The sequence below is a fragment of the Ixodes scapularis genome, unplaced genomic scaffold, assembly GCF_016920785.2.
Source record: "Ixodes scapularis isolate PalLabHiFi unplaced genomic scaffold, ASM1692078v2 PGA_scaffold6__148_contigs__length_123643588, whole genome shotgun sequence".
Taxonomy (NCBI): Eukaryota; Metazoa; Arthropoda; class Arachnida; order Ixodida; family Ixodidae; genus Ixodes; species Ixodes scapularis.
Genome location: NW_024609881.1, coordinates 13,114,729 through 13,186,817, shown reverse-complemented (window position 1 = coordinate 13,186,817; position 72,089 = coordinate 13,114,729).

Below are 72,089 nucleotides of genomic sequence, written 5' to 3'. Positions count from 1 at the left end.
AGGCATGAAGGATTTGGCACGAGAAATATGCCAATGTCATTATTCATTTTTGCAACATTAAAATTACTCTGAAAGTGCGACCAGCTGCAGGGTGTATTCACGCAAATCTTGCGAGTGCTGAATTGTAGGCACAGTGCCCTGGTTGTGTTCATGTGCGATATATGACCAAATACCATAGAGACCAATACTGCAAACCTCTCCGAAAACCAATGGGTGCGGTGGCGAACGGCGTGAGTGGCGCTGTTCACCTCTCTTGCTGTCCATTTGTGTTTGCGTGTTGCCACTTCCAATGGGAAGGCTGCAGCCATTATTGGGAATATTAAACAAACAAATAAAAATACAAACACAACACACACAGCAATACTGGCAGCAAGTTGAGACGCACTTCTGTTGTAAACTCAGCATTCCGCTTACGAATGGGATGCGCAATTCCCCTAGAGTGTTTCATTCCACGTGAGTGGCATCGGAATTGCTAAAGGCCAGTCCATAAACACAGTCTGCGTTAAAAACAATCCTATCAGCAATAAGTTGCTATTATATTGCTCAATATATAGAGCACCTTACCATGAACAGCCTTGGCAGTCTTCCATCAAGCCTGGCCTTCAGCAGAGGATGCTGTCATTCTGTGTCGCCTCAGGAGACTCACATCAGGATGGTGAAAGTGAATGCCAACTTCTACTTGGTAAGGACTGCAGCAAGTATAAAGATCAAAACACAGATTAGAATATACGATAAAAAATATCATGGACCAACTTGAAAAAAGTGCACAAAAAGACAAGGACAAAAGGATAGGAACACAGAGGACGCAGACTGGTGCACACTCACAACTTGATCTATTGAGCATAAAAGAAAAAAGAAAAAGAATCAGAGAAATCAGAAAGGCTGTGTTCGGAGAACGTGAGCTTCAGAAACCGGGGCGTGAGCAAAAGATGTCAGGTAGATTGTTTTACAGACACTTTGGAATTAACAACAGCCTTTCCATGTAATAAGGTGGTGAGTTCATTCTGATTGAACATCCTGAAAAATAACAGACAAAAAACAAGGAATAAAGGAGAGGAATACATACACTACATACGAGTGTAGACTCCCAACTCACAAATTGGAGAAGAAAAAAATAAAGAATGCGGAAGGAGCTTTAGCAAAAGTTCGAACAGGTCCAAGTGGAACGTGCTGACTCCCACATATATGCATAAGACTGTAAACACGATTTTCTTGGCAGCTCAGGTAACAGACGGATGTGCGAACACATTGGTGGCCCATACTATGAATAACAAAGGCCTAAAATAATTCCCTTGTATGTTTTTCACAGTATCTGCTAATTATTCAAGTTTTCTCTAAAAGCCTCGTCCCACTAGAGTGACAAACACCGATTTTTGTCCGACGACACCACAAAGTTCCGTGTCGCTGATGCTGTCCCACTGCAACGGCCAACACCCGCGACAATCGCCGACAAACCATCGACGACGGACGAGTTCTTGTCTGTTGTTAGACTTGAAGCGCAGCAAGCAGTCCCACCGAGGAACATCTGTCGGATACAAACTTATCCTCCTCGCCCGCTTGTGCCCTCTGTTGCCTCTCTTTCCACGCTTCCACCCTTCCTCCCGTGGCTTGCTCCACCGCTCGACCTTCAGAGAAGCCCTTGGCGGCCTCTCCCCGTTCCCGCAGTTCCAGTCCCTCGATTGCTCATAGTGGTTGCGGGCGCGGCTTGCTTGCTGGCGCTGGGCAGTCATGTTGCAAAAGGCTTGTCTGTGGCTGGTTTTGCTCGCAAAACCTTGGTGCGCGATTTGGTGCTTCAAGACGCCGAGGTCTACGCCCCTAAATCAGGATGGATACACCCATGTTCGAGGACTGACCAAAGACCGCTCACCACGAAGTAGGACACGACGTTCCGCGGCAAGCCATTCCGGCAGACGAGACTTGTCATCACGTTCTGTGATGATCGGGATGCCGTATTGTCCCCCATAAAACGCCTGCCCTCGATCATTCGGATATGAAGTTTTAAACATCCTCAAAATCAGGGTGAAATTCCTTGGTGCTAACTTAGAATTCCTCGAACGACCCCCCCCCCCCAAAAAAAAAGGAACGATTTGGGTATTCTAGTTCAGAAAAAGTTTGGTGTCAATTGTCACGACTGTTTGTGGAAAGTCGCCAACGGCAAATGAAGAGAAGCGGAAGCTTTAATCAAGAAACAAAGTAATTGTCTCCACTTTCAACGTGTTTGTCGGCGCATTTAATGCCCAAAGAGCAAAATATGAAAACCGCATCGCCAGACTGTTTATCTGTGTATTTTGAAGTGTTTTGTTGACAACTCCAATCCCACTAGGAAAGAAGTTTCCTCGTCCCCGTGTCCTGCGTCGTGTCCGCCAGGTGGGACAGCGTGCGTCGTGTGTCGCTCGTCGTGTGTCGCTGTCGTTTGTTGCTGTCTGTCGCTCTAGTGGGACGAGGCTATAAGGATGACACACGAGCAGTGTAAATAGTGCATAAGTAGGTGACAATTCATCGTAGACTTTAGAGAGAGATTAAGCTGTCTTTATGTATTGGCCATCAATCTGTTGCCTTAACAGACAAGGAAATTATGGTTTTAAAATCTGCTCTTGCTAATGGGTGAATCGGCGCATTCCACTTGGGCCTGTGCTTGAGCTCCTTCCGCATTCTTTATTTTTTCCTTCTCTGTTCATGCGAGTCGAGAGTCTGCGCTTGCGTATGGTTTACACGTAACTCTGCTTGTCTCCTTGCCTTTTGTGGTGAACTGTTTTTCAAGGTGTTCAATTAGTAAAGCTCACCACCTTACTACAATCATGCAACAACTAAAAACAATTACAACCTACACCATTCGCTCATGGCAGTACCAAACGAAAAAATACAGGGATTGGGTGAGGCATGTCTAACACTATATACTTACACTGAACTAAATATACCTCTCATAAACTGGCGAGACACTACCTTAATCCAGGACATGCTTGTAAATTTCCCCAGAAGCGGCATCAAAAAATTATTTCGTGGGCACAAAGTTTTGCGATCAGGAGCGGTATGCTATGCAAATCACCATGGGATGAATTATCGCGGCACCAATTTTTGACAATTCTTTTCTGATAACGAGTCACGAAAATAAAGCCGTTTGCAGACGACTGCGCGGCGGAAGCTACGGACTTGCTCAATCCTCCTCTGCTTTTTGCCTGGCTCAGCTCTCCGGTCGCAAATACGCACACGAAATCCACCCGTAGTGTCTAACCTAGAGCTTAGACGATGGAGGGGCACCGCGCTAAGTTAAGTGCTTTATTTTTTTATTTTTTTTTTGGGGGGGGGGGGGGGGGCACCGCGCTCTTCCAGACATCCTAGTTTACCAGTGAACAATACGGTGGAGGGAGGCAATCAAACTCCTCCCCCTCCCCTTTCCGCCTCCACCCGCCGGCTGGCCGGCTGGCCGGCCGGCCGCCCGCACGCCCGCCGCCGCCGCCGGCGCCGCCGTCTTCCCCCATCTCCCAAAAAGTTCCGCCGCTATTGATGGACCTGGACCGAGTACACAGCCTATTTGTGAACGAAGCAAAACAGCCTCGCATAGCACCATTCGCGCACAATTAGTAATACTGGTAAAAGCAAGCGATCTAGACAATAACAAGCATTTTGAACGGAAAAAAGAATAATCTAGCCCTAACAGGCAAAGAAAGGAACTTACTTTGAAACGACCGTGCCATGATCTTGGCTGTTGAGCAGATTCGACGTAGTTCCACGGCTCACAGTCGCTTCCTTCTTTTTCGGACACATTTGAAACTAAGTTAAACTCCACGCATCACGACTAATCGGTAAATTGACCTCAAGACAGAGACGTGAAACACATACGGCCATCACGTCCGGCAAAACAAGGCTGCGGATTGGATTGGATCGCGTTCGTTGGCTATTATGTTTGTCTAACGACTTTACGGAATCTATGTGCGCGTATCTTCAACACGCTTGCAATAAAACGATCAGCAAAGCGCATTAAAAAACTATTAAAAGACACAGTAATAATAAATCATTGAGTATGCAAAAATTGCCACAATATTAGAAATACGTCCTGAACACGTAACAAAAAATTACATACGAAACTAACCGTACAATGTATTCAAACGAACTCAGCAGACATATAAACTACTAAAAACAACGCGTTTTCGATTTGGCGATTTGGTCTTGAGCTGAGGAAGAAGAAGTGATTGTGAGTAGAAGCGATATTTTGCCTGTCTACAATTTATTTCAATAACAGGGGCCCGGGGTCATCCCGGGTGACCCTGTCTACCGAAACGCTATTTTTAGACGGCAGCGTCGTCTACGAGGAGAGAGATGAGCTCCACCGGGAGCAGTTCGACGGCATTTGACGGCCGGGTTTCTAAGAAGACATCGGAATCTTCAGACTACAAGGTGATTCTACCAAGACTACCGCAAGGTATACTCGTCACAAACTCTCTATTTCTACATGCCGACATCACCGGAAGGCCTTACAAGGCAAGCGACTTCAAGGAAGCGATCTTTTCTGTCGTTGATCGGAAAGACGTCTTGGGCCTAGGCCCATACGAAATGAGTCACGTATGGATGGTGACCTTCGGAAATGCTGCAGCCAAGCTTAAGATCAAGGCATACGAAGAGTTCCTCATCAAAGGGAAGAAGTGCATAATCATCGATCCGTGCAAAGAAGAGATCAAACTGAAGCTCCTGTGGCTGCCGATCCCGATGCCAGACTCCGAGGTGAGGAAGGTTTTAGAGCCCTTTGGCACAATCAAAGAGATGAAAAGAGAAACATGGAGATTCTCAGGACTTGAAGATCTCGAAACTACTACCCGAGAAGTGACGCTCGTCCTGAAGCAGGACCTTACAGTCGACAAGATCCCGCACCCCTTAAACGTGTACGGCACCAACACGCTCGTCGTCATCCCCGGAAGGCCACCGCTATGCCTTAGGTGCAAAGGAATCGGGCACATCCGTCGACAGTGCTGCACTCCTCGGTGCACGCAGTGCTGGAGATTTGGACACACAAACGAAGAATGCGTTGTGACATACGCTTCCAAACTCCAGGGGATCGTAACACCAGAAGCTGATCAAAGCGAGCACATAATGGACGTAGAAGAAATGTGCAATGAGGAAATCCAACCGACGCTGGTGGGGAAGGAACCAACAACCGAAAGCGAAGAGCCCTCCTGCAGTTCAAACGAAAGTTTGATGGAAGAGCACATGTCCGGTGTAGACATCATCCCAACACCACAAACAGGATCAGAAGAGACTTCACTGAACAAAATGAAAGAAACGAGAAAGCAATCCACACACACCAAGAAGTCGGCCGAGGTTGGCAAGAAGGAAGGAAGGCATTACAAGAGAGCCAAAGTTAACATCAGCGACAACTCGATAGAAGAACTTGAGGCCGCTAAAATTCCAATGGACTCAACGGAGCCGCAACTTCGACTGGAGCCCAAAGAGCCGCGGCTGAAGCCCAAATTCAAGGACCGGGAAACCACCTCTCCGGCAGCCTCCGAACTTGACACTAAGGAATAGAAGCTAACACTACCATGACCACCCGGATAAGTCCCTTCACTATTTCCACGATAAATGTGCGAGGGATAAATTCGAAAAAAAAACAATACCAACTTTTTCGCTTTGTACAGAAATATGACAGCGACATTGTGGCCCTCCAAGAAACAAAAGTGTCCGAACAAAATACCCTATTTTCTGGATGCAGCTTATGGAAGGATTCCTACGATGTATTCCACTGTCCCGCTGTTGAGTACTCAGCGGGGTGCGCAATTCTGTTTAAAAAGGATATGAATTACCGAATGTGCAGCATTCTCGAAGGGACTGACGGTGGTCGCCTCATGGTAGCTAATGTTCTCTTGCAAGACCAGCCCTGGCGGATAATTGTTATATATGGATACAACAACCCAGCACAGAGGGAAAGCCTTTTTTGCCAAGCCAGAATTCATGCCAACACAAGATTTAACGTCATCCTACTGGGCGATTTTAATTGTGTTTTAAATAAGAAAGACAGGGTCCCATCAACAAACATCGTTGATCCAAGTGCGGAAGTTTTAAGATCACTGATTCGAGACTGTGACTTGATAGACTCCGCCACAAATCACGCGCTCTGTTACACACACTTTCAAGGATCGTCTCATGCACGTCTTGATCGGATATACATATCGGCTTCAGTTAGTACCGCTTTGAGTACCTACAGCGTGATCCCTGCTTTTTTTACTGATCACTGCATGGTACAAGTTCGTGTAGGTATAAAAACACACCAGAAAATTAGAAAACCACAGTCTTGGTCACTATGGAAAATGAACGAAAGGCTCCTTGAAAATGACGATTTTAAACGAGGCGTAGAATCAGCCCTTGACGTACTTGAGTGCACCAAAGAAGGATGGGGTCAGAAATGGGAAACCTTTAAACTTGACATAAGAAAAATGGCGATAGAAACGTCATCAATTGTCGCATATCATGAAAAAATACAAGAAAAGCATCTGAACAATGACATCCTCTACCTGTATCGTCTAGAATGCCGAGAGCCCGGAAAGTACAAAGATGAAATAAAGAATCTAAGAAAGCAAATTGAAGAACACGATAAAATACGATATGGGGGCGCGGCTGTAAGAACACGCACTCTGGAAATGATAGAGGGAGAACAACCGACAAAAAGATACCTCAACGCGGAGCGAGAATACATAAAAAAGAAACAGATTACATTATTAAGCCAAAACGGTCGCCTACTGAACGAAAGGAAGGAAATAGAAGATGCCTTCGTTTCTTATTATGATAATATATTTGGTTCAACTCTGCTGTCTGTCACAACCCAAATGCAGGAATCTATATTAACTGGGTTGCCAAAGCTTAAAACAGAAATGACCGAAACACTAGACGAACCCATCGACGTGAATGAAGTCGAACTACACATAAAAGAAATGAAGAATGGAAAATCTCCGGGACCGGACGGTTTACCAGCCAGCTTCTACAAAAAATGGAGCAAAAAACTTGCCCCAATACTTCTAAATGTTTTTAAAGAATCATACAGAAATAAATTCTTACCTCCATCGTTCCGGAAAGCACACACTGTACTGATTCCCAAATCAAAAGATCCGGACAAGCTCCAACGAGTGGACGGTTATCGACCGATCAGCTTACTTAATTGTGACTACAAGATATTTGCACGAGTGCTTGCTGGTCGTTTACAGAACGTGATATCAACATTAGTAGGTGACCACCAGACATGTTCCATAAAAGGAAGGAACATACAAACCAACATTCACATCATCCGGTCTATAATAGAGATTTGTCAACGAACGTATGAACCAGCGGCCATTCTACAGATTGATCTTGCCAAGGCCTTCGACAGAGTTCAACACTCCTTTCTTTTTGATATTCTCAAGCACATAGGAGTAGGAGAAAACATCGAATGTGGAATCAAGCTCTGTTATAATGATATATCAACAAGACTACTAGTAAACGGAACTCTCACAAGAGCCATAAAAGTCCAAAGCTCGGTCAGACAAGGATGCCCCATGTCGCCACTGCTCTTTGACCTCTACCTTGAGCCCCTCTGCAAAAACATCATAACCAACAACGAGATTCAAAGTTTTCGCCTTCACAGTTGTGAGGTCAAGCTTCTAGCCTACGCGGATGACCTGGTGCTGGTGTGTACTAACAAGCCAAGCATAGAAAACGCAATGCTCTGTGTTTCCAATTTTTGTGCCGTGTCAGGAGCAGCGGTAAACAATGACAAAAATAGCGGTTCGTGGTGTGGAGAGTGGGGAACGACTCCATCTAAATACGTAGATATCCAATGGTCCACCGCAAAACCACACATCTTGGGAGTGCCATTGAGCGCAACGGGTAATCCCAAGCCTATGTGGGACGCTGTAAGGAAAAACGTTAAAGCCGCGGCTAATATGTGGAGCTCACGTTACCTTTCTACTTTTGGTAGAGTCGCTGTATGCAACATTTTTCTTTTGTCAAAATTAACGTATCTTCTGCAGGTTATGCACTGCTCAAGGCTAACAGTTAATGTATTTAACAGAATAATGGCGACGTTCATCTGGAGGTCACCATACGAGCCAATGAGAAGATCCAACTTGTTCCGACGAATGCACGACGGAGGACTTGGCCTAGGCCATATATTCGTAAGACAGCTGATCGCAAGGTGGAGATTTTTCACACAGGAGCAGCACCCCTTTTTAGAGTTGTGCAAACAATTCTTTTTGAAGAAATATATGGTATCTCTAGGTGATGCAACAACCACAAGCGATATAACAAAATTACGAGGATTCTATAAAGAAGTCGCGGACACATTAGAATTTCTAAGAGCAAGATTCGACAATGCCTTTTTGGCTTCGTGCACTAAAAAGAAACTAGTTACTCAATTACTCATTTCATTGTTCCCAAAACCAGTGTTTCGAGTGTACCCTTACGCCCCTCCCCTGAACTGCATAACTGATGTTTTGAAACGAGTTAAGACAATGCCGATACCACCGAAGTGTAAAACGTTCTTTTATAGATTTCATTCTCGTACCACACCAGTTAAAGAGTGGCTCGACTCTCGAGGCATTGATACATATGGAAGCACTAATTGTAGACTTTGCCACGTAACCGAAACGTTCACCCATGCCTTCGTTCTTTGTGTTGACGCTGTGTTCTTTTGGGATGTCTTCAAGAGAACACTCAGAAAGGATTTTGAAGTGGAAGAGGCAAACTTTAGGTATTTGCATTTCACTGACCACCTTGACACTGTTCAAGATATATTAGTAGTACTAGATCTTTACAGCCTGTGGAAAACGCGCAAAACAGACACAGAAGCAGGTGTTGCGAAGCCATCCTGGGTCAATTTCAAAAATATTGCAATTCAGGTAGGCCAAGGCATATTGGCCACCTGTAATGAAAGCGATGAATGGAAATTAATAGTAAAGAACCTGAGTCGTTCGCCTGATATTATATAGGCTGTGATGTCATGCGTTGAAGAGGTCAAGCCAAATGAAAGTTTAAGTGATACCTCCTTGTAAAGTATTTTGCGATGAGTGCTCGTTTTGAGAACTTTGTTAAATGTTCCTTGTATTCAACTTCGCTACATCATCCACCATAATTCATTGCTTGTATATAATCTAACGCAAATTATCATCGTGTAAAAATCATTAAATGTAAATAAATGTTCCTGAAAAAAAAAAAAAAAAAAAAAAAAAAATTGGCGATTTGGTCTTGGTGGTTAACGCGCGATGCGGGTGATCGTATGGACGGTGGTTCGAATCCCGAAAGCGCGAAGTTTTTTATTGTTTTTTTTACTACGTTTTTTATTTCTTTTTAATATTTTTTTTAATGTTTTTTGCAGTTGCCGGCCCCTTACTTTAGGGTAAAAATCACGCAAAATGTGGAAATAAGAAGTGCGAGCCCAAATTTAAATTGATGCAATGCACAAGCCGTGGTCCTCTTGTTTTGCCGAGATAATTCGCTCCCTCCGTGCTAATTTCTGGGTCAGTGTAGTAGGCAAACAGCGCAAGTCCTTTCAACGAAGTAAAGAAGGTAATAATAATGGGAATATTGAGAGCAAAATGAGAAAATGAGTAAGTGGTCAAACTGCCACAGTGATGCAGCCGAAGTTTGTCTGAAGGTGGTCAACTTTACCCACTGTTAAAACAGAAATACCGCTATTTTAAGACAGTTATTTAGCTAAGCTCACAGCGCGGTACGTATTAAGCACATCTCTTATTTTTCTGACTTACGGAAAGTAGTACTTAATTTTCTTCTGGTACATCAGTGATATTTCCCTCGCCTGCCGCCTGATTGTACTTATCGAGGTTGCGCTCCGCAGTTTTACTTTTTTATTAGGCCTAGACATGTTTTTATTCCTGAGATCCAAGAACAGTGCGGATAATTAAACTAGCTTTCAGAGACGGCATCGTTCGGTATTAGAATATTTATGTTTCGCAGCGTCAAGGGGTCACATTCACGACCCGGCAGTGTAAACATCCACAACGCCTTTATCGTGTTAAAAAAAAAAATGTTTTTATATTTGTTTTTTTGTTTTTGGTGCGGTATGTCGTATATAACATAAGCTACCGGGGGACAGATCGTCTGGCTATGTCAAAATTTGAAATATTTCTGTTAGATGATCGTAACTACCACAGAAAACAGCCGATTCTTGACTGAAATAGCATATTTTCACACTCAATTAAAATCACCAATAACACGATCTCAGGAGAGTTGTGTACCTCTCGTAGCGTCATAAGCAATACACACATCTCTTTCTTGTCCAGATTCTGCAATGCAATGCAAATTATAGTTTTTGTAACTCAAAGCGCGTGCTCAATCATGGCACGTGTTTGTTAATTGTGGTTGTTGCTCTTCATTCGGATTCTCCGCTATACCGTTTTTATTTTAATTTTCTTATCAGAGCCAAATACGTGCGTATACCACCGACCTTAAGTATAGTGCATCAAATTAAACTAGCTTCCTGAAAAGGTATCGTTCGGCGTTGTGTAATTTATTCTTCATGGCGTCGGTGGTCAGATTCTCGAATCCTGAACTGCAAATGTTCCTCGCCGCATTGTTTTTTTCTCGCGTTTTCGCAATAAAACACGTCAGCCTTGCCATGCTGGGATCAAATACACCAGCGTCGGCAGTTATTTGCGAAGGATTGATCTATGCGAATATTTCCACTCGCTATTCATGAATTGCCACAGTTCGTCAGAATCTGAATGACTTGACTGCATAGTAAAAACGGCAAAAAAAAAAAAAGATAAAACGATGTCGGTTAGTAAACGGAACTTCCATGGCGGGGCTCGCCAGCCTAAACAGCAAAGCGCCGATGCCGGCCAGTCGCTGAACTTCCGTGTAAATACTGGCCATCAGAGACAGCAAAGTGCCGATGCCGGCCAGTTACTGAACTTCCATGTAAATACTGGCCATCAAAGACAGCAAAATACCAATGCCGGCCAGTTACTGGAACCTCCATGGAAAGACTGGCCAGCAAAGACAGCAAAAACCCGATGCCGGCCAGTCACTGTAACTTCTTCGGCTGAACTGGCCAGTGAGCAAGACGAAACCCCGACGCCGGCCGGGGCCGGTAGCTCACCGGCGCCAATGGCCGGGCGCCGCCATCCTGTTACCAGGACCGGCCGGCGTAGTCCCGATACCGGCCGACGCGGTGTGCTACCTGGGTAAGGAGGTCTTCAGGAACCCCCATACGAGAACCACTGCTGTAGCCGTAAGACGGTGGTGACGAAAAGTAATAAATATAAACACGTTTTTACGGACATTCGCTAATTTTAAATTTAATAGGCCATGAATAAGAAATTAAGACAGTTTGCAAACTTAAATGATCCTCGATATTGCGGTGATTTCGCGATAAATTACAGTCATATGCGGAAATGAGGATGTACTGACGTAATACGAAGATTAAGAGTATTGATATTAGATTAGACACAGGAGCAGTCCGAGTACGTTTTTTTTATAGGAAATGCCCGATATTACATTAAACTTCTATGACATGGAGTCATTTTTGATAGCGTATTGAAAACGATTGCAAAAAAAATTCAAAAATCCAGGCAACAATCAATTTTCGCATTGTGAGTTTACATGATAAGTACACTCTTAAACAAAAAGAGTAACTATGACTCCCTTTGGCGGATATTTGCGCGCTACAGATTTGACTCCTCCACGACTCCAGTTTGTAGAGTCACTCGACTCTTATTTAAAAAGTGTCCAGCGACTCTCATCACACTGGAGTCATGGTAGTGTATGGGCGACTCCAGGTGACGTAGTCAACTGTCACTCTTTAATGACTCTTATCCAACGGAGAAAAAGGGTCACAGGACTCCTTCGTGGTAATCCCCCTGACACTGTAACAAGAGTTGTGAGGACCCACCTTTTATGAAGAGTCCCCTGATTGATGGAAGTGTATGAGCGACACTCCAAACAATTATCAGTGCTGACTGTCACATTGTCTGGAGTATAGCAGCCCTAGTCAAGTGTCAGTTTCTTGAACAAACGGGGCATTGTGATCGTTATGAGACTTCTTGCCGCCTGCGAGGTTCAACTTGAATTTCCATAAAAAGAGGGTAGTAACATAAACTGTGTGAAAGTATAAAAGTTGAAATGGAAACTTCGATTCCACCTAAAAGAAGCGGTAACATCAATTGTCTGCAAGAACGAACGTTGAAATGCAGAACTAATACCTTGCAATTCCCTTTAATGCAACACAGGAAAATGAATGATGATGATCGTAACGATGCTGAAGTGAATGCTGCTCTAAAATTTATCATGAAACACAACAGAAGCTTTTAAGACATCGTTCTTTTGTTACATTGGAATTCGCACACAACAAAAAGAAAGTTTTTTTTAATCGGTAGCTTAACTTTCTATTAGTTTGATTACACTTATCATTTACAATAAGTTGTATACCTTTTTTATCACACGTCTGGACTATTGGCAAGAGCTGGTGTGAACCAACATGTTTTGTTGCTTCATGCCTGGTTTGAGTGGACAGGTGGGTGGCAATATATAGCAGGAATCTTCAAATTTAACAATAAAGATAGCTATTTTGTCTCAGCTCATATCACTGCCATTTGTGCACATTCAACTTCATGAGTCCTACCATGCAGGTACTGCAAAAAAAAACAAGTATTTAAAACAATTACTGTGTTAGAAACTAATGTGATACATACTGCCTCGAAAGCCTGTTTCGGCTGGTCACAGGTGTTTTATCACAATAACTAAACAAATAACATCATAAGAAGTAAAACTAATACACACAACTGGTTTAATTATTAGACAAGAATGAAAATAAATTACAATGACAAGTTTTGTGAAGGCTTGCTTTGCCTGTTTGGTGTTGCAGGATTATATTAGAATGAAAATAAATTGAAGTAAGTTTCCTTAAGGCTCGGTTCGCCTACTTGCTGTTTTGTCAAAGCTTTGTTTTTCTTTCTGCAGTTTCTTCTTTTATGGTTTGGATCCCCAGATCAACAGATGCACAAAGCACAAAAAAAAGAAATATAAGAGAAGTTTGGATACACAATGGAACACACAAACCTTTGCATTATAGCTGGAATATTCGCCAAATACATATGGAAAACATTAGAACAGTAACCGTTACTGGTAAATCGTTTTTTCTATTCTAGGAATGTGCTCCGAGTGCTGTCACAACTTTCACAGCTCTTACCATAATCTTTGTATTTTTTTACCCGTGTGGGTGCTCAAGCACAAAAAGTGTGCTTCGTCGACTCCCCTCACATTCTGACCTTTCTCCGCTCAGTACATGACTAATATCAGAGATATTCCTGCTGAAAAGTCCAGGACGTCAATTCATAGGTCCTCGCAGACAACGCACGTGCTTCCAGATGTCCATGGGTGATTTCCAGTGAAAAGTAATGTTGGGTTACCAAAAGTCTTTCCTGGGTCGTGAGGAAAAAATGATAATGAAAAGAAATAAGTTCTGGAAGTCAGACGAAGTTGTAGGTGAGCAAAGTAAAATTTTCGAGGACATGTTAAGTGGCCACAGTGTTACAGATGGAAAGTCCATGCAGCAGATTGAAGACAAGCGGGGCAGGCGCCCGTTACTGCCTTTCTATATTTCGCTTTCCCCAATTCTCACTTGATTGTAAAGTGTTTCGTACGGTGGAACTAGTGCATCAAGGTGTCTACCAAATTACTGATTTCACATCCCTTACTCTTCTAGAATTTCCCTTGACTATTTTGATAAAAACTTGCTGACCACTTCTGGGTAGAAGGATGACACTTCGGAAACGTTGTTCAGCATAGTCGTGCCCATGCGCAACCGTCAAGCTTTGTTCAGCATTGCCGTTCCACTTTCACTGGTGATTTTCCCTGATGAAGCGAACTTTTTGCCGATTTCCCTGAGAATTTCAGGTTGGTAGACACCCTGATGATGTATCACGTTACAGATGAACACCATGAAAATGCAGACAATTGCATTCAAAATTATTTTAGCCATCAGGAGGAACCTAAAATATTCCCATGTAGAGAGATAGAGAGTGGAGGGCAGGGGAGGCTGGCTGCTGCTATTGTCTACTTTTTCTTTAAAATGAATATCAATATAAGGCTCAAAGGGAACGTAAGTAATACATCAGTAAGTGCACTGAGAGCGCTTGAAGCACAAGGGGCACTGTCCTTACTGAGGAAACAGGGGAGGGTGCAAAGTCTAGCTGTACCTGTTCTGCAGCACCCAGCATAAGCTAGGTGCTAGGCAAGACTGGGGCTTATCTACTGGGAGTGTCTAGTACAGTCAAAGAAAGCATTATAAAGTTCTTTGGTGGGCAAGCTGCTTCGTGGCTGCAATGAAAAAAGGAGTGCATTAAAACAGGGACAAGGAAGGAAATGAAGACCTTTTTTCTGAATAAACCAGTCGGTAGCGAGCGCTTGTTGCTTCCTTTCTAGTCCCCGTCTTATTTTGCTCCCTTTTTAGTTGTAACGAAAGCAAGCCACAATAGAATTTAGAGAAGGCTAAATGCATGCTTTGACATCTGTGTGCATGCGAGGGAAAGCTTTATGTACAAGGCCTACTACAAAGTAGTAATTATCACAATTTTCTATCTGAGTAACAAAATAGTGCATCTCTGCATTACAAAGTACCCTATAACTTTTCGTGTGCTGTACCGATATAGGCATCTTTTGCACGCAGAAATGGCGGGACACTAAAACTAATAGTATTTTCTTTATCATCTTTGCTTAGACAAATGTTACTGAAGTTTGGCAGGAAAGAACCGCCTTCAATGTCTGCCCGAATATGGTCTTTGGTTTGTTTTAAGTCATGGCCAAGTACTCCTAAAAAATATTGAAATAACCAGTTGAGAAGACAGCGGACAATACTTAACTCACTTGGTCTCCAGCTTTAAAAAAGATATGTTTACAGATTGGCATAGCGAAAAAACCCTTTCAAACAGATTAACAACCATAGTTACATGTGATTTATCTTTAACTTGAGTACGGTAGTAACATTGACCACGCAAACGGCACGGCTTTCCATCACTCTTGTCCCTTCCCCTATCTTGTTTCTTTTGCGAAGATCGGCACCGATAAGAACAGGGTAGGCCTCGACGACAGCAAACAGAGCTTGTTAGCATACCTCGGCAAACCTCACTCATGAGGGCCCTCACTCACCCTCACTCACCCTCATCTTCACAGGTGAGGTGAGGGTGAGTGAGTTTCTGAACCAGGAAAATTCATGAGTGTGAAGGTGAGTGAGGGCCGTGAGGGCTGTGAAGGCAGTGAGGGCGGTGAGAGCCGTGAGGGCAGTGAGGGCCGTGAGGGCGGTGAGGGCCGTGAGGGTCGTGAGGGCCGTGAGGGCGGTGAGGGCCGTGAAGGCCATGAGGGCCGTGAGGGCCGTGAGGGCCATGAGGGCGGTGAGGGCGGTAAGGGGTATGAGGGCCATGAGTGCGTGAGGGGCGTGAGGGCGGTGAGTGGCGTGAGGGCCATGAGCGCGTGAGTGGTGTGAGGGCAGTGAGTGCGTGAGGGGTGTGAGGGACATAAGTGCGTGTGGGCAGTGAGTGGCATGAGAGGCGTGAGGGTTGTGAGGGCGGTGAGTGCATGAGGTAGTGTGAGGGCCATGAGTGCGTGAGGGCCGTGAGTGCGTGAAACCCCCTTCAGATGGAGCATCTTTATCAGCAATTTTGGTGTTAATGAGGGGTTGTTCTCTAGCTTTCCCTAGATCGACACGAATTGCTGAGATCGGGTCCGGCTCGAAATAAGCAAGCAACTCGGAGCAATTCGAATACGTTTGAAGCGGCTGCATCCAATCAGGGACGCAAAATTTTCACGTGATACCTCGTGCCGGTAATGATGACACCGAAAGACTTGGTTCTTGTTTGAAATCGATCGTTTTTTGGAAATAAATTGTTTCAGAAACGTGCATTAGTATTCTTAACAACATTTAAATGCATAAAAACACGTTTATAACGCGTAATTGTGTCGAAATAGTGCAAGAAAAATAAAATTTTATGATGACGATGGCAAATTGCAGCAATTGGTTGCTGCGTGTGATCACGGGCGGCCCGCGTTGCTGGTGTTGCGACGTAAAGTTTCTGGGCGAAATTGCCCCATCTGAAGCTGGCCTGAGAGGCGTGAGGCCATCAGTGCGTAAGGGTCGTGAGGGGTGTGAGGGCCGCAAGGGCGGTGAGGGGCGTGAGGGGCGTGAGGGTGGTGAGTAGCGTGAGGGCGGTAAGTGGCGTGAGGGCGGTGAGTGGCGTGAGGACAGTGAGGGCGGTGAGGGCCGTGAGGGCGGTGAGGGCCGTGAGGGCGGTGAGGGCTATGAGTGCGTGAGGGCCGTGAGGGCGGTGAGGGCCGTGAGGGCGGTAAGGGCCGTGAGGGCGGTAAGGGCCGTGAGGGCGGTGAGGGCCGTGAGGGTGGTGAGGGCGGTGAGGGCCGTGGGGGTGGTGAGGGCCATGAGTGAGTGAGGGGCGTCAGGGCCGTGAGGGCCATGAGGGGCATGAGGGCCGTGAGGGCCATGAGGGGCGTGAGGGCCGTGAGGGCGGTGAGTGCGTGAAGGCCGTGAGGTTCAGTGAGGGTGAGTGAAGGGCTGAAGGTGAGTGTGACTGTGAGGGTGAGGGTGAGTGAGGGGCTGAAGGTGAGTGTAGCTGTGAGGGTGAGGGTGAGTGAGGGGCTTAGGTGAGTGTGGCTGTGAGGGTGAGTGAGGGCGACCTAAAATGCCGACCTCTGCTTGTTAGAAGTTGTCCACACCAATTTAATAACAACAGTCTAACCCTCGTTTTTAAGATTGCAAGCAAAAAGATGCTTTCCCCCAGCAAAAAAAAGGAGTAAAGTGGATTGGAGTATGACCATAGCACCTCTATACTCACAAAGCCTGCCAGTTCGACGACGGAGTCATAGAGTGCCCGGTCACAGATTTGGAGCATGAGGATTTGGTAGCACAGTGCACCAAAGAGCCATCGGGGAACCTGGACGTCAGCGCACAGCTTTTGCAGTGGCGAGGACCCGAAACATACTTCTTGCGTGTTTCGCGTCCGCTGCGGCGAGACTCTTCTCCGTTGTATGCCACTCCACCTTTTCTATTACGGCGACCGCTTCTCGTGGCAATCTGCCAGGCTTTGTCAGTATACAGGAGGCTAAGGTACCGCAGATGCTGATGCTCTGTAGCGGGGCGCCAGCCTGCTGTGTAATCTTTGGGCAGCCCCTTAGTCCACAGAACTCTGAGAATGAAGAGGTTATCCCACCTGTGACATTATCTGCATCTCGCAAACTCCAGTGCTGCATTGGATTGTTTACAGCAAGGCATGCAAGTGAGTCAAGTTTTTTTTTCCTGCAAAACTTTCAAATAGCCTAATCGTTTACCTTGGCAAAAACTGCACGGTTCCGGGCACAGCCACGCAGGCGGCAAGGCGCTGGCACCAAGAGGTCCCGTTCCCTTTCCCTGGCTGGCTCTTGTGGTACCCTTGTCTCCGTCGACTGAAAAGAGAATTTTTCAGTTTCGTTCATACTTGAGCCTCCACTGAAACTAAAATGATTCCATTCGAGCCTACTTGCCATTAAAGACCGAAGTTCACTTCTTCACTCTTATTTTCGACCCACCTAATGCAGTGGTGTGTTAACAGGAACACCACCGTTAACTAGAAAACTCATTCGTGATGCAAGTGCTCCGTAGTGGTGAATCATGTTCAAGTTCTAATTAAACAACACACATGGGCGCTAAAGACACCCTCCTACATGGGTGAGTATTAGTGGACCCGATTTGGCTAACATTTGCGAGGCCTAGTTTGACAACATAATAAATGACATTGTTTCTGGTCACATTATTTTTTTTGATGCCTTGGCAAGAGTTCTGACGTTGGATTGGTTTTGAGCGCCCCAATATAACGTTTGCAACTTCGCCATGGGAACCACGAAGTTCTTTCAAAACTAAATAGCAAGCTTTAAAACAATATAACAAAAAAAGTTGTACAGATGCAGGAATATAATTACCATTGTCTATGCTCGTACCTGCTGGCACGTGTTTCCACAAAAATTAACAAATACCAAAGTAATGCACGAATTATACATCGTGAAGAGGCCTGCCGACAACCTGAGGAACAGTGTATCGAATACCAAGAACGCGTGCACTCTTAAGTTTTCCGTTCACCGCATGGTTCTCTAAGGGCCCATTCACACTCTTGCGACCTCTTAAAACTGGGTTCCTTATTGTGCGCTTTCACTACTTTCAACATGCATAACCAACTCGCCTGCATCGCCACATTAGTTCCTTATCTATTGGGTAGCAGTGTAAACTTGGCGGTCTGGCACATTTTCTATTTCTGTCGCGCTTTATCCTTTCTTTCTTGGCTCGAAAAACTTTTGTCAACGTTATAAATGAGCCTTTTTTATACGTATTACGCACGTTTGACCTCGGAAATCCCGCGAAACCTTCGCTCTTGTGAAATGCAGTTCCAGGGTCACCGCATAGATGGCGCCAGTATGCCAGTGTGTTCCCTCGTCCTAAGAAATTTTAAGAAGTTTTAAGAGATCTCGTGTCTCTCGGTCGTACTCGGTTGCAAGAGTGTGAATGGCCCTTGAGACTCAAGGTTTTGCCAACTGTGTTCATTTTTTTTTTAAATCCTGGAAAGTGCTTCCAAGGTAGCAGTGCATATGCATCCTCCCGAAGCTGCTGGTGATTGCTTGGGACACCCTCGGAAGCTTCTGCCGTTGACCTTGGAAACCTGTGGACGCACGCATATTGAGGTTTGATCCTTCGGCCTGCCATGCCCTTCTTGACGCGCAGTCGTCCCACGCCGTCAGCGGGTCCTTGGCGCACAGTGTCGTCGTCCCTGCGTGCACAACACATATTTGTTATATCTTTGTCTGATTATTTTTAAATCACGCTATTTTGGTGATTTTTGTTATAAATGGTTTTATTTTCATGTAAACTTCGACTTAGCTGGTCTTGATATGTGCAGGTTCAAAGAAATAAGAACAAACATTTTTTTTTTACTTATATGATACAAAATAGCGCAATAGCAAGCGGGCTTGCCAATGTACTTGCATGCTTCCTGCACTTGTTACTTCTCCTTGTACCAGTCGTGGAACGGTTAACACGTTTTCACTTTAAAGGAAAAAAAAATCTCGGCCCCTCTGGTTGTCCCATAGCGGTAGACATCTGTGTAACACCACTTTACTAACTCCGCCTTGTTACAAAGTGTTGAAAGAGACCAACAAACTGAGAACACTCCAAGTTAAAAAAAGCAACTTAGAGTTTTGTATAAACAGACTGGTAGCATGTGCACTAGAGTTCTGTCCAGACGGAACGATAGCAGGCCCTGTAGAGTTCCGTACAGTAGGAACGACAGCAAGCCTTGTTGGGTTTCGTCCTGAAGGCTGAGCAGAAAGGATTGTTCATTTTCGTCGAAGTTCGACTAACAATAACAACCTATCGGTCAACTACTTTGTGATGCCAAGGATGTTTTTTTATTTTTGCGAATATTTATGAGGTGGAGCCACAATACCAGGTTATGTCTTTGTAAACCCAATCACTAAATTATTCGCCGCACTCAAGGACAAAACGTCTTTTGAAAGTTGAGACAGGGAATGCTCCTTCATTACAACAATGCACCCGTGGCCTCAGGTCTTATATCACAATGGTTGCCATTCATAAAAAAGCTGGAAATGATACAACCTCATTTACTGCATCTTCCTGCCATTGACTACAAACTCTTAAAAAAACAAAAACGAAGAAACACCTGCATGGGAGGAGATTTTTGATCGGTATATGGTGAGGTAATAGAGGCCTGCAGATGCATTGTTTGCAGAGGTTCGACAAACATTTTTTTCCAGGAAGCATTAGAAATGCTATAGGGTTGCTGGGACAAGTGAATTTGACTCAAAGAACACTACATTAAAAATAACACATGGACATTTGACGTTGGTATTCTGGAAATGAATCAGGGGTGGAGCATAGTGATGAACTCTCGTGTATGCTGTACGCCGCTGCAGTGGCGAGTTTCTCTTCCTGCCGGACGGCACTTCACTGGTGCCCAGTGATACACGCACCGTTTGACTTTGTTTTAAACGGCACTTGAAGGCGCGAGTGGAGTGGCGTAGACACAGCCTTTAAAGAATGAAGTAACAAAATAACAGCGTCCATTCAATACTTACGGCGGCCGTCTGCAAACTAAGGGCGTCTGGGCAACGTAACTGCCTAGATATGTATACTTCACGAGGGCGAATCTCACGTCACCTACGCAATAAAATAAAATAAGCACTCAAGGCGCCAAAAGGTTGTCAAAGGCCGAACAGAAGTAAATGAGGGCACGTACAAGAGCGTAGAGAACATGCGCGAGCAGAAAGTATACTAGGACGAGAAAACGTACATACTCATAGACAGTCTTGCTCACTGCTTCAAGGTACCTTTATACCTTTTACTGGACTTATGGCTTGTGACTTAGAGTGTTCCTCTTCCATCCGAAGCACGTCTGGAGCACGAAAACAACTTTGAAACCTTTGAAACGGAACGTTTTCCCTGGCACACGCCAACGACGCACGACGAACACAACGAGGGACGGAAGCATCGACCCGCTCTCTCCTAACGGACACGTCCTATGAGCGTTCCATGTGCCAGCTCCTGCTCCCGGTGTAGTCCGTGCGCCTCTCACCAGGCGGTGCTAAAACTCAACGCTCAACCCAGCAAAGGAACATTTACAAAGGAATGGCGAAGAGGAAAATCGAGATAAGACGAGGCCTTAGGCAGGGGTGCCCGTTATCGCATTTGCTGTTTATGTTGTATCTCAGAGGACTGGAGTATAGACTAGAGAAGCGTGGGCTTGGATTCGACCTTTCATACAGTAAGCTAGGCCAAACGACTCCGCAATCCTTACCGGGATTGATTTATGCGGATGTTATCGTACTAACGGCTAAGAACAGGACACAGTTGCAGGAATTAATGGGCATCTGTAGTAGGGAAGGAGAGGAATTAGGTTTACAATTCAGTAGTGAAAAATCAGCAGTCATGATTTTTAACGATGATGAAGTTGAGAGGCTGAAGATACAGAATATTACAGTTGAAAGAGATAGTAAATACAAGTATCTAGGAGCATGGATATGTGATGGTGCAGAATATCTCAGTGAGCATGAAAATATGTAATAGGCAGGGGCAACAGAAATGCAGCTGTAATGGAAAATAGAGCACTTTGGAATAACAACAGGTATGAGGTGGTGAGAGAGATTTGAAAAGGGGGTCATGGTGCCTGGCTTGACTTTTGGAAATGCAGTAATATGCATGAAATCCGAAGGGCATGCAAGACTAGAAATAAAGCAGCGCGGAGCAGGTAGGCTCCTAGGCAGCACACCAATGTTGGACCTACATTGGGCCAACAACGGCAAACGCTGGCTCCGGAGGTTGGTCCAACATTGGTATTCTGGCCGAGCACAACTTCTTCCAATGTTGGCCCAGCCATTGGCACCAACGTTGGGCCATCGCTCAACCAATGTTCCAGCCATCATTGGCACCAACGTTGGGCCATCGTTCAACCAACCTTCCAGCCGTCATTGGCGCCAACGTTGGGCCATCGTTCAACCAATGACCCAGCCATCATTGGCACCTTTTTTAGGCCATCGTTAAACCAATATTTCAGCCATCGTTGGCATCCACACTATGTCATTGGCTATGCCAATTTTGGCTTTCACACTAATTCAATGGCTATGCCATCATTGGTATACAAGTTCAATCATTGAATAGGTCGTTATCGGCAGTCAAGCTGATTCATTGGCATGTCCCAGTGTTAATGCCATATCTTTAATGCTGGCCATGCAATGATGGCAATGTGTTTAAATCCTGGTTATTCCAACATTGGGTTTTAAGAACCCCTGGCCTGTTTCTTATTAGCAGCCCACTGCAAGAAAAACATTCTGGGCACAAATGGCAAGGTCCTCCTATGCTTTGTCTGTGCACTATTTTATCTGGCGAGCAAATGACTATTTCAAGATAAGTTAATACTTTTTTCGGAACTTTTATTGAAAGGGGCTAGGAAGGAAGCTCAGCGGGGAGCCTATGCCTGGTCCTGGGGAAGGTCCTGGGGCGAGTCCTGGGGCTGGGGAGCCATTAAGGCTTCCGAACGCCTCTTCCTGCAGCCTCCCCTGTCGCGAGACCCTGGCAGCCACTTCAGCACCATTTTTAAGCTGCCGATTCTTCAATTGTTAGCTTCGCACTGATGGCATCTACGAAAAGATCCAAAGGTCAAAGATCAACGCTTTCAAACCCACATTGGTCTTAGTAAAGCACACTCCCAAGCAGCACTTCAACAAATGTTAAGGTTTGAGTGTCCCCTAAAAAGTCCCTCGCTCACGACTTTTCAGTCCTTGCGGCGTAGCACCCGTGGTAGCCGATGATCAGGGGTCTACGACGTCAGGGCCGAGGTGCGGACGTAGTGACGAGGCAGTTGACCGATGGCCGAAGGCTTGAATCAGGCCCCGTACGCCGGTGGCAGCCTATGACCTGGTGTCCGCCAAGGTCTGGGCCGAAGGACGTAGCGACGAGGCATTTGGGCGTTGGCCGAAGGCTTGAGGCAGGCTCAGAACGTCTGTGGCACGGAGTGGCAGCGGGTGTTCAACTGCGCCACGCATGCAGTCTTGTCTACCTCCGGAAGGTTGGCGCCCGGACAGCGTGAGAAGTGGGTTGTGGGTCGGGCCTCTTGACGTCTGGTCACGCCGACGGAGGTCCGGCCTGGTCGCGTCTGCACCGTCCTTTGTCAACCGCCCGAATCCCCTCTCGCGCTCCTCGCATGCCCCCACCACGTCTTCTTCTTTCTCGTCCTCTTCGCCTGGTCGCGGGATCGCTCATCACACCAGACTAAGCCAATCAATTGGCGACGTGCGCGACCGAAAGCGTCGCTGTGGTCGACCTTTCACGATTGGCCCAAGAGCTGACTATGACGTCGGAAAGGGTATACCATCGACGGAAATAAGAAGAATGAAGGAACTTTAATTTCGACGGTGTTGGCAGTGTTCCTTTGAGAGCGCAATGATTTCAGGCTTCCACCATGCTATTTACAAATACCATCGAACTTGTTGTTCGCAAGGTAATGACGTCGCAAGGGGGAACCATAGGAGGGCGCCACCAAAACATCTCGCCGCTAACCAACGTTGGTAGGTCACTGGCTAAGACAGGCCATTGGTGGCCAGCTTAAACCAATCGATTGCCAACTTTGGTAACCCGTTGGCTCTATTACAGCTTATATTTCTGAGGGCGTTGTCACTACCGTAGTCAGTACTGCAGTTGCCGTATTTTGTACGCACTTTGAAGTCATTTTTGGGCAAGCAGGCATAATGCTCAGCTTCTTCTGTTATAGACCTTTCCAATGTTTACAAATCCACAGCTCAGCGTGCGATCTCCACAGCTCAGCGCGCGCGTGTGCGTCGCTTCGGAAAGCGAGCAAATCACGCGCGATACGCACGAACACTGAAAATGAAACCGGCCAGCAGCCCTTTTCTGGAAAGGTCTATATATTGCGTGATAACCTTTCTTTGCAGATTGAAATGCGCATCAGCTTTATGTCACCTCCTACCTCAAACATAGGGTGTTCGAGATGTTAATTCAACGCAATCTTTTATTCGTGAAGACATGTAATTGCTTAATCAGTCGCTGGATATTTGTTTAAGGTTTTATTTTTTTGCTAAAATTATTAGTGCTTTTTATTTATTTTTTAATTTTGTCCGGTTCAGTCTGAATTTTAGGCCGCGTTTTGCGGCTCAGCAAAGCGGGTTGCCTTGAGATTTTCAAGATCACATACAGCTGACAATACACCCGTGTCCTAGGTTGGGGAGGCGGGTGGAAATTTCGGGGTTGAACCCTGCCTCCCCCCCCCCCCCCCCCCCCCTCTTTGGAAAGGTTTCCCGGCTGCGTCGCTAAATAGGCATAAGAGAAGAGGCACTAAGCTTTTTGCCGTATAAACATATACACAAATCGAAGGAAGCGTGCATTCTGTATTTCGTGTGGAATTTACTAAGCATAACTATCAGTTTTGGGAAGACGCGTGTTAGTTATAGTCGGTGACAGGTGGTAGAAGCTCCTCCCATCTCTTTCCATATTTGTAGATCGAAAGATCAGGAGGAGGCGACCTCCTCTCCAGCGTTTATTTTTAAGCTGTCACCGAACACGGTTTTTTTTCTGCGTGGACGTTCAAACCTGCTACAGCTCGCAATGCATACCGCGTTCTAATTCAGTTGCTGACTTGCTCTACTTGTGAAAACAGGAGAATCGTTCCCCCCGGAGGCATAACTAGAGATTGTTCTCAGCGTGCGCGATCAGCACATTAAAAGAACTAAGCCAATTATATATAACATTGGTAAGCCACTGGCTAAGACAGGCCAATGTTTCCCAGCCTAAGTCAATCGATTACCAATGTCGGTAATTGATTGGCTTAAGCTGGCCAACACTGGCCTGTCTTAGCCAATCGATTACCAATGAAGGCAACTCATTGGCTAACATAGACCAATGTTGGCCAGCCTAAGCCAATTTATTACCAATGTTCGTAACCAATTGGCTAAGACAGGCCAATGTTGGCCAACCTAAGCCAATCAGTTACCAACGTTGGTAAGCCGTTGGCTGAGGTTGGCCAATGTTGGCCAGTCTAAACCAATCGATTGCCAACGTTGGTAAGCCATTGGCTGAGGTAGGCCAATGGTGGCCAGCCTAAGCCAATTGATTACCAATGTTCGTAACCAATTGGCTAAGTCAGGCCAATGTTGGCCAACCTAAGCCAACCAATTACCAACGTTGTTAAGCCGTTGTCTGAGGTTGGTCAATGTTGGCCAGTCTAAACCAATCGATTGCCAACGTTGGTAAGTCATTGGTTGAGGTAGGTCAATGTTGGCCAGTATATTCCAGTGCACCGCCAATATTGGTTATACGGTGGCCACACTGGCCCAATATTTGACCATTGTTCGCCAATTCATTACCAATGTCGGCCCGACGTCGTGCGTTGTCTGGGCTGGCTTTGGTGGTACATTGCAAAACGCCAAACCAGGGAGTACAAGGAGACATGGGATGGGTGTCATTTGCGAGCAGGGAAGCTGTGAGTAAGATAGAATCTGAGGATCGGTTCATTCAAATGGATGGGGAGCAATGGGCACGAAATGTTTTTATTTATTTATACATGAGGACTATAGACACAAAGTGGAGACACCGCACTAGGACAGCAGAGACAGGTGCCTCCGCACTTGTCTGGACAGGTTTTTGTCCACGACGATAGATGGTGGCAGCCACCCTCCCAATAGAAAGGAGAAATCCCCGAGGTAGCGCGCGTCCGGTTGTTCCCACTACGCTAAAACTTTCGGCGCCAAGGCCAGTGGAGTTTCTGAAAGTAAAATGTATTTTCTAGTATGGTATTTGGAGTTACTTTCAAAGGTGTGAAGGGGAAACATTGGAAAGGCCTTTGGAGCGATGACGCTTCGTGGATAGCAAAACTTTTTTTCTCGGTTTCACCTGGAGATTAGGCAAATGTATGCACAAATTGGACACGAGTGCTGCGTCATCGTTCCAATTGAACACAAATTCCAGCCGAACTTTAAGGTGCATCCACCGTAGCATGGGTTATGTTTTTTGTTTCCTTTATTTAATCGATATATTGCGGTTTTCATTGAAAGCTTTAGCAGGACGGGAATTTTTTGTAATAAATACACAGTAAAGGTTTTCAACCCTTAAGGGTGTAAATCAGTTTGTCCCAGGGCTAACACCCTTAGGGTGTTCAGGCAAGCACCTTCATAGTGGGTGCTTGCCCAGCATTCTTGACAAACGGTGCTTGGCATGGAATGGGCGCCCGCTGTGGTGGCCCAGTGGATGCTGGCCACCCAGCCAATCCAGCGCCGGGAGAGTACCACGCGACGTTTTGGTTGTTCAAGGTCACATGATGCTCTCTCGACGCTGGATTGGCTGGGATGGATGGTAGATTCAGCCGCACTCGGACGAAAGGTAAAATAAAGTACAATCCCCAGTGACAATTTAAAAAAAATGTGTCCAACACACATATCAGGACTTGTAAACTGTACAAAAATCATATAAGGTATTGCATATTATTATATTATGATTTTGTGATTTACTGAACACATGCTTAATGAACACCTTTACACATTTTTCCCTTAGGGGGATTTCCACATCACCACATACGAAGCACGTGATAAACAATGAGTCCACACTGAGCAAAACTCACTTCGTGAAGCAATACAAAAGAGCTCTTTGCAAGCTACATCATAACCTCTCCTTCGACCCAGACTACGCATATATAGCAACCTGAAGTTTTTCATTTTTTTTAGATATGGACCGAGGGAAATCTGCGAAATTGTACCAGTAAATTCTGTTAGTTCCACATGTTATTGTGTTATATTTATATATTTACGGACTATGCCTAATGAAACCTTTGTATGTATATTCGTTTTAACTCATACTATGAATTACAGTGTCTAGGGCGTATATATGCAAACAGAATGTGTTACATAATCGAAGGAATCTGTAGTGACCTGTGGCGGCGCACGCACAAGCCTCATCGGCTTATGCAGGAGTTGAGCGAATTTTATTGTATTGTATTGTATTGCACTTGTGGCAAGTTCGTTTGATCACTGATAAGCGTGTGCGAAGAACCGTTGTGACGGGTTGTTTCTGTGTTTTTTTCAGCTTATTTCGTGTTTTGTATACAAATAAACTTTCAGTTGCTAGTCAGCGCTGTGTCTGTTGTTACCTCTTCCACTGGTCCCTCGTTTATTTTCGCGCTGTTCCCTCTTTCATGATGTCAAACCAACCCGCCCGACTTTATGCGTTGTTGCACTTCGTTGTTTCAGACGGATGTCTGAGTTAGGCGCCATTTTCATGTACTAATGTAGCGCACTCATGCAACAACAAAAAAAAAAAAGAGAGGGGGCATTACTTTCTCAACAATTCCCGTATGTTCATCGCCCCGTTTCAAGACAAGTTAAGAGGTTGTTTCAGATATGTTTTGAAATAATAAACCCACAACCAGTGTTGCAAATGCAAGTCGAGCCCACGAAAATAGTCGGAAGAAGTGTCCATGGGTACCAACGCTACTTTCTTTTTTGGTGATGTTGACGATATTCTTATTTCGCTGTCAAAATGCAGTTATTATGGTTAAGGTTTGTTTACACACTTTAATAAACTGCCCGATAAAAACAATTTTCCTTGTTTGATTTGAATCCTCGAAGTTTAAGTAATAAACACGAAGGTGTTGACATGTTAGTAGATCAGTTAAACCATAATCTTGATATTTTAGCTTTTACTAAAATTTGGTTATTACACGATTACGATAGCGTTCACTTCGCGGCATATGGGTGCACATCAATATCTATATGTGGCGCTGTACATTAAGGAACACCTAGATATACATGTAATGTCAGAATTCTCTGACATTACATGTCAGAATTCTCTGACATGATTCTCCGCATCATGAGTCTCTCATGGTAAAGTGTGCAAGTACCATAGTTGTCGTTATGTATCGCTGCGTTTTTATAATTCCTTGAAAATATGCTGCAATGGTGCGCGCAAATCGGTAAACATGCTATTATTTGTGGCGACTTTAATATAGATGTATTATCAACAGATCCAGCCAAATAAAGGCGTCTTAATATTTTTCATTGTTTTGGTCATGAAAATTTAATTCATGTACCGACCAGAGTGACGGAAATGTCTCAGACCTTGCTTAACTTGTGGATTACGAACTATCAAGTGAATGAGCTAGAGGTTGATTTTCTGCTATCGGATCTTAGTGAATATTTACCCATTTTCATCTTTTTAACACCCAATTCAACTCAACGTAAAAAACCCACATCTCATTCACCCATTATGTATACGGTCATTATTGGTGAAAATATTATGTTGTTTCAAAGTTTAGTCGAGGAGGAAAACTGGAGCTTCGTTCGGTTGGATAATAGCATCGCAGAATACGACCTTTTTTCTACAAGAATTAAGCTCCTCTATGCTCAAGAATTTCCAATGGTGCCATTGAAAATGAAAAAGAAGATTAGAAAGCCTTGGATTGATGCCGCACTTGTTACGAGAATAAAACAACGAGATAAGCTCTTCGTCTTTTTTATAAAAACAAAACATCCGGATTACCTAGCTGAAATTAAAAAAGAACAGAAATAAACAACCCGCCGATATTAAACGGGCACGAAATCTGTATCATAAAAATAAGTTCGCAGATATTTATAATAATCCCAGAAAAGAGTGGAAAAATGTAAACAACCTACTCTCTTAAAACGAACGAAAAAAATATTTCTGAGCTTAAAATTGAAGGCATGTGTCGTACAGGGGCAATGCTTGCTGATAAATTTAATGCCCACTTTTTGATCTCCGGTGCTTCCCCTGGCAATGCCATTATTAGTTGTGATTATGAATCCTACATCTCACCGGTTATTGAGGGTTCAATATTTTTGTTTTCTACTACTGAAACCGAAGTATAGGGTGGTTCAAGTCACCAAGCTCGACCTAAAATGGACCGTAAAAATCGACGCCTGCAGGTAGCCATCTAACCTTTTCGTCAAAGGTGTATTTCGCCGGTCGTTTTTGTTTTTAAATTACAGAGCATAGCGCTCTTTTAGTAAAAAATTAGAGCCAAGAAACTTGCCAGGGTCTACGGCGCGGTGACCGAGACGACCAAGTCCAGTAGCGGGCTGTGTTTGCCGTACGTATTGATAGATGCCGTCGGGAGCGGCGTCTGAAGGTGTAGCCGACCAACGAGAGATTGCAGACGACACGCAGACGAAACCCGTTGGCAGCAAAAGCGCCGCCGTTATGCAGACGCGTTTTTTTACCTGAAGGTTTGCTTTTATTGTTCGCATTAATTTTTCAACCGAAGGTACATTTCAAAAAGATTATTCATTTTAATAAACCACGGTGGTCGCGAGCCGTCGCGACTAGGAGGTAGCGCCATCTATCAATACGAACGCCAAACACACCCCGCTACTGGACCCCTGTCGTCTTCGTTGGTGCCCGCCGTAGCCCTGGCAAGTTTCTTGGTCTTATTTTTTAACAGAAACAGAGCTACGCTTTGTAATTTTACAAGAAAAACGGACCTGTGAAATACACCTCTGACAAAAAGTTTAGATTGCTACGTGCAGGTGTCGATTTTTACGGTCCATTTTAGATCGAGCCTGGTGACTTGAACCACCCTATATACAGCCTAATACACAAACTCAAGAACAACAGTGCTTGTTGTGAAGATGGTATAAAATCCCAGCCTATAAAATCAGTTGCTCTCTTAATTAGTGGAACAATCTCGCATATATATGTAATCTAATTCTGAGTACCGGCATATTTCCCGATAAATTAAAGATAGGAAGACTGTCGGTGATTCACGAAGGAAGTAATAAAAATGACCTAAATAACAGCCCCCCCCCAAGCCAATCTCCGTTCTTCCCATTTTTTTCCAAACATATTGAAGTATTAATGAACGACTAATAATTTTCAAACAAAATAATGGTATAGCTGAGCAATGGTACGGCTTTCAGAAGCAAAAAAACGTCAGAATTGGCGCTGCCAAACATCAAAAATAAAATTATTGAATATTTCGAGCAGAAGTTATGTGTAGTAGACGTGTTTGTTGACTTCTAAAAATCTTCTGATTAAATCAAGCATAATATTCTTTTCGGAAAAGTGTTCATATATAGAATTAGGGGAATTTCACTTAGTTTAACAGAAACCTATTTATCAAGTCGTTCACAATATACAGACATTAATCACGCGAGGTCAGATATCGGTCAAATAAAATACGCTGTCCCGCAAGGGTTCATTCTCGGCCCTCTCTTATTTTTAATTTACATCAGTGACATCATAAGAATACCTCAAACACCAGATATAATTTTATAAGCTAATGACACAAACTCATTTTTTTCTCAAACAAGCCTAGAAGCACTTGAGCACGAAACCAACGCTTGGCTTGAAAATTTATCATCGTGGCTTAGAGTGAACCAAATTCAATTAAACACGAAAAAAACAAAGTTAATTATATTTCGACCATGAAATAAATGCATTCAGCAGAAAATTCAGGTTCAATTTCAAAGCTAAATTATCGAACGTGTTATATGCCATAGGTTCTTGGGTGTTCTGTTTCATGCAAGTCCAAATTGGTGTTTCCACGTGCAGAAAGTAAGAACGGAAATCTCACGATCTATTGGGATTATCGATGACTTAAAATGGTGCTGCCTAACTGGGAAAAAAAACTATGTTATACCTTAGTTCATTCACGTCTTCACTACTGTCTCCTTGTATGGGACACCACAGTAAAAACAAATATAGAAACCCTGCACATATTCCAAAAAAAAGCCCTGCGCTTGGTGGAAAATGCCCCGTACCGGAGTCACACTGTTCCGCTCTTTAGAAAGTACCGATTATTAACTATTCAGATGTTATAAACAAGAAGTTATCCTTATTACTCTATAATCGGATCAAATTAGAACCAATTTTCTTTTTCAGTACGTAGAAAGCAAAAATAAGCACAAACTATGGCATACTAAAATTTGATCATCAAATACCAGTGCTTCTGAATGACCACCCTGATCTCATGGCCACTATTCTGGGAGGTATGTCTTTACAAGTTTAAAAAAAAAACGTAACTGTTTAATTATTGCCCCTTCAAAAATCACAGTTTTTTAAGTTTTTTTTTAGTGCGGGCAGGTTGTTTTTTAAGCAGCATTTTTCTGCGGGCTTAACGAAATTTCTTTGTAGAGATGGCTGGCTGGCTGCACTATGTTGTTGTGTGCGGCCCCTTTGTTTGCCGTGTTTGTGCAGGCATAAAAATTCATATGTGTCGTTGTTGTTTGTCCAACTTGGGATGCAATCTGGTTTTCGTTCATTGGTTTTGTCTCTGTATACAGTGTTTTGAACTGCTTATGGGATTTTATGTTTCATGTGTCATGAACAAGTAGTTTTCGTCCTCAGAGATTTCCATTTTGTCTGGCCGTAGAGAGGGAGGGGGGCTGTCGCCTTGTCAGGCATGCCGATGCCTCTTGTGGGGGCCCATTAGACAACTGTATTCCTCGAACGTTATCTGATTAAACTTTGATTGATTGATTGATTGATTTATGGATTGAACGAGACAGATCTACAAGAAAGTCAGAGCTATCAATCCGCAATGAACATTATGATATTTCGGTCATTTAAGACACTATGTGTGTGAAGGCGTAACTCTTTGTACTATGTTTATGCACAAACGCCTTTCATTATAAGAGCACCCGTCAGTACCCATTACTTTGCCTTCTTGGAGGCTTCTAAGGCCACAACACTTACAAAGTAGTAATCATAGCCACGATTGTTTTCAACTTTAACTTGTGCGCATTTTGGAAATTCCCGCAAAAGCAGAGTGTATGCCGGGTCCAAAAGAGAGTAATATCAGGAGTAAAAAAAATGATAATGAGTGGCTTGTATTTGCAATATACGGATATTTTTTTTAAATTAAATCTTACTGTCTGATGGCGATATCGTGATCAAAGAACGAACATCGCAACTTGTAGAGAATTTCCGCTGAGTAATATCATACATGAGATGAGTTCGTATAGTCGTATCGTCGTGTGATATAATTCAGTAGTTTGAAACATGGCTGATCCCTGAACTGATGTAAAGCATAAAACATATTTGTATGGAAACACGCAAATATATTGTTAGAAACACAGCTAATGCCTTTGCTTTCAAACTAAAGGCATAGGCTGAAAGAAACTGTTTGCATAATAATATAATAAAACAAAAGTTATCATAGTCTATCCAGTTGGTTTAGATAGCAAACTTTGTAACCCTCTTTATACTGTGTCTTTACACAATAAGTTTGAAAGTATCATTAAAACCCTTGGAGTCATTTTTCCAAATAATATGCTACAGAATAATTATAAAAAGTATATTTCTTCTAAGCTGCTTAATTCTGTAATAATTCCAAAGAAATGCAGGCATGTTCTCCAAACCAGTGTAAAGTGTAAAAAAGGATTGACATTTCGATGATTTATTCTAATTTGTGTTATTGAAACTTAGTTTGAGGTAAGACATCATTTTCAAATTTTAATGGAATATATCTACTACAAAAAAGGCAATATGAATAAGAGGAAACGTTTCTTATACTTACCCAACCATTAAAATTAAAATTATAAAGAAATCCTTAGCATACAAAAAATGTTAAAACTACAGCTCAACTGTGTTAATAAACAATAATTTACACACATGGCTTAATGCTCATGTGCATGCGGCACATGGGTGGTGATAGTTTATTTTTCGGTTTTCAAATGTAAAAGAATAGACTGAGTACTACGTATTCAGAAACTACCAGCGTTGGCAAACTTCCACATACAGATGCAATTATGCAATGCACATATAATTTAGCCCTGTTTCTTTTCTATTATACTACAATTTCAGTCGTAATTTGGAAATAGCTGATCTTTCAAATAGCTGCATTTTCAAAACGTTAATTTGACGTTTTCCGTTGATAATGCGTTTGATTTCATTACTTTACCTTGATTCCTAGCTTACTCAGTCGTAGATGCTGAAGGGGGGGGGGGGGGGTGGCTCGGAGCTTCGGTAAACATCATTTATGCTGCTTTTTCATTGGTTCCTATTCGGAGCGTGTAATCGTGGTAAAAAAAATCAAATCATATCATATCTTGTAGTGTCCTATAATATTAAAGAAAATAGACATCTAAGAGGTAAAATATAGGAATTGGTTTGTGGTTATTTGACTTGTCGGTCACGATTCGCTGTCTATAGCGATAATAAATCCGATCTCCACCAAATAACCTATCGCCTCCAGCAAGGTTCTATATTAAGACCATTATTTGTTTTCTCCTGCATATAAATCGTGTGCTTTATTTTTCACATCAAACACTATGGGATTGTCTGCAGATGACTCGAATGTTTATTTTATAGTGATCTTCTACATGTTCAATACCTATCAAATGATTGGCTAGAGAAGTTATCAATGCGGATTAACCTAAAGCAGCGTAAATTAAATATGTATATAACAAAATATATTTATCAGAGCAAAATATACGGTTTTTAATTACAACATCGACATAACATTCCACTCAAAGCAGGTTCGATAAAATTAAATCGATTAAGTTTCAGGTGCGTGGTTTATGATGACATATACGCATGTGTCTAATCTCGGTGGAGCTCTTTCAAGGGGAATCGGTCTATTACATAAACTACAACTTTTGTCAGCATGGATAAGGCGTTAAATTTTGTACTCACTTATACACTCTCATTTGCGTTTACTGTTCTTTAGCCAGCGGAACTACTCCGAAGACCAATATAAAAAGATTAATCGTATTGCAGAAAAAAAATTGATGTATTGATTGTAGGGGCGCGAATTGAGCTTTTTCGTACATATTTTGTGTTCTCCAACTTGAGCCTGTGTAGAAAGAGGAAGAATTAAAATGAGAAAAGAAAGCAGTTGACAATCAACTTGATTTAGTAAAGAAACTGTCTATTTCATACATCCTAGAGGGCTAGTATTCCGTGCATGCATCGTATTTCACACAAGCTGAACAAGATCGCCAGAAAACAGGACGTTCAAGTCGTCGCATCTAGGCCAAACAAAGGCATAGGCCATTTGCATAAATGTTAAAAATAAAAATGTCCAAGTGACAACATGTGACACCGCGCACGGAACAAAATATGCTCCATGCAAGACCGGGGTGGTTTATCAAACATCCCTCTCCTGCTGAAGTACAGCATCGGTCAAACAAGCGGATGCACTATTGACATAACCAGGGAGCAAGCAAAGACTTGAAAGGACACATCAACAGGACTTTTATCTGCGCATTGCTTTTCAACGTTCTAGAACATCGAAATACATGCCAGTACAAAGAATCCTTTGGTCGTGATTTGCTCGAGACAGTGGACATTGCAGGCCACAAGGACAAGTGTGTCAACTCTGCTACCATCAGAATCCGTAATAAAGAAAATCAATATCTCCGGTGTACCATTGCCAGTTGATCGATAGCTTGTTTCTCGGCGGGTTATATGAAAAGTGTGGTGTGCGTATAAATGTTGTAGGACGATGGTGTTTTAGAATTGATTACAATTTTACTTATTTATTGTACAGAATATGTTATTACGGTTTATATATGAATTTGTATGTTGACACGACCTGTGAAGTGGAAGAGGAAGCGTCGAAGAAATAAAAACAAAGTTTCTTCACTAAAGCAAGTTGATAAACAAGCTGGTGTATTCTCTCCATTTAATTCTTCCTCTTTCTACACAAGTTTCAGCTGACGGATACTAACTATTGAGTTATTCAGTTACAAAGAATATAGTACAGAATATTTTCAGAAACGTTTTTTCTGCAGCAATGTTTCTGTAAGATTCAACCGTACCAAAAATGATTTTTTTTATTTTGACAAAACTGACACGTACTTCGATAGTCAAATGGTAAAAATTGACACTACATATGACATAACACATATTCAATACGATACAAGAAATGTCTACAAACTATGTCGATCAAAGTCTGTGCACCAGAACAAGCAACTGCTAAACCAACGACCACAAATATTTAATGTTATTAAAAAAGGGTTCAATAGGCCCTTTTAAAATCATATTAGATTGTATTTCCTGGTTAAATCTGACTGTTTTATAAAAATGCTTAGCATTCTTGGTTTTTATCCTTCTTACTGTTTCAAGTGTTATGTCTATGCTTTGCCCTGTCAAAACATGTATGGGGTTTGAGAACGTTTGAGGTATTCTTATAAACTTTTTTGATCAATCACCCTCCAAAATGGTAAAAACATAGAAATACAGTGCTGAACGTGCACCAACGTCAAATAAAAGCGGATGTTAAGTTTTATTTTGTTTAAAGCACTGAACGGCTTGATAGACTTTCCTAGTTGCTGTCAGAAGTGGGTCTTAGGTTTTCATGCGTGCGCACACGATCCAAGTCATTCTATCATACGTCTTCATATTTCAGCAATTAAATCACAAAAGATAGGTCGCCTGAGTTTTATAACGTCTACTCTGACATATCTGACATTCATTTTGTTCGTGTTGCACTAGGTTTGAGCACTTCGTCAAATACGTGATCACCCTGGGACCGGGCTGAGAATTACATTCCCATTGTCGGTGCAGTGCTGATTTTTTTTTTATCACGTATGATTTAGTTTCGCTGAATTCTATGACAGGGTACCGAAGTTCCATGCTTCATTTCTTTGCAGACCACATTCTCACTCTAGCCGACTATGCTTTCATTTTCTGCTACGTCATTAGACGGTAGCAGTCACCTGAGACGTCTGTCGTCACTATCATCATTGCTGTTTCGAATCGCTGCCATGGGCCACTACATAGTGGCCGGCCAGTGTCTGCAGTAACAGTCTGGGGCGCTTCTCAGACGCTTAGTGCCATGACGAACGTATTAGCAGAAAATCGCATCCCAAAGTTCCGCATTTCATGGCTCCTACACTCTAAAAAAAAAAAGAGAGCGTGACTTAGTACCTCGGGGGTCCAAATGCTTTGCGACTACCATTAGTCCCCTAGGGGAGCAACTGTCGCGCTCCGTCCGTTAGTCCCTCGCACTTGCACCGTTGGGACTAAAGGTTACACCGCTTCAGTTGCACCTCGAGGATCAGCTGTTAGGCCCTTGCACTTAGTCCTTTGGGACCAACTGTTACACCGTTTCAACAATAACCTCGAGGACGAACTGTTAGGCCCTTGCGCTTGGTCCCCCGGGACTAACTGTTACACCGTTTCAAATGAGCCCCGAGGACCAACTGTTAGAACCTTGCACTTGGACCCCTAGGTCTAAACGTTGCGCCCATGGATTAAGACCCCTAGGACTAAAGGTTTATCCTTTACATTTGGTCCAGAGCCACAAATCCCCGAAACGAAATTGTGCAGTTCAGGTTAAAAATAGCTTTAATACCTCATAGATACACATCGCATTCAAGGATGACTGAAGTTGAAGTTCCTGAACGGTAGAATCCACAATAAAGCCAAATTCCTAAGAGTGCACTTGCGTCGACGATGAATTGAACACTGGGAGGTCTGTCCGAACCGGTAGTGGTCCAAGCACCGTTTATTGGGGCACCGGCACTTGTTGTCTGTTTGCGAGGAGTTTGGATTATTAGCAACAGGGGCAGCGTGAAATACCCGATCGCTCAACAAAAGTATGAGATATAACACACACATAATAAAATAACAAATAGGCTCCAAAAGTGCTACAATGGTTCATATCTAACATGCGATCTGTTGATAGCTGACCAGCACAATATTATATCTTTAGTAGACCGTTCGCTGCGAATTACAGACCCAGCGTGTGCGTGCTCAAACTATGCTTCAAATTGACGGAACGAGCTCCCGCCATCAACGCGAAAGCCTGTACAATCGAATAAATATATCCATTAAGGCCTGTTCTCACACGCAGCGAAGTGCTGAAGTAGTGCTGCTCACGTGTCGTGAGCTGCTTTTCGTCTGCCATAAGCAACAGATTTGACGGTGCGATACGAAGCTGGGGAAAGCTCCCGTCAGCACGTGCTTAGCGCTAGGTCAGTGCTATCCTTGTAGCTGTCTGCTGCATGTGTGAACAGGCGATCCTGCCAGGGGATCCTGCGATCCTGCCAGGGTCTGCAAAACACACACACACACACACACACACACACACACACACACACACACACACACACACACACACACACACACACACACACACACACACACACACACACACACACACAAAAAGCCATCGGTAGAACTGGCGTTTTGCTCGGTACTATTGAATACCAGGTCTCTGTGTTGCATAACAAGATAAGCAACCATCGTGCCAAAAATAATAGAGCATGGCGCGCGCTTTGGAAGCTAGAGAACGCGCTGAAAATTAAACACTTTCTGAAGCCGCAGTTAATGAATATACCATTAACAGAAGTACTTTGACATACCTGAATCGAGTTCCCTTTTCTTGTGACTTCAGAACAGATCAAGTGCAGTGTTGCAGCACCGCGAATCCAAACCGGATCCCGCAATGATGGGAGACGACTTCACCAACTTTACCAACGCGCCTACGTCGAACTCAGCTTCTAAGTTCTGACAAAGCCTGTACTCAAAACAGGTTCTTTTCAAACAAAAGCCCATTCCCATTTTCCCGACGGACCCTCTATGCCCTACCCCCCGCGTGAGCGAGGACGCAAGAATGCGGGGTAGGGGGTTGGTGGAAGGGAGAAGGGCGCGCACCCGAAAATCTCTTTCCCCCCCTCCCACTACACACGACTCACGGACACACCAATTGCCCAAGGACGGGAGAAGGTCGAAGGCCGAAATTTTCAACACGCCGGTCAAGCGACGTACAAGCAAACATTTTTTTTCTCTCTCTCTCTCTCTGTTTTCTATTTTCTTGAGGGCCTTTTTTTAGTTCGCATTTGTTTTGTATTAGCAGGGTGTCGCCATGGGTGACATTCCGAGAGCGGTTCGATCTTCGTTGTTCATCTGGAATGTTATCTTAAACAGTGACGACGATGGCATGAAGACGTCTGGATACTACCCCTGAATGTGCTGTTTAAGTGGAACGTGCCGTGCATCAAGTGTGTCGTTGGGGATTTGGAGTTCGACATTGGGCTACCGGGAAAGTTTGGTTACGGGGAGACGCAGAGCGGAGGCTCGATTTGTTCTCATTAACTCAGTTTTAGCGATTCAAGTGACTATTTATTCTGACTGCGAGACTCCGGTGTTGAAAGCGCGGCTTCTACAAACTGTTAAGTTTTATTTAAGAGAAGAAAAAAAAGTGTTATTATTTGGAGGTGTTGCGTTTGGATAAAGGCTCATTTTTTGCGCGAAGGCGAATTACGTGAATGGGACTTGTGAAATGTCAACAGATCATTTTGGCAAGATAGGGGGGTGAAGTAGAGTTAACACATTCGTTAACTCGCATTCGCACAGCGCGTGAAGCTCCACCATGTAATGTCTGAACGTTCAAGGCACATTAAACAACTTCGCCGGTTTCGTCCGAGTTTTGTAAACACTTTCAGCCGTGCTGGGCTGAGTCTCGCCGATCCCCAATAAAAGCGAAATATCATCCGTCCTCCTGGCGAACATTCCGTTTGCCTTCGGGGACTAAATCAAACAGATGCGCACCCTGTCTGAGGGGGACTAATGGCTGCTTTTGCTCGCGCACGCCTATCGGTTAGTCCCAGTCGAGCGCAGTTAGTCCCCAGCTTTTGCGCACGGTACCTAGCTTGAACCAGATGGTCCTTTCGGGGAGCAAATAGGAGTTCAGAGAACAATATGCTGCCGTTAGTTCTTTGAGGCCAACTTCTTTCTTAGAGTGTATATATTTGCTTGCTGCGCCTTTGGTACAGAACCAGGTCAGAGAGGGTCAAAATACTCTACCACTTCCTGTCCGGTCAGAACGCAACTGCGAAGGGGAGGTGTACTTGACTTGCCATAATAAAACCAAATACTTCTCAGCAGAATGCAGGAAGCAAGCTCTGTGAGTGAGTATGCTTCACATCGTCTTCTCCGCGTATCGCACGTCGCCTCGAAGCCGACCAGGCTGCTTCGATTTAGCCTGGTTTGGCACGAAACAACGGTTGGAAGAACGGCTGCTTGTGAATATGAATTCGCAATGGGAAGGAGCTGAGCTAGTTGGTTGTACATACTTAGATTGTGGAAACCAGCTGAACTTACAGAAAAGGTCCAGCGATCGGATGCCTTTTCTCCTTTCTCTCTTCACCCTTTTCTGTAAGTTCAGCTGGTTTCCACAATCTAAATATGAATTCGATTGTAGTGCTTTCTATTCAGATTTTTTTTTGCCTCGTATGGAGCGTACGAGCTAATGCAAAGGGAAGTCTTGCGTGCGAAATCAGAGGCTAGGATATCTGGGCGACTTAGAATGCCATTTAAGCAAACATTCTGCTTTGAATGATCACTCAGGCGGTTTTTATCTAAGCTCTTTAATTATATTATATTGCTGTATTTTCTGCTTTGTGGTACAAAATAAAATATAATATTGAAGCCTAGATGGCACAGTCTTAGAAAACTATATCACTTGATGCTCCGATTTAAAAAAGACGCATATTGGTGCTATATGTAGTATGAATAATTGCACAAACATTATTGGTGCTGCCCGTTAAGAGAGTAATTGATTTAATATCAAGCAATTCTCGTAACCCACCGCTGGTTTTCTTTTTCTGCTTATCTATCGGCAGAAATTCCTTTCATTGCAAAGTGCCTTGAGGATCGTAATGGGGAAGTCATTGCAGGACTCCACTGATATCTTGATTTGGCCATCAGAGCAATTGCCAAGCTATCATAACAGTTGGAGACTTTCATTATATCCTGTTAATGTCTAGTCCTGGACATCTTGCATGCAATTTTAAACAAATCAGTGCAATGCTGCGGCGTTTGAAGAAAGGTTTTTAAATTCTGAAAACAAACGTAAATACAATGTCAGCAACTGAATGCGATGAAAGAAATAGGCGGCAAAACTCTGAACGATAAAGTACCCCAGTGCAACCGGAACACGGCACAGACCGGGATCGTAGAACATATTATACGTGTGTCTGGATATTTAGACAGTGGGAGCGACTAACCTGAAAATGAGATATTTAACCAGTGCGGTATGACTGCATGTTAGCCTGTGGTATTTAACTCAAACCAAGAAGTAAGGAGGACACGTGTGCAGCTAGTCTGCATTGTAAATTATATAGATGACTTACGTTGCTATTCACGGCTGCATGCATTTACTTGAAATATATCTCGACAACTCAAAAGACGCTCTATACGTAGAGTTATCGTACCGTGTACAATGGAAAACTCGAAATTGGCAAAACAGATATGAAAGAATTTGAGCGCCACGGAACGGAGCTTGGAAGTTTCGGCACTTTGGATATCAATTCAGTGACTATAGTTAAAACTTGAACGTCTTGTTCGTTTCCCTTGCAGCTTGAACTGCGATCTGAACCTGTTAATAAACTCGTATTAGTTTCTGACATGTAGACCGCGTCTCTACATTGCAATGTATTTTGTTTGTGTGTGTGTGGGGGGTGCGCCTGTGTGTCTGTGCGTGTGCGTGCCTGGAAGTGCTATTTTATTGAAGTGTGCCAGCAATAAGACCGATAGCTTATCATTAGACGCCATAGTAGACACTGATCGATTGATTCATTGATTAGTGCCGATGTTGTTAATTATAATTTTTAAGAATTTTGGACCGTCTTGAAAGTGTTCCTGTAAGAAGTTGTTTGCTAAGATTTGACATCGAATGTAACTTCCCCAATGAGACGGCAGTAGACATCACAGTTATAAGAAATATAATTTAAATTAAAGGCCTCCCTTTGACACGAGCTTATAATTAATATTTAATGAAACGTTGTGGTGGACTTCAATATTTCGTCTCTAAAGATTTCTCAAATAATGACATCGTACAGCCAGGATGTTATCGCAGAAGTCTGTCACGCTATGGAATCATTAGAACAAAAACAAACCAACAGATATTGTTTCTTATTTCCATATCAACTAGTCGCATCAGAAGTATGGTGGTTAGTAACCAATCAAACGCAACTGCCGATCTTCATGATTCAAAAGTTTCGGTGTCAGGCAGCTCGCGTAATATTGCTTTGCTTTGTTACGAACTGTTTAAACATTTGTGGAGGACGGAAAGGCATTTCCTGTGATTTCAAAAGCTTCAGATAACCGACAACCATTATTTTAAGCACCAAGATGTCTATGAACCGTAACTTACTTAGTTGTTCCAGTTTTGCCCGACCGCATAGGCATAGAAAGAGAACAAACAGCTTGACCTCGCGCTCTTGGCACTGCTTCAGTGGCTTTACCAGCCCGTAGTGTTGGCTGCGTTCTGAACTAAGGTAAAGCAAAGAAAATATTCAGATCTCAGGGTTTCACAAGACAAACCAACAAAAATCACTTAACACACCCCAATAAAAATAATTGCGGGTTTATTTTGACTAATTGGAGGTCTTTTGACGTGCAACCGAAATCTCAGATTGTCCTCCGTCGGATTGCGGGCACCTCGGCCGATATTTTAAATCCAACAAATATAGATTTATGGGCCAGAGCGTTGGCTCAGAGACACTGAGACGATTTAATGTTTTGTGTTTTGTTTTAATATCATTGCCACTTAAGAGCCACCGAGGAGGTTTTTGAAACAAAATATTCCGACAAGCATAGTTTGATTGCGAAAATAGTGTTTCCATGTGATAAAAACATTAAAATATTTTTGCATACGTGGCGGAATCTGAAATGGCAGAATGCATTTCATGGCGCCCATTTCATTTGGATCGCGTCGGGAATGCGTACCGACGCACAGTAGAACGCGCGCAAAAGTAGCTGTGGTGCACCCGCAGCCTCGCGCTTGTGTTTCTGACATCTCTGGCTCGCTCACTGCGGGCATCCAGGCATCTGACACCGTGACATCTGGCGATTTTTCTGTCTTTCACGTGGCGTTCCAAGCGGCACACGACGGAAAACGCACATCAAGCTGTTTTTGAACACGTGTCCTCATCTGTACTTTATATTAAGAAACTACAATTCGCCGTAACTGAATGGGAAAAGTTTGAGGTCCTATAACATTTTAACGTGTAATATGTAAATATGGAAGTTCTGGAAAATGTAATATTGAAGGATGCTTTATAATCTAATGTCTCGTTATTTTGATTAGTTAACGTGATTTCGTTTTTAAAGCGCCTTAAAAGGATGTTGTTTTAAACTTTATTTTTTATTTTAAAATATACACTATCTGTACAGCTCGTTGCTTACTTTTTTAATTTATTACATGCAACCAAACTCTCACGTAAATTATCGTGGACAATGGGACGTTATTACTCGAGAAATAATTTTTCCAACATTAGAGACTGCGGTCTATTAAAAGATAAATTATTAATTAACAACTAAAAGTAATCGTAATTTTGAGACATTAAAGGATTGTCAAAAAACAGCTCTTTAATTTGACGTTAACTTTATGATTGTAAGTTACATAGAACGTAAGTTATAAGCCGTCAAAAAAGCACCAAGACGTCCTGCACGGAGGAGTTGCACCTTAAATCGTCTCAGTGTCTCTGAACCAACGCGCTGGCCCATAAATCTATATTTGTTGGGTTTAAATATCGGCCGAGGTGCCCACAATCCGACGGAGGACAATCTGAGATTTCGGTTGCACGTCAAAAGATCTCCAATTAGTCAAAATAAACCCGCAATTTTTTTATTGGGGTGTGTTAAGTGATTTTTGTTGGTTTGTCTTGTAAAACCCTAAGATCTGAATATTTGCTTTGCTTTACCTTAGTTCGGAACGCAGCCAACGCTACGGGCTGATAAAGCCACTGAAGCAGCGCCAAGAGCGCAAGGTCAAGCTGTTTGTTTTCTTTCTATGCCTATGCGGTCGGGCTAAACTAGAACATCTAAGTTACGCTTTATAGACATCTTGGTGCTTAAAATAATGGTTGTCAGTTATCTGAAGCTTTCGAAATCACAGGAAACGCCTTTCCGTCCTCCACAAATGTTTAAACAGTTCGTGACAAAGCAAAGCAATATTACGCGAGCTGCCTGACACCGAAACTTTTGAATCATGACGATCGGCAGCTGCGTTTGATTGGTTACTAATCACCAAGGTGGCAGCACCCGCAATAATTTTGGGGGAAAAAGTGCCGATACTCTAAGCATAGCTCATTTGGTTTAGCTCACAGGCTAAACCAAGTGCGTCGGGGGACCGTTGGCCGAGTGTGGTGTGGCACCGCAGATGAGAGCACGTGGAGAAATGCTCGAGCGCGAGCTCCGTTCAAAGCACGGAGCACACGCTTCGGAACCCAACGTTGGCGGAACGTGTAGGGACTAAATCCCCTCGATGTGTTTGCGTTGGTCTTTCAAATAACCTCAAAGGTGCCGGTGCACGAGGCCCGTGTCTCAAGTGGCCCTTGGAGGCAAATGGCGGCGCAGCACTAAAATGACTGGCCCTTGAAAGCGAATAGCGGCGGAGCACCCGCTCGTAGCACGTCTGTTGCCGTTTCCCCAACAATGGTTGGCGGTACTTGTAAAAAACGCCTTAATCAAGGGGCTTTAGCAGGGACCCTGGGTTCAGTCGCCCATCTGCATCCTACCGTCGTGCGATCGTGCACCACATATATTGCGTAATGCACGTTAAAGACCCCGAGCTAACAGTTGTACTGCACGATTTATAACCTTCAACGGGTAACAATGTCGCCCTACGAAACTGCTGGGGCTCTAAACTCGTCAAGGACAAAGTTGGGGCCGAAGTTCACGGACCGCGCCGATTGGACTGTCACGACGATGACTTCGCACTTTTTACGCCAGCGTCCAATCGGCGCGCTCCGCGAACTTCCGGCTCCAACCTTGTATTTCACGAGTTTAGGGCCCCTGCTCTCTAAAAAACTAGCGACTAGTTTTGAATGTGCCGTTACATTGCATTTTTAATGTGTGTTCACTTGTTCGCGTTCTTTGTTTTTTTAGAGCGTAGCTCTTAGGCGCCCGTTTCCGGCTTGAGCGGCGTCGCCGTCGCCGTAGGCGTAAACAAGGTCACCCCAAAGTCACGTGACCCCTCCCAAGGTCACGTGGCCCCGAGGTCACATGACCCCTCCCAAGTTCACGCGACCCCAAGGTCACGTGACCCCTTCCAATGTCACCTCAAGGTCATGTGACCCCAGGGTGACCCCACGTGGCCCCCAAGGTCACCCTAAGGTCACGTAACCCCGAGGTTACGTGACCCTTCCCCAGGTCACGTGGCCCCCAGGTCACGTGACCCCTTTCAAGGTCACCTCAAGGTCACGTGACCCCCCTCCCCCCGAGGTCAGATGACCCCCCGGAGCATATTAAAGAATGAGGGGAGGAGGAGGGGATCTACCCTTCCCTCCTCCTCCTCAAAAGCTGCGCTCCAATTTGGCGTTACAGGGAGTTTTAAACGGCTTTCACTTTTTGTCTACATCTTTGATTATTGGGCCCTTACTTATGATGAACCAGACTATAGATGTCGGACTTCTGGAAAAATATTATATATCTAAGAAAATGGCACGTGAACGCAAAGACAAAAAAAGGACATAGGCGTACCTAATAAAAATAATTAAAATAATATAATTGATTATAATTGTTTTTTAAAGGTTTGAGCGTACCAGGAGCTATAAAAACGAACTCGATGCTTTGGATGGTGCGTTTGTTCACTGGAAGTATAGTTCAGGGCAGTATGCTCGCACTTGTATGCTGCACTTCGCTCGCAAGGTAAAAACCAAATACTTTGCTGGTAATGTATTTAGTGAACCAAAGCTTATCTTCTGTATATGTGCAATGCCCTCAGTTTTCGCGTGACTACGCGCTTGTTTATCATTATTTATTTTCGTTTCCCACTGCAATTCAGTTCGTCTTCTTTTGTGTGCTACATGCATTAGACACCAAGGTAACCCAGGTGCATTCTATTTCGCGGATTGTAAAAAAGCCTATGCAACTTGCCACGTGTGCCACAATCAATACAAAATATTATAAGCTTCCCATATGCCCGCTTGCCTGAGTAAACATTGTTGTTTGTCAAGAACAATTGTGATTGTATGAAATCACGTGGGAAAAAACTCGTTCTAAGCACGCGACCGTCCACATGCAGTGAATACTCATAATCGGCGCCGAGATGATTGGTAGCTGTCAGCAGGTGGAGTTTTTCTATCAACCCAAGCTTAGAATGTTTCCTTCTTTTTCTTGTAAGCAATGAGGAGTGGACTTACACCAAATCTGAGGGTAATAAAGTACTATGAGCTTTCAAACATAATGGCCTGAGCAGTATGTGTGTACACGCTTTAGCCTTTGATACAACCTTAACTTTCGATACACTCAACGCTAGTGCAAAATGTAGGGCTGTTTCATTCTTAAGTACCATGTGAGTGCTTACACTATATTTATACAATGTCAAACTGTACCCGTTTGCTTCTTTTTTCATTTTTGCACACCACTACTTGCGCGCATAAATCACCAAATCCCCAAATTGAGACTGGTACAGCATGCCACAAAAAAAAATAGTTTTTTTTTTACCTCAAAAATAAACTACGCATCGTTTAACGCTCATTTTCCGCCAAAAGGTAGCGCTAGGTTACAACCAGATGCCAAAGTTTCATCCCGAACGGACACCTTATTCAAAAGTTATAAGTGATTTTCTGAAAATTTCAATGGGAAAATGAAGCCAATTTTCGCCCGTTTTCGGTTTCTGGTGCCATAGAGCCGCATGTATTCGAAAGCTCCGTCGGCCGCCATTTTCCCAATGAACGTTTCAGAAAATAAATTAAATTTTGAATAAAGTATCGGATCGGGCTGAACTTTGACATCTGGTTGTGACCTCTAGCGCTTCCTTCGGGCGGAAAATGAGCGTTCGGCGATGCCTAGTTTATTCTTGCAGTAAAAAAACAGACCCTGTAATTTCTTTTGTAACATGCAGTATCATGCTTAAACTGTGGAAAAGCTATCCACTGACCAAGAATCTTTGCCTGGCTAGTCATTGCATTTATCACTGAATTCGTTAATTATTATAATAACGAATTAATGATAATTAATTATTATCATTTATTGCTGTGAGTAAATTTTTAACCTCGGCATTTTTTTTTATTATGACTCCCGCACCAGCCCTACTTTGGGTTTACCAAACTCAACATCTAAACCTGAGTGTCATTTTTTTGTGTTTTCCAGTCTCGTGGTTTTGGTCAGAATGAACACCCAGCTACCTAAATGAGGCACCTAACCACACAAAAATGGTTTATTTTTTATTTTTAGGTGGTTAATTCCTTAGGCTAGAATTTTGGACACCCAAGTCTATTCCGTCAGCTCGCGTTTCCTGGAAATCCACATAGAGCCATACACTTGCACGACAAAAGCGCCGGCCCGTCATATTGCCGCCCGCCGAGCCGAGAAAGCAACGCTCAGTCACGGACTTCTAGAAGATTTGCGTTCATTCTTTCACCAGGGGCCCTAAACTCGTCAAACACAAAGTTGGGGCCGAAGGTTTGCGGAGCGCGTGGATTGGACGTGGGCGAAAAAAGCGCCGAGTCATCGTCGTGATTGGCCAATTGGTGCGCTCCGTCAACTTCGGCCCAACTTTGTGTTTGACGAGTTTAGAGGCCCAGGCGTAACTTTCGCCCTGTTTTCTTGTTCTCGAAAGTGCCAGTTCATTCTCGCCCCGAGCGCGCGACGCTCGAACCTTCTTTGCAGAACTTTCGAGATGGTGACGCACTGTAGATAAGCAGCTGCCGGCGACCTCGTCGAGTCACTCTCGCTCTCTGTCACGCTGCCGAATCGCCGCCTGCTTTTCTGCTACCTCGACGCTCTTTCCTTACTTTTTTTTTGTTTGGCACAAGTTCGCCGATTAAGCCTTTGTTTTTCAGTTCATTATTCGTCCTCTTGTCACCTTCATTCGTGTCAACATAAATCTGATCATATTGAAATACGTGTAATTGGCCTCTGAAATCTCCGGTAACGGCGCACAGGCATTTTATATATTTCAACGCGTCGGTGGTTCGGTTGTGCATGTGTCTCGCCATTTGGCTCAGGACGATTTCCGCGTATGTTCTGCCCACATTTGCTAGAGACGTGAGCTCGGAGCGTAGGCAACTGGCCCCCTTGCACGAGAACTGGCGCAGCTGTGCGCGTTCCAAAGAAAGTTCGTGCAGAGAAAAACAAGCAAGGGACCTGGACCCGTTTGCTCGAAGTTAACTTTAACCGCGGTTAAAAGTTAACCGCCCTTCCCTACTAGGTACCGGAAAGTTCCTAGCCAAGTTTGACGAGGGCTGGATGAGCGATAGCTCCGTGTTTTAATATTGGGATGGTAGCTGGTGTCACCTCTTGGCTGTAGCGAATAAAAGTGGCTTCCGTGGAGAGGCTCCCTAAATGGGGCATAGAGATCATACATACTAACTCTAGAGGAAAAGGTCCGCCATTTTCCCATGCATTCTGGCTGCCGCAAGCGGCGGAGCATGCAGGCAGACCCTCTGGGTCCCACATGGTTACCAACTGCCTTTGATTTCACAAATATATCATCAGAGCAGTGTCATGAACTTCAACAATCCACGAACTTACGGTGGAAAGATATTCGCGCTCCTTTGGAAGCTTTCTTTTTGCATAGTACGCAGATTTACGGCCTCCCGTCAACACTAAACTAAACCAGAGAACCGGCTCCGGTTATCTGGTTTAGTTTCGTATTTCCGGGCGTGGTTGGCCGCGCCCGGAAATACGAAACCGGGCAACTACCACATTATCGAGATTTTAACAGAAGGGAAGTTAATGCAGCGTAATGAGTATGCTGCTTTTTATAAACCTTAGAATAGCTCAGAATTTAGTTTGAAACGTTAAATCATCACTGTTTATATTGCTGAGAGTTTTCAGTCTTCGCGATTACCATTGCGACTGTCGTCCTTCAGCTGGCAACATTGGTTTCTTTCTCTCGTGTTCTGTCGCTCTCTTTCGCGATCTTTCATTCGAAACCCAGGATGCAGTGTTGCCATTTTAGTGATTTTGTCGCTAGATTTAGCGATTTTCTATACATTCAGCGACGGATCTTTTTAATTTAGCGGCTAGCGACTTTTCTAGCGACTTTAATGTTCAATCGTAATCTTGTTATTTTGAACAATTTTAGAGGTGCTCGCGGGCTAAACCCTTTTGCTTCTCTAGCCGAGTTTGCTTTGGATATATGCTCAATTGAGCGGCGCGCTTAAAAAAAAAATGTCAACACTGTCAAAAGTGCAAACCATCTCTCCTGCGCTCACGTACCCACGTGCTCTCAGCCAAACGTCATCCTGACTATAAGAGCTGGCCTCAAAAGGCACGCAAAGACGTGTTTCGACTACGAACTTCTACAAGAAGTTGTTCGGCGAATTGGCACAGCTGAAGCCTACAAAGCTGGCAACGAACCGCCGACATCGGCAGATTTAGGTGACTTGAGTGCAGTCACCATCGAGGAAGAACACTTCTTCTTTTAGACTGTTCCGTTGAACTGTTCTTGAAGACAAAGAGGTCATTATTTCAGTGTTAAAATTAACAAGTACCCGTTTCTTATTTGTACTTTTGGACTTAGCGTCTAGTCGTTTCCCAAATAAAACATTAGAAATAAAAACCGTCCTAGTTGTTTTCCAGTGTAAGTTTAACCTCTCAAAAACCTGAGATATGATTATTTGATGTTCACTTACTTTAAAAGAATTTAATAAGGTTTTGGAATTCAGCGAATATTTTAACGACTTCCTGACGAATCTAGCGACTGTTTAGTGACTTCCTAATCCCAATTTAGCGGCGCGCGCGCAAAAAAAGAGGGCAACACTGCCAGGATGTCGGCGCGCGGGATTAGCCACTCCTCCTCGCCCACCTTTACCCCCCTGAAATGGGGGGACCCAAAAATGCGCGATACCGTGTTTTCGCGACACAGCGCGGCATACATTTGAGCTCAAGAAACAATTTTTATTGCTCGTAGTACAGGTAATCGGTAAGGTAAAACTAAATTAACCCATGTTTGGAAAATTTCTAAATATTTGGCTGTTTGAAGTGAAGGCAAGCTTCGTTGAAATTTCCTTCCAAGTTCGATTGTGGACGACGAAGTTCCCTAGAAACAATGAGAAAGAAGTGAGCAGTGAAAGGCGGGCGTTACACCGGCAGTATGGTTGGCCAGCATGTAAGGACTGTATATAACACCGTCATAAATTGAAAAACCTGCAATTCGGTTCCAGTGAAAATTCACCTATTAGTAAATTACCCTAACATCGAGGAGAATACTGGAAGTGTAATTCAACGACCAGCGCGCGCTGGCCTTCCACTTATAGAATACTCGAAGTAAATGATCATAATAAATCTTTGACGAACGCGCGTGCACGGCAAAATTTGTTGTAGGCTTTTTGCTTTAGAATACTCACTACTGCGGACGCCAGCACGCGCAGCGCGTGTAACTACACTCTACTCTGTTTCACCTCATGATGTACCGCAGGAAAGGCTAAAAGCGCGAGCTCCTTGCTCTAGGGCACATCTCGGCGGCACAAGCTCGCGTGCGTTGAGAGCAGCTCCTAATGCTATGAGCTCGCGCTTCTAGCCTTCTCTGCGGTACAACATAAAGTGAAACGGAGTATCGTAGCATGCACCTCGGTGCTTGGGAAATTTAGCAAAAGGTCTATAGGGACGCTGTCTGCTTTTGTGTGCTATCAGTACCCGGCCGATTGAGTCAAGGCAATCCACCTTTCAAAGACGTTGCTATGCCGACAACTATGGTGTTCATTTAGGCTTAGGAATTGCCAGAATCGAAAGACTATCTGAAAAATGCGGCGAGGTGATTGCTCATGCTTTGCGTTTTAAGTGAGGTAAGGCAAATCGAAATCCTCCTGCACCATTCATTGTTGACAAGCGCGCCCGATATTGCAGCTACAACGACGTATTAGTTCCAAAGCGAGCGGCGCTCACTCACCGGATCACCGCCATGTTTCCCCGCCATCCTTGCTCTGCCGGTCACATGACCTAAAATTCCCCTTCGTAGGGAAATCCGGTTAACCGCGGTTAGTTAACCAGCTTCGAGCAAACGGGCCCAGGGATGTCAAATTCAGGATATAGAAAAATACCCCACTGTATCGATGCGCCACCACACACAATTTCTCGGATTGATGATCAGGTTTGGAAGGCGATCCCACCGCCATCTGTTGGTTCAGAATTACACTAACCAAGGGTGGGGTTGCACCTTAAGGGGGATTCAACCGCTATTTATTTGTACCCTTTTCGTAGATGGCGCAGAATTTTTCCGGAACAAACGGGTTGCATGTTCGCAGCTGCGCATGCAGGTCGGGCTCTCGAGGTGGGCTCATGCCACGGTCTGTTCGCCGCCGATCTCGAGGTAGATCTTCTTCGCTCTGCGTCCGCCACTACCGGAAGCGGTGAACAAGCGACGCGAGATACGAGCCAGTACATACGTATACCATAGTGGCTTACAACGCGTAGAATAAGCTCTGATTTCAAAATGGATTCAAAGTTCAAACTACGTTCGAAGTTATCGAAACCACAGGGTGCGGCATTGCGGCCGTTTGGACCACCACATTTAGCACGCAAACGTTGTGTTGCGAAAAAAAAAAGTGTTTATTTTTAGAGCTCAATTTAAAGCTAGAAAGCAAAACAGAAATAAAGTCGCAGTTTTGCACTTTCTATCTCTTATATCGTCCTGCTCTTCGTCTGAATACTGCTTTGCAAACCCGCTCCCAGGATGTGTGGAGTAAAGCCCATCTATCCTGGGAAAAGTGGCGCCATTCATTTTTGTGAAAATGCTTGAGACACGTGCCGCGCGCCACTTCAGGGAAGGACAAGAGCGAGCTGCGCTTTGAGTATCGGCACTCCGTTCCCCAACATTGTTGTGGGCGCCGCTAGTTTGGTGCTTGTGCAAAGCAGACGCAACTGCCGATCGTCATGATTCAAAAGTGCGACTTCCTCAGCATTAGATTCGGTCTTAGGAAGCTCATATAATATTGCTTTGCTTTGTCGCGAACAGTCTAAACATTTGTGGAGGGCGGAAAAGCGTTTCCTGTGATTTCAGAAAAATTTTCAAATAACTGACAACTATGATTTTAAGCCACAACATGAACAAGTGTCGTTACACTCAAGCGTAGCTTATTTAGTGGCACTAGGAAGAACATGACGTCTGAAATCTAGCTCGGTGCTGCACTGCTCCGCCATGATCTTCCCTACGGTCACTAAATAAGCTACGCTTCAGAGTAAAGGGACTTGTCCATATTGTGGCTTTAAATTATGGTTGCCAGTTATCTAAACATTTATCTGAAATCACAGGAAACGATTTTCCGTCCTCCACAAATGTCTTTGACTTGAGCTCCCGCTGCACGAGAACTGTTGCAGCTGACGTGCAATCAAACACAAAGAGCTGACGCTGATATACATAATTGTGCAGGGATTCCACAGCTTGCAACAGAGGTCAAACTTTCGAAAAGATCCATCGACCTTGCCAGAAGGATTGTTCGTAGCCTGAGCGTTACATGTGACTCCAGTTTTATGCTTTGCAGTGCCGTACACTGAAGAAGTCTTTCCTCCGGGCGTCCACTTCCGCTACCAATTAAGATGACATGATCAATTAAGGAGAAGCTGAATGATTGCTCCCAGTGGAAGACGGAAAAAATACACAAATAATTGTTTATTATGCCCTAGCCTCATAGAGCGACAATTAGAAATAACCGAAACTAATAAGCCTCAAGCAAAGGACACAATCAATCTTCGCCCCTGCCCATTTCGATCTGGATGAGCATCGTACCGGCGTGCGGTCGTGTATCCCTACTGCGTGATGCACGTTAAAGACGCCAGGAGAGCGGTTGTACTGCGCTGGCTAAATTTCTCGTCTACAGCTGAAAGACAACCGGCCAGTTGAGGCAGACTAACTTCAGGCAGTATAAAAGACACACAAACACAAATTAAGCACACACACATAGGTAACTTTGACAAGCTTCCTGTCTTTCGGTGCTTTTGAAGTAAGCACGAGCGATTGTAAGCCTGCCAAAGATACATTCGCGTGCGTGATTCATTTGCTTGAGGCGTGTCGGTGTTGGTTGTTTTTATTATTCACTCTCGTTGGACTTGATCATGCACATAGCGATCCCGCAACTTCACAGAGCGACAGTACAACCGGAAGTTAGCGCTATTACTTCGAAGCATGCTTTATCACCATCATCATCGTAAACTTTAATATTTGAAAAGTGAAAGGACCTTGCGCTCCCTGGTCGGTGCCCTTAGTTCAGGACTCCGTTGGCCGCCCAGATTCGGCGGGCTCGCTCAACCAGTCGCTGCTGGACACCGAGCTTTGTGCCGGATAGGGCCGACTCTCTGGAGGAAAAGGTGGGGGAAGGAATGGGGGTGATACCTTCACAGGGGGGGAGGGGGGGATTTCCAGATTGAGGGGCACACGCTGGTACAACCCCTACCAGGACCAGTAACCGCGGTGGGCAGGGGTAATGCTCTTCTAAAGACCCATAAACAGTTGAGTTTGAGAGCGTTTGGGTGTCTTTGACTGCGTTGCGGCTGCGAAAAACCAGGACATCCCTGCTTCGTATGTCACGTGCCAAGCTACTCTTTAAATTGAATTCCACGCTTCATACGAAGCATAGATGTGCAGGTGACTCGCTTCCGTTTCTTGACGCAGCGCAGTCAAACGCACTAAAACGCAACTGTGTGTATGTGAATTTATACAACCCATTATGCATGGCATTAATTCTTACTCTTCTTCAGAATCTTGTTTAGGCAGCACTTGCAAGCATCAATATTTTCCCCGTGCCACTAAGGACCATGACCGCTTTCACTGATGTAACACAGAAAATCAAAATATTCGTTTGTAGGTAGGTAGGTATTTATTTGGTGTTCGTAAGCGAAGGCGCCACAGAGAGGCACGTAACCCGCGCAATTATTTCCGGAGAGGCCCATACAAAGGGTGATAATGATAATGCAGTGCGGTATAATGTGAGGTACTGATAATATACAATGATAATGTACAATGACAAAAAGACGGCTTGTCCCGTGGTGGGACGCGGAAATAGGGAGCGCGATTCGGTACCGACAAGACGCGAACCGAGAACATCGCCAAGCACTAAAGTCGTTTGGAAAAGTTCCCGAGACCTTGCAACTGTGGGAGGAGTACCAAAGACGCAAGGCACTAACACAAGCTATTGTTGAAAAGGAAAAGCAAGCACATGACAGCAAGGAGATGGCAGACATAAGAAAGGGCGGGAAACAAAGCCGGAGAGAAATTTTATTGCTATATCGGTAGTCTTGATGGAAAAGATATCTCGCCCCAACTGGTAGATCCGGACAATGGAAGTAAGGTGAAGAACATAAAATAATTTCTGGATGAATATCTCTACACTCTCTTGGGGATGGAACAGATGAACTGTAGTAAAAAAAACATGAGGGATGAAATCCCGCAATTAGAAGATTCCCCGCAGAGCACTACAGCCGACTAAAATGCAACAGTCGTGGGGCGTGTTCAAGTAGAACGCGCACTGGCGCGGCTAAACGGCAGCACTGCACAGGGGCTGGATGGAATCTCGGCCAAGGTGCTCAGAGGTCTAAGACCCGACGCACGGGAGCACCTGGCACACCTGGGGCCCTAATCTGGACACTTGGCGAAAAAGAAGGCGAGAAATCCTACAGCTCTGCTTGGCAGGCGTCAAGGTCAAGTGCGGGGTTGGGCAATCACAGCCGCCAGTTTTCTCGCCGACATTTTCGCCAAGTGTACAGATTAGGGCCCCTGTTTAGTCGAACCTGCTACGACGATGACCCGATTCTCAGCGACTATAAGACGTTGTTGAATTTCCTTCATTCCAAAAACAGGCGGCAACAAGCAGTTGTTACACGACTACCAACCACTCACGTTCACGCTGTTGCCTGCAGAGAGTTCGCGACCATAATTAATGTGCGTATTCGCAACTTCAACGCCCTATAGGTGGCGGGGCGGTAGTTCCAAGATGGCGGAAGGGACGGGGATAGATTCTCCAAGATATCCCGTGCGCCTGCTCGCTGACGCTGTTCAGCGCGTTAAAAATATTTATTTGTCTACAAATGCGAAGCGGTTAGGGAGGGATCATATACCAGGTGACGAAGATGCCGATGCAAGTTAGAAAAACGAGCATGCTGATATTTTAAAGTTGCAGAAACCTCAAAGTGCGAAGCTTTGTGGTTAGCGAGCGCGTTTTAGGCACCGGCCACGTTACTGTTTGTGGCAGAATATTTCTGAGAGTGATGAAGATATGTTTGCGCTATGCCTGACCATTAGTGCTCTTAAAAAAAGACCTGCGAACGGTGACCGTCAAGCTTCGAAAGAACAGCGGTACACAGTATTCGTGTCTTCACGTCACAGCCTCTCGAATCGCTGATCACCGTCTCATTTTTTGTGTATTGCAAACCAGGCAGCACATAAACGTGAAGAAAACGTCGAAAGAACGTCGAAGACGTCTGTAACGTGAACGTCGTACAACGTCGAAGGTCCGGACGTTACCTTCCTTCGACGTCGATGAAACCTTTAAATGTCCGCGAGAAAAGGTGCACAGGAGGTTGAGAAAACGTTTCCAATGACGTTTGTCACACGTAATATGCAAGTCTTAGTGGGCCGTTGCGTCCTCCCTCGACGTTTATGATACGTGTGTTTACGACATCCGGACTGCCAACGACGTTCATAGAACGTCGAGAAACCATTCCCAATTACGTTCCCTAGGCGTCGTGGGGAAGACGTTGTGTCCACCTCCCCCTCCCCTTCCTCCCCCCTTCCCCCCATAAACACACTTTCTAAAAAAAAAAAGTACTTTTCAGTAATATTGCGACGGCAAGTTGCTCTCATGCAAGCACGAAGGAAGTAACTAAAACACAGGTTTGGTACGAACTGTTTATTTTAGAATTTTCAGACACGAGATGCAATACGGAGCACCGCCAAAAGACGTCCCTGGATGTGCCAGCCTGAAGTATTTAAAACAGACAAAGTCACGTAAAGAAATGAACAAGGGACGATTAAAGTCACTGGATCCTGGGAAAGTAACGCCAAGCTCCCCGTGTGGTCGCCATCTTGGTCCGTGAAATGAGCAATTTCTCCTTGACCCCTCCGTTCTTTGTGATCCGATCTAGATTCGCTGGTGACGGGCAGCTTTATGGAGTGGTTTTTTGTATACCGAGATATTGCAAACCACACACCGGCGAAACAAGCGTACACCTTCCTACCACCACCAGATGCTGTGTCGATGCTTGGAGGCAATGAAAAAGAAGTTTACTATCTTGAAATGGGCAAGAAGAACAATGTAATTGTAAGAGATCTATGGAGATGGGCATGATTAATAAGTGGATCGCATACGAAGTGCAAAAGACTCTTATATTGGCGAAAAACGCTTCCAGTACGGTGATGCTCCATGGTGATCTTGGCGCGACTGGTTTAGAACGACCCCCTGGAAGCTTTGAAGATTTAAATGGACCAAGATGTCGATATCCATGGCAACGTAGGCCGATTAGCCAATCGCCTTGCGAGGTTTGGGTCGTCTGTATGTCAGTATTCGTTTGTGTCCGGCTAGCAAGTAGGGAAGGCAATGGCGCTACTTTCCCAGGATCCAGTGACTTTAGGGACGATGTCACGCTGCGCGGAATGTTCCACCGCTTACCTTGTCACGCTGCGCGGAATGTTCCACCGCTTACCCGCACGATCGCTCAAAATGGCTGGTGCCATTTTGAGTGATCGTGCGTGCGGCGCGTGGTTTGCTCGCTTTCTGAAGCGACGAACACGCACGTGCTGGGCTGTGAAGATTTCAAGATGGACTGTGATTTTGTAACCACTGGAAACGTCTATACTCCACTTTATACTTATTATGCAACTCTGTCAAAGCTACTGGCGCGAGCGCGTGTTTTGTCTATGGTTATAGACGCCATGGGCTTCACTTCCATGGGCTTGAGTGGCAAATTAAAACAGGAACAATATTTTAAACAAACCAAAAGTATAACAAGCACATGTAAAAGGAATGATATTCCCAACATGCCTTCCCGAAGGAAAAATCCATCAATGTAACCCTGTTTGGCAGTCATGTTTTCTAGTGGACCGCTGACTGTGCCTGACTGTCCAACAAGTTACTCTGACCGACAGTCAAACTCCAGCCAGACCCCGCTTGTCGGCGTTCCGATGCTTTCCTGGTGGCAGTCGGCCGCCGCGAAATTCGGTTAAGATTTCTTGGTGGCGATTCTGATTGTACATCGACTGTCTCTGACTGTACGTCAAAAAGCTTTGACGTGCAGACAGACGTACGGTCAAAAGACGTAAAGTTCGTTCGGATAGCATTATTTCGTCAAATCTAGGAATACGAAAAATAATCTATGCACGAGAAAACGATTTCGGGACGTGAGCCCATAAAACCGCTGATCTTAGAGATATGACACGCAACCGACCGACAACCTTGATCAGAAGCCCGCCGAAACGCCGAACTTCTTCGCCGAGCTTCCATGAACGATCGCTCTCGACTCGTTTTGTTTGCCCGCTTGCTCCAACCTGTCGATCCTGCCCGGGCTCTACATTGTCTTACGTTTTAGTAGAATTTCTACTCGACAAGACCCAGCCTGTTGTGAGTTCCGACGATGTAAGGCACTTTAGCGGTGTAGTTGAAGACGACAAGGTGTACTACTCTGCCGGAGACGCTCCAACGAAAGGAGGATTCTACGACGCTAAACTACTCTGCATGTCAGGTGAGTAGAACGGAAGTACGGCGATTGATGTACGATTGCTTGGTTTAACTGCATATACGGCAGAAGCACTTTTTAGAGCGATGCACTCATTGTCGGAACCTCTCGCTGCAATACTGAAATGCTCTTGACTCGGTCCGAGAGGTTTAGGCAAGAAAGTTTATATCTTTCTATCAGGTGTGCACGGTAAAAACATTCCGTAAAAAAACGTAGAGCTTCTCATTAAAAGCTACGGAGAAGCATCCGTAATCTGAAATACGATTGACTTGTCCGTAAATCTAAAGTTACGATTCTTTAAACAACTAAAATTGTTTGCGACAAGCTGAAAATTGTTTTATTTGGTTTAGACTAATGGACGACGGTTCTCACATTTTAAAGGATAATTTATTGCACTGTCAAACAACTAATGATAAACGTTCCGAAACGAGGGGGCGCTAGTTACCACTAAATTGAAAAGCACGAGGTGAGATTTTTGTCTAGTATAATCACACTGCCGCTATCTCTTCATCTACCCATCTCCGCTCGCTCGTTTTGCTGCCGTTACTGCCGCGCTTGTTTTGTCGAGGGGTAGAGGTGCTTGGTGGTTTCTGTGCGAGCTTTTCTTGTTATCAAAACGGTGAGTTTGTTCTGCTCATTTTATTAACATTGATTGGGGACTGTCATATATACGTTCGTATTTTTGACACTTATTTCCTCGAAAGAAACGAAACCACGGATTTGCGTCGCTTGAAACTTTCGGGTTCAATGACTGTCGCCGCTATCTCAGTTCGTGTTTGACGTTCTTCTCAGAGTTGAAAGCTCAAGTCGGGTGCTCGTTTGAACCTTGTGTCATGTCGCGAGCTCGCTGGGACGCGCGGTTCGTCATTTGTAGCGATTGGGAGGCTATTCGCGCGTGCTGGCTCGCAAGAGTTGCAGTAAAGCACGTGACAACGCATCGTCCGAGTGCGTGAGTGCGCTTTACGAGTTTCGCATCGTTGTTCGCGCGCCCTGTAGCCTTCTCATTTCGCCGAGGGGTCCCTATCGTTTCGTCGAAATTCGTTTTGCGGCAGTACGTTTCGTGGACAACTTTTCATGGACACGTTTCGTCGACACGAACGTTTCATCGACACTCGTTACGCGAATTTCATGCTGCAGGGACGTTTCGCCACTCGTGTATCACTGAAGTGCGCGTAAACCCACAGCCCCGCCTGCGTTCACACAACTTCGCGGCGACAATCTGTGGCTGCTCGTTACAAAAATGTTAAACCACCTATCCGACCCGTACAGTGCACTTCGCGGCGACAGTCTCATGCAGCTTAACCCCCCCCCCCCAACCAAAAAAAACAAACAAAAAAACAAAAGGGTAATTTGAGCTGTCGATGAAACGATCTGTCGAGGAAACGTCGTTCGATGAACTGATTCCCATTGGTGTATCACCACTGCGTATTTCACGTTCACTGGTTCTCATTTCACAGAACGCACTTGTGTCACCGTACGCTGATTCCCCCCAACCAGATGGTCTAAGACCATTGTATTGATATACATTTTTATGCTCATAATATTCTATGTGTATATTAAAGCAATATCCCTCCGCTCAATACTTGCACGGCGCCACTCAGGAGCGCACGTAATACCACTGTTCCACGGACTGCAAAATTGTATGCATTAATCTTGCTCCTCAGTCAGACTGTTTGTAAGGAACATAGCCACCGTTCCTGCAGTTTCAAATTGTCTGAGATGCAAGCTCATATTTTTTTCAGGAGGTGTCTTCAACGACAATTGCTTCCTTGTCACTGAGCATCGGCCAATGTTTAAAGAGCCAATGCCATTCTTGAAGACGGTATGCGTCTTGTTTGGAGCTTTTTACGTGTTCAATTTACCTATTCAAAGGAAGCCTTGGCCACTCTCGAGTTTATGCAAATGTGAGAAAATCTGGAAATGCGTCAGGTCCACAGGATGTGTCATAGAATGACATAATCTATATTACCCTATCATTTATCGTGCCGTAGCGCCCTTTTTCACAACTCGCACAAACTTTGGAGCTGTACTAATTTTACAAAGAATTACGCTGGTGCATATTTATAATGAATTGATAACGTGGGAACACTGGTTGTCATTAGGCTGTAACTTTCAAGGCAGGGAAGCATGGTTATCTTGTATAGACCAGCACGCGGCACTGACGTCACGCAGCTGCGGTGGCGCTCTCGGCGGCACAGCGCAGACGCTTCACTTTACGCGAATTTGGTTTTTGCGCACGCACAGTGCTCACACCTGGTGTGGGCAAACGCGGGCTTGCTTATAAACAGGGTGTCGGTCTATAGAATGTGTGCTTGTTCAGCAGTCATTCAGGTTTAACATGTTCCAACACTACCATAGTCTGACTTGATAGTACAAAATAAATGGCTTCACCTTCACCAGGCTGAGTATGCATGAAGCAAGCATGGCATTAATGTTAGATGATGCAATATATCCTCCTAGACCAATCTTCCAAATCAACCTGGAGAAGGGGTTGAAGAGAATGGGAGCAGTGAAGCGAACGACGGCCCAGCGCAAGATTTTAGCGATGCTGAAGGGCTTCAAATGAAGTCTCCACAGAAATCCCTTGAACCTGTATGTTTTTTTATGGTAAGTGCAAATTTGAATTCCTACACTTCTAGCATGTACCTAAGAGGAAGACAACTCTAATGTGGCTGATGCCAATCTTTTGAGAAGCGTGACAAAGGGCTTTGTGAGTATTCAGAACTTTCAAATATCGAAGCGAATGATGTCATACTTTGTTTATACTTTCATCGGATAGGACGGTTCGGCAGTTGTATGAATTTTCAATCTGAGAATGCTCCAGGACACACCATCGTAAAAAAGTAACTGAAACGACTCACAAAAGCCCACAGAGAAGTCTGGGAACTGTATGCAAATAACACTTATTTCAACTCGTTTATTTAAAACGGGAAGTCATCCTGTAATTGTAACCGAAGATGGTTGATCTGTAAGATGTTTGAGCCCCCAGAGCCAATACAGGATTTGCTGCGGTACGCTGCTGTGAACCGGTGATGCATGCACGCAGTGCGAGTGCTACAGTGTCAAGGCAGATGTGGCCGACATGATATGGTATTCATATCCCGTGTTATTAGGAGTCTGCGTCTGTTTAATTACAGCAACCGGCATCCTGCCACTTTACAAATTATCTCCTTGCAATTTTTTTGCCCCTTGCTCTCGCACAAAATAATTATTCGTTTGATATTTAAATGTATTATTAGAGGGGGGGTGCAACGATTTTATGGTTAAGAGAATTTGCATCTCGTCATTTTTACGTTGTTTATCACGTCCCGGAGGATACAGAAAACATCTCCTTCATTAAGAATGTTGCGATTCCGCTGCATAATCGGAAAACAAAAGCCAAGCTTTTTCCCCCACCCGCAGCCGCAAGTGGCAGCCGAGGGAACTACGGCTAGAAGATTACGTGCCCTCGTTCGGCTCCAAGCTGCAGCATAACGCCCGCTAATATCAGCAGAGAGAGGGAGAGGAAGTGTTCTCCGAGATAGCGCACGGGAACCTACACGGCACTCCGAATGACGTCACTAGGAGTGCGACCAGGTGTGACCCTGAAGACTGGGAGTGAGTTGAGGGGTGCCCGAAATGCCAATCTTTATCATTTTTTTACGCAACAACTAGGACGCGCAGGCGAAATCGGTTTCCTGTTCTTTACTTCAGAAGTGTCAGATAGCAACCTCCATAAATTTTTGGCCGAAGTCCGGAAATCGTTGCACCACCCTTTAAGTAGTAACTTTTAAGCTTTGAAGTAAGTGAAGCCTCATGGTTCTTTCTTTTTGTTTTATAGAGGTTTTTCAAAGCACAAGTCGGCCGGTCTGCCAGCCACCTGCAGCCATGCTTGCACTGCATGATTACTTAGCATGTCCAGTGCCAACTGCTATTTAAGCTGCTCTAACCTGATTAAATTGACAGTCTGACAATCTTGTGTCTTATTTTTCAGAAAATACAGTGTGCACCTCAAGACGTCGAGCAATGTTTGATGATTTAACCATTTGAACCAGTTGAATTACGGAGTCAACTTGGCTTTTTTTTCTTTTTTTTATGGTAAGTCACGAGTCTGAGTTCTTACAGATTGAGCATGTCCCTGAGGGGGAGGCAACGCTGATGTAGCTGATGTCACTTTTTCGACTACTGTTGTAGCAATATCAGCCACATCTAACATGTTGCCCCTAAACCCCCAGTTTGAGCATGTATCAAGCCTTTTTCTAATGCATATTTTAGCAGATTATGAGTTAACTTCAAAATGGAACTGCATGGTTCATTCTTGTTTTGTAGAGCACAAGTTGGTTTTTCAGGGCACAAGTTGGCTGATCTCTTGCAGCCTCCTGCAGCCATGCTTGCAGTGCAGGGTTACTTTGCATGCCAGTGCCAACTGCGATTTAAGCTACTCTCACTTGCTTTAACTGTCATTCTGACAGTCTTGTGTATGTCTTGTTTTTCAGAAGATACGGTTAGCATCTCGAAACGTCGAGCAACGTTTTGTGATTTAACTGTTTGAACAAGTCGAGTTACGGCGTCAACTTCACTGGTGTTAGAAATAAATGAACTGCGTAAAGGACGAGGACAGAGGTAGAAACGAGTACGACACACGGAGCGCAGACCTGATTGTGTGCCAGGCCTCGGACTTCAAAATCTTGCAAATGCGCCTGGTGTGCCCCCAGGAAGGTCCTGGGAATCCGAAAAGCAATTGAACTTGCGGTGGAACAATCTTGCGCCTTAAACAGTAAGACAACGCCCGGGAGTTGCATGTAGCCACGGCGATGAAGTTGGCGCAAGTGATTGCTGCTTCCTGCTTTGTCTTGGAACATAAAAAAGAGCCCGATGTAGAAGAAATAGCTTCAAGTAACACCTTTTGGCGGGCTAGTTGGTTCATGATTTTAGAAATAAATGAACTGCGTAAAGGACGAGGACAGAGGTAGAAACGAGTACGACACACGGAGCGCAGACCTGATTGTGTGCCAGGCCTCGGACTTCAAAATCTTGCAAATGCGCCTGGTGTGCCCCCAGGAAGGTCCTGGGAATCCGAAAAGCAATTGAACTTGCGGTGGAACAATCTTGCGCCTTAAACAGTAAGACAACGCCCGGGAGTTGCATGTAGCCACGGCGATGAAGTTGGCGCAAGTGATTGCTGCTTCCTGCTTTGTCTTGGAACATAAAAAAGAGCCCGATGTAGAAGAAATAGCTTCAAGTAACACCTTTTGGCGGGCTAGTTGGTTCATGATTTTAGAAATAAATGAACTGCGTAAAGGACGAGGACAGAGGTAAAAACGAGTACGACACACGGAGCGCAGACCTGATTGTGTGCCAGGCCTCGGACTTCAAAATCTTGCAAATGCGCCTGGTGTGCCCCCAGGAAGGTCCTGGGAATCCGAAAAGCCCTTGAACTTGCGGTGGAACAATCTTGCGCCTTAAACAGTAAGACAACGCCCGGGAGTTGTCTTACTGTTTAAGGCGCAAGATTGTTCCACCGCAAGTTCAAGGGCTTTTCGGATTCCCAGGACCTTCCTGGGGGCACACCAGGCGCATTTGCAAGATTTTGAAGTCCGAGGCCTGGCACACAATCAGGTCTGCGCTCCGTGTGTCGTACTCGTTTCTACCTCTGTCCTCGTCCTTTACGCAGTTCATTTATTTCTAAAATCATGAACCAACTAGCCCGCCAAAAGGTGTTCACTGGTGTATTTTCATAGTAAGTAAAAAGTGAGTTATTACAGATCGAGCACGACTCTGAGAGGGAGACGACGCTGATCGAGTTGGTGTCACTTCCGACAAGTTTTGTAGTAGCGTCCGTCGCATGTAGCATTGTTTTCACCCCAACTGGTGTTACTATACACTATAGCTAGATTGAAACCTAATATGCTAAATTCATTTTAATCTAGTTACTATAGCTAAATTCAAACATACTAGGTCACCTGCTGCTGGCTTTTTGTAGCCGATGAACTTGCCACGTTTGAATCGCAGGTAGTATTAAGTAGTGACACGTTGCAAGCAACATATTGATGTAACAATTGTTTTCTTGATAACACTAACTGTCGCACGCTAAGTTTGTGGGAAGTAAGTTCTGTATCACGTTATTCTTACTGAATAAAAATTAGCAATGTTCTTTTGTAGTTATTTTTCTAATCTTTCTAATTACAGTTACATTGAGGAGCATGATCTGATGCATACCTTATATCTAGATTGTCATGAATAGACATTGACCAAAAAGATTATGCATTTCGAATTATGGATGACAAGTGCCAATGACAAAGCGCAGCTGGCAATGCAGAGAAAACACTGACAACAGATAAACAAGGAAAATATTTTTTTTCAACTCCCTCCAAAAGTTGTGCTTACAGTGAGGAGCAGTGGTGGAGAAAGGTAACCTCAGAGGCAATGGCTTTCTGTATTGTTGAGGTTTTAACCAGGAATAAATCCTTGTGCATGCAAGCCATTCCACCGAGTGTGCCAGTTGAAAGCTTGTTCAGCGATGGAAATGGATGTGCTTGCCTTCAGTAAAGAAACTTTTGGATGAAAATTTAGAAAAGCAACTGCTGCTTTAGTATAAGATGTAATAACACTGATGCAGGCACTTTGTGCAAAAAACCTGAGCATAGCCGGTTCCTAGTTTTCCTTGTTTATTTGTTTAATAAAAGAAGTAAAGTAAAATAATTGAATTACCTCTTAGGACTAACTGTTATAGGTTACGTTTTTCTTAACTAGCTTAATTAGGTAGTCTTTTTATATAAAGTATCTTGCCCAAGGCGACAAATACTGTAAGGGTCCTCTGATTGCATAATTTTTTCGCTTAGTTTATGTCGATGCCTACAAGGTCTTGCTCTATGATTTAAAATCTGTTTTCTTATATATTCTAACACATTATAAGGTAACCTTTAAGTAAAGGGAACTGCATGGTTCTTAAGTCTTGTTTGTAGGAATTTCTTGGAGCACAAGTCAACTGATTTCTGGCAGACTCCTGTGGCCATTGTACTGCAGGATTACCTTGGATAGTTATAGCGAGCTACGATTTAAGCAACTCTCATTTGTATAGATTGTCATTCGTGTTTGTCTTTTTTTTTCAGGAACTACATTTGGAATTGTACAACGTGGAGCAGTTTTTGACGATTGGTCACTTTGAAAAAGTCATTTTGTGAAGTTGGCTGAACATGTTTTTTGCCGGCAAGTAAATAGTTCAGTTTTCAAAACCTAGCATGTCTGAGAGAAAAGCAAACTTGATGTGACTGACAGCACCCTTCTGAAAACTGTTTGGACAATATTGATCACATCTAACCAGGGTTTTTCCCACGGTGGGTGGCAGTGGTTTCGCTGCCCACTAGTCCTGCTAGCCGCCCAGGTGTTTGAAAAATGTCTTGTGGCCTTCATGTCTTGACACAGAAATCGCTGTGCTCGGCAGACTTCTGTGCCAAGACATGCAGGTACAGGTCCCCACAACCCAAATTAATACGACTTGGTCGAGGTGCTCGCAGAAAAAAATGCGGCTGCTGCCTGTGTCCCCCTCCCCTCCACAGTCATAGTAGGATGTCTATTTGTCCACAATGTATGGAGAAAAATCTGTGTCTAACATTTATTCTATCCTAACTTGTACAGCTTCACTAGATCAAAGGCCACAGTTATTAAGAAGGCCTTCCACAAGATTGGCTTTTTCCTCATCTGTGCAGATCCGGTATGGTCTCTATAAATTAATTTTATGCGGTTGGCTTCACATATTTATTTCTTGTAGATATAAAATAACTGGTGTAATGAAAGTTTCATGGTACCTTTTTTTAATGGGTTGCTTGTCTCGGCTTGACCTATTTTCACTTTAAATTCGACAGCATTTGTGGGCGAACCTTTTTGTCACTTTTCGCCAGTCGGTTGGTCTGTTTTATGGTTTGTGTGACCGATTTGACTCTAGCACAGGCAACGGCAGAGGCACATGATGACAGCTTGGTTTGTATGAGCGCTCACGCAGAGAGAAAGCTTTTTAAAATCGTGCATCTGACCCTATGCTTTTGTCAGCTCCAAATCCAACTTGTAAATTGGAGTGTATGGCATGCAGGTACACCAAAATGCATCGTTCGCACGCATCGAAACAGTCTCTTAGAGAAAATTATGAAGAAGGGCCCGCCTTTCAACGGGCAACAAAAGAAATGCGCAGTCAGAATGCGCTGACGAGGTGGCCAAGCAAGCTCCTTGAGTGGTAGGCACTTGGGGTAAAGGGAATGGCTAGATCACATTTTGGGGGTAATCAGGTGCACAAAGTGTGGAGCTTGCAAACAGACTTGCATGCCATATATAATTACTCTGTAAATTTTTGCCACTCGCTCAACTCAAAAGCGTGTGCACAGGTGTGCTCAAACGTGGGTAGGATGGAGCTCCCAAATTGTAAGATTGGGGACTGGGGACTAAGCTACTGCTTAGTCCCCAGTTTTTGATAGCAGTTTTAGAACACATGCACACTTTCACTCGCTCAGTTCTGTGAAAACCTTCAGGGATATCTAAAGAGAAAATCAAGTTTCTATGTTCACACACTCTAAGCACTCGAGGCTGACCACCTGATTCGACAACGAGAAAGAGTGCAACTAGCCCTTCGTTCTAATGGGAGATTTTGAGTGGCTGCCCAAACTTATGAAAGTCTGGGATATGAGCTTAGCCTGTTTTACATAGACTCTTCTGCAACATCTCATGAACCTTAGAAATAAAGCATTACTCAAACTGGATCGAGTTTTCCGGTTGGTTCATCAGTTCTCAAGAAATGCTTCACATTATAAACCAAATCACTATTGCAATTCCGGCCTTGCATTTTTTTCTAAGTTTCGAACGAATTGAGGCTTGAAGTGTATCGGTTTTGACTAAGGAACAGGAGAACAAGACCCTCAAGTCAAACATTGGTTTTAGATATCGGGTCACAGGATGAACAATTAGAGGCAATGTCCATTTGACTTTTGTATAAGATTCATGGCTAATAATTAAATGGGCTGAGGGGGGCTGTGTTTTATGCACAAGCTGAATTTGCACATCTTGTTGATCTGATATAGATGTTTAATTAATTTTTTATGTTTTCTCTTCTTTAGCACATCATGTTACATGCAGCACCTGAAAACAAAGGCAAAACACCACGGAGGGCTCTACTTTGGCTCTTCAAGGACCCAAATACAGTGTTCGAAGGTACTTTTCTTATTTTCTCATCAATTATTCAGGTGACATTGCATGATTGCTGCAAGCAGCATAGGAAAGAGTACTCAAGATTCGTTTAAAGAGATCCTTTTCCAATTCGAAATTTTGTAATTTTTTTTATAGAAAACCTTGTTGTATCAGCGTCATAATGAACATTACTTTATGTATAGGGCAGCATCACTAAGGGACTGGCTGTTAAATGAACTGGAGAAATCTGCACCTACAAGCATTGAGCTCATATTCTTACCAAAGGTCTATTTTAGCAGTGAACACCATTGTGACATGTAAAGGCACAGCTCCGTCTCTGGAATGTGAAAACACCATTCTCTATATTTTCAAGCATGAGTGCCGACGCAGATGAGTGAGAGTGACGTTTGGTGTTGTCGAGAAGGTGCTTTATATCGCTGTTTAAAAATGCAATGACTGCGGTGGTCAGTCAGACTGCAGATAATGTTTTGTAATCCCACTACCTTCTATAATTCTGCACATTGGTCTGAATGCCAGAACTGACAGCAGAAAAAACAACTGACATTGAGGAAACTTGCTGCAGATGCATTGCTCAGCTGTGTTGCCTGCTTTCCACAACAGGTTGTGGCAGCTCTCGATTGTATACATTGGTGCCCATTGTCAAATTTAAATAATGTAGTTCTATTTTTCACAGACTGGAGTTGCACCTTAAACGTTTTCATGGGAATCTGTGTCACAAAAAGAAAACCTTTGATAAGTTCAGCTTGCTCGATGAAGGCATTAATTCTTCTAGCTCATTTTACAGCCCACCTTTCTATTGACACCTCCCTATGCGGAGAGCAAGTCGTCTGCTTCTTGCACAGACATTACGGCAGGGTGTAAGATAGACAGGTGGGGAAACGAGAGCCAAATGAGCGACCGGATTGTGTCCCCCTCGGGTTTCTCTTTTTCTGTGGCGCCATCTATGTGGAGCACCGCGAACTCTCACTCCGGGTGGGTGACCGGTGGCGACCGGCTAAACTGACGGAGATGATTTCTCGTGGATTTTCAATGAAGGAATGTCGTGCTCTCGGTTTATTTTGCGCACTCTCCCATAAAGTTCCATGCAAATTCGATTCCAATTTTTTTCCTCTCGCCGCAGTGTCATCTGTCGCAAATCGGGTGTACCCGCAAGCAGACGAGTACACAATCCGGTCACGGCGCTGCGGTAGGGCTCTATGGGCCGTTTCCCCACCTGTCTATCTTACACCCTGCATTACGGTGATGTCAGAGCGGTGACGAGCTCTCATTGGCTTTGATTGGAAGGATATAGTGGGTAGACCACAATGGTAGACACCATGAGGTCTACTCATTATTTTTTTGTTCAATCAGACAATAAGAGCTCGGCCTTCTGACATCACCGTAACCCCTGTGCAAGAAGCAGACAAACTTGTGCTTCGCATAGGATTACGGATACCCAAGAGTGCTTTCCGTAATATAAGTTACGGAAAGCCAGCTCTGTTTGCCCTTTTACCGACAACTTTTAAGCACTTTTACGGATACTAGAGCGATTTCCGTAATAGGTTTTACGGAATGCATATTCCAGTCCGTTGTTTTACGGACAGCTCTTGAATAGCGTTACGGATAGTAGAGCACTTCCCGTAATCTGTTTTGCGGAATGTCCTTTTATTTACGGGTTGTGTACGTGTTTAAAAGGATTTTTCCGTGATTAGAATTATGGATGACCTTTCCGGCAGCATAGGTGCCAGAGAATTTCTCCGTAAAAAAGGGCAAATTTTTTTACAGATGGGCTATTGGCATTACCGCTACGTCGCAGCTCATTATTATTGTTTCATGAAGAGCGCAGACAAAAAGCATCCGCGAGCGTAGTTCAGATATGTCTGCTCCTCGTGTTCATCCGTGGAAGCCAGGGCTGCCTGTCGTAGCATGCATGCTTGCTCTCTAGCTTCAGCTGAGTCGCATATGTTTAGTGAATTAAAATATACGGTCGTCCCGAAAGGTTCAGACATCGAGGGCGTTTCTCTGAAACATGCTTTGGGTGCACGTGGGCCCGTTTGTGAAAGAATGTCCCTGTTTCCTTAAAAAACGCAAATTTCAAAAGTGAAAGAAAAAAAACAAGAAATTAGGACGGGTACACACTTATTCCCTTGTTCGAATTCAATATGAGCAGCTGTCACCATTGCTGAGAAACCCTCGGCACCGGCATTAGGTTCCAAGTTGTTATAGCATTTTTGAACTTCAGCATTGGAAATGATGCAATAACATTGATAAAATGTTTGCTCCAAAAGTGGGAATGTCTGCCCCAAAACCAGTTTTTGCCTGCTACAAGAGCTCCAAATCACCATTTGTCAGTTCCACCATTGCAGTTACCACTTGCTTTAACTTAATTTATTCTAACTGTGCTGTTTGTTTTACCTTTTCAGATCGAGCATCGCTCAAGGCAGGCGTTTTCTTTGACCTAATAAAGATACAACAGGTTTGATTTTGCATTTTACTTGTCATTTTATTGGCTGTTCTCCTTGAGGTTAACTTGCAGTGATCCTATGGCAGTCGAAAGTATGTAATAGCTTCTCTGGCAACGCTGCAATTTGGTTAGCCTATCCTATCAGCTCAGCAGTGATCACAATCACACCTTCCATCAAATACGTTCCATCAAAGACCACCACAATACGTTCCATCAAAGACCACCACACTACGTTCCATCAAAGACAACCACATACGTAATTTGGGACATTCCATCAGTGGCAGTCAGACGTCACCTGATGGACCATCAGGGCACGTTCCACCAGGGCTGCTGACTGGCAGTCAGTGTCCCAAATTACGTACCTTGATGGAATTTTCAATAGGGTTCATATAATTTTCTTTCCTTCAGTGTACATTGAGTTTTGTATATGCCCTCCCTAGCGTAATCCCATGTGCAATTAATAGTATCTTGAAATAAATAAACTAATGCATAAATAAATTCCTCAAGCTCTCAAAAATTAAGTTTTGCTTGCGGCTCTTCAGGAGTGTCACCTTGACCACAGCTGTAATTAAGCTTTTAACAGTGAACGCATACTATGCGTGATTCTGCGGCTAGGGATGGAGCTGGAAAAGCTAAAAAAAAAACACAAAACAAAGCTTGTGGCATGACATCGCCAGGGCGTCAATGACAGGACAAATGTGGGGCGTAATTTAAAGTTACAAAATGGAATCAGCGCGCAAACTACGAAGACACAAGGAAGAGAAATTGACAGGACAAGCGCTTGTCCTGTCAATTTCTCTTCCTTGTGTCTTCGTAGTTTGCGCGCTGATTCCATTTTGTAACGATGAACCAACTCGCCTGCATTGCCACTTTGTAATTTAAAGGTGTCGTTAACGTTGAACAAAACGTGAGTGGTCGATGTTGCCAGTACGCCCTGTATGACGTTTACGACAATTAGGTATGAACGCGACGTCGCTGAAACGTCACTGACGTTTCAGCGACGTCGTACGATATAACGTCCACAACGATCGTTATATCACAATAATATAACGTCGCTGTGGACTTTATTTTAACGTCGAAGAAACGTGAGTGTTCGACGCTGCTAAACCGTCTTGTCGTGGCGACGATGACGACGTAGAAGTTGAAACATGACGCCGCCAGCACGTCACGGACAGGACAATAATGGAACGTTATTTATGAACTTCACTTCAACGTCAAAGAAACGTGAGCCTTCGACGTTGCCTGAACGTCGTGCATCGACGTCGTGGGAACGTTGTCGACGTTTGAGTTGAAATACAACGTCGTCACAACGTCACTGATTGGACTCTAATAGAACGTTATATAAGGACGTCACCTCAACATCGAAAAAACGTGATCAAAGTCACGCGGGACGTCACGGACGTCAGGGACCTTTTCTCGACGTTTCCACGACGTTTTGTGCTGCCTGGGAACACATAATCAAACCGCTTTATGGTTATTGTTAAAACGTCTCTTACCGCACGCTACCGTGCGGTGTGTCAATACAACCTCAAGCTCGCGCTGTGCCTTTGAAGCACAATTTCCAGTGCGCGCGCCAGAAGTGTTGCCGTGCTTATCATTATATAAAACAAAAATGTTGTAGTCCTTAACTTTTTTGTCTCATATACAACACTCCAAAATTTCAGTTCGCCGTGCAGCCCACTGACGTCAAACTGGCGGCCCCAACTTTTAGGAGTGGCTTGATGACGGCGCAATATAAGGTATGAAACAGCTAAAGTACGCATCAAAGAGTACCGAAAAACAAAACAAAAAATACCGAGGTTTTGCAGTAGGGCCAAGAAAACCCCGATTACTTTATTTTTTTTTTTTGACAGTCATTTACACTTATTTAAGCTATTTTAATACGTTGCACAACTCTACTATCAAGCCGCTCGGGAAAGTTGGTAGCGCCGGTTGAACGCCAGTGCGCTGTACGTCCAACTGAAGTTTAGAGGGGTCGTACGCTATGCAAAAACTGCCTCTTAACATAATCGGCGTGTTTAGGGGTTTCGTTTATTGCTCTATCAAAAAAAAAAAATTTAATATACCGTACATTTTTTGTACCGTGTTATTTACAACATTGCAATTCCTCTGGCCAAAACTGCGCGTTCTAAGCTCTCGTCACAGACGGCCGACGAACACAGACGCACTTAAAATGCTTCGAGCATTTCTTTATTTGCTTTGTAATTACCTGAAAGCAAGTACGGGTATTCTGTCTTTTTAAAATGCTTGGAATAAATGGTCATGTTCCTTGTACCGGCCTTAAAACGCGAACCCACTTCCAATTTGTATTGCTCGACATACCGTTGCGCGACGAGTTCGCTCCTACTTATGGCAAAGAATAGACTTTCCGTAGACCGTACTATAGAGATCTTTATTATTAGCGGGAGCGTTTTTCGTAAAGTTGGGCACAGATTGAGCTGGCGGCCATGCACAGGACCAGAAATCCGCAGCGTATGCGATACACGAAAAGTCTCTAATGAAATTAGCCCTTCCGGTCCTTTGCGCAAGGTTGTTGCAAGGCGGAGCACGAGAATTCCTTTTTTAACGCGCTCACTTTTTTCGTTAAAACGGCTTCACGCATCAAGGCCGACAGCTCGTGCCACCTTTTCTGCGCCGCCGCCGCCGCTGCCGTCCCCGTTCCTCTGGTTCTCCGCTCGTCCGCGGGAGGGCGAGCGGCGCGTTGGAGTTGCGAATAGGTCTGTTTCTCTCGGCCAGGGGGAGCTGTAGCGTTCACGAGACGCGACCACAGAAGAAGCGCTTCCGATAGCGTCCGCGAGACGCGACCATTTAAAGCGCGATCCAAACCAACGCTTCTTTTTGCACCTGTAGGTCGTGCGGCTGCGGATGTGACGTATTTTCGTGACGTCGCGCCGCTTCTTCGCTCCTTCCGGGCGCGCACAAGAAAGTTGGTTGATTTCAACTTCTTTCTCAACGCGCACAAAAACGCGCGGTGACATATAGACGCTTTCAGCGAGTCAGTTGCTCGAGCTGCCACCAGTCGGCGCGCCCTTCGCGCGCTTTCCGGGCCGCCATAGCCGACCTTCAGTTGCTTCAGTTTCTCGCCGTTGCTCCACGTTGTGTGCTGCACAGGCCACTACCGGAGCTTCGCATTCGTGTTCTTTTACGTTCCGCGTTGAAATCTTGTATTTTCTTTAGGTCTTTTCGATATTTAGAACTTCCATTTAATCATTTGATATTTATATTTCGACATAGCTCTTGTATTTTCTTATTTATGGAAGGGAATCGGACAGCGAATGGGTCGACGATACAAGATTATGAGGCTTCAATGACCATATAAGTTCATCCCATTCTTACGTTTTTGTCGCTAATAAAGGTCAGTCAACAGTATTGCGACATATGTAAATTGCAACTCACACGGTAAGGCTATCACAGTCGTGCTTCTCGATGCATATGCGCGCTCGTTTCCGTAAAGCCGGCCCGCATGTAAGCGATTTAGCGTGCGACGAGACGAGCGACAGAGATTTCTCACCGTCGCCCGTCGCATTGCTCGGTTTTGGGATTTCTAGAAAACGTCGCTCACCGTCTTGGTCGCTTGCTCCCGTCACTTCCATGCGGTTTGCCTCGTCGCGCGACTGCCCGAGCGACAGCGAAGCGGGTCGCCGTCGCTTATCTGGTAGCTCACCAAATCGCCTACATGCGGTTTATACTCAATTTCCATGTACACAGCATTGAACCATTGGCGCCTCGATATTAAGTATAAACCGCATGCAAGCGATTCGGCGAGCAACGAGACAAGCGACGGTGACCCGCTTCGCTGTCGCTCGGGCAGTCGCGCGACGAGGCAAACCGCATGGAAGTGACGGGAGCAAGCGACCGAGACGGTGAGCGACGTTTTCTAGAAACTTAAAAAAAACCGAGCGATGCAACAGGCGACAGTGAGAAATCTTCGTCGCTGACTCTCGTCGTTGTCGCCGTCGCTCGTCTCGTCGCACGCTAAATCGCTTCCATGCGGGTCCGACTTTACGGAAACGAGCGCACACATGGTGTTGACTGCCCTTTATTAGCGAGAAAAAAGTTAAAATGGGATGAGCTTACATGGTCTCTGAAGCCATAAACTTGTATCGTTGATCCATTCGCTGTCCGATTCCATTTCATTATTAAGAAAATACAAGAGCTATGTTGAAATATAGATATCGAATGGTTAAATGAAATCCTGAAATATTGAAAAGACCTAAAGAAAAAACACGATTTCAACTCGGACCGTAAAAGAACGCGAAAACAAAGCTCCGGTAATGGCCGGTGCAGCACACAACGCGGAGCAACTGCGAGAAACTAAAGGGCGGCTATGGCGGCAGAGTCACGTGACGTCAAGATGGCGGCGCC